Here is a 72,089-nt window from a genome sequence, read left to right on the forward strand (position 1 = left end):
CGAAGGCCGGAAGGTTGATGCGATCCGCACCAAGGTTGCGGATGTAGAAGAAGGAGTTCTGCCACTTCTTGGCAGAATCCTCCATCGGGATCTTGGGGAAATCCGCCCCGACCGCTTCGAGATGACGGCGGCACCGCAATCGGCGAACTCCCCGGCCGACGGGCCCTGCTGCTTCAAGGAGAAGAAGCGCGCCCAGAGGTCGATCGTAGGCTCGTCCCCCAGGTACCCCTCGCAGAGGGTGACGAAGCCGGAGAGCTGGACGATGGCGCCGGCGCCAAGATGATGCGGATGGAGCCTGAAGAACTCCAGGAACGCGCGGAAGAAGGTGCTCGCCGGCAGCCCGAACCCGCGCTCGAAGTGCGTGAGGAAGACCACACGCTCCTGCCCCACGGGCCGAGGCCTCTGCTCGCCGCGCGGCAGGCGGACGCCGACGTCCGTCTCCCCCAGGAGGCACCGCATCGCTCGGAGTTGGGTGATGTCCTCGGAGGTGACATTCGAACCCATCCAGTAGCCCGATGGCAGCGACATGATCGAAGGAAGAAGGAAGATGGACGGCGAAGGAGTTCTGCTCGGAGCAGCGGGCGCCGCAGTGCGTCGGTTGCAAAGATCGGAGCGAGAGCAAAGGGACAGGAGGGCGCGGGCGAGAATGATGTCCGCCGCCCCCCTGCCACCCCCCCGATTTATAACCCTCGGTTTGAACGTGGGGAGGTGGGGAAGTGGGATCGTCTGCATGCGCCCGTTCCACTACCCCGCAATAAGTGTGCACGTACACGCGCAGTAACTGCCCGGGGAAGAGCAACCGGCCCCCGGACGCCACAATAAATCCGCGCGATTGGGCCGAGGGCGTGTGACACCCCAAAATTTTGACCTTATTTTATTAATTAAAATTTTGCCAGGAAATTAATTTTTTGTTTTCTGGATTTATCTTTGATTTCAGAACCCCTCTTCTCTTTAATATTGTGGGTTTTTATCTCAGGTGGAAACTTTCCAAAAGTATTGTTGGGCTTGTATACTCTCTCCATAAAACAATTCTTTATCAGTGGATTTAATTGCATAATTGCTTTTCCTGATCTTTATTCTTTTAAAATGAATTTTTATGAATTTGGAGTCTCTGTTACACTGCAACCATTTGATAAATGCATTTAAAATGTTCACCAAAATTTGGGGATGTCATGTGATGATCCCACATCACTTTTATGCAAAGATATCTTTTGGTCATTCGAGATTTTGAGCTCTACATCAACTTTTCAAATGTGGTCCAGTAGGTATTTTTGCACTACAACCTATTTAAATATTCCTTTAAAAATTCTTCCACCACCGGGGAACCAGCCCCGTCGCGCTATAAAAGGAGGCCCCGAGCTCCTCCGAGCACTCAGACGACCCCAGGCCACCCCCATAGCTCCCCCTTAGCCAGCAATCGGCGGGTGGTAGCCGTCTTCCTCGACTCCGGTCGGTTCGGCCGCCGCCGCCCCCCGGTCCCGCTAGTCGCCAACAGAGCCTCCCCAGCTCATCTAGTACCACCAACCGTTTCCCCTCGACCTCACGGAGCCGCCCAGCCTCTCAAACGCGACCAAGAACCACCATAGCCCCGGCCCCCAAAACCACCCGAAGTCATCCACGCCGCGAAGCTCATCGCCGCCGGCTTCCTCCGTCCCCACCTGCCTCGCGACCACCGGGAGGACCGCCCTGGAACCGCGGATCTCTGGAGCCCGCGAAGAGCCGCCGTTCGCCGGCGTCGATCGCCGGAGTCCTGCCTCCGCTCGGGCAGAGGAAGAGGAGGGAGATGGGACTAGTCAAACCTGACCAGTGGGCCCGCTGGACCCACTGTCAGCGACCCAGCCCCGCCGATGTATGTTTTAAGTGGAGGCGTATTTCGCAAAATACGTTTTCGCTAAACAGAAAGCGTAAGCCCCTCCGAAACATTTTCTTTTTCTGTTTTATTTTAAAACAGAACTTTGACTGGCTATATCTTTTAAAATAAAACTCCAAATGAGTTGATTCTTTTTCCTACCTCTCTCAAATTTCATCTAGTTTATTTTGAGATTTATTTCAAAATATTTAGGACAACTTTTTGTACTGTTTTTGAAATATATGTTATTTGGATATTTTTCAAAATAGGAAATGGAGAGAGAGGAAAATTTTCAAAAAGATTGGAATGCACACTTCCTCTCGACAACCTGAAGGCAAGCATTCTGAACTCTGGCATAATATTTTTGGGTGTTGTTGATACGGTTACAAGACCACCTGGACTTGGAGCATACGTTATTTTATGTGACGATAGAATCATACGCGTGAGTACATAATGAGATTCTTTGCTGTTAGAAATGGATATGCTGGTGATAGTGATCATCCTCGCGAGCTTTTCATGCATACCGGCAGGAAGCCGGGAAAGTCGTGGTCTTGGGTAGACACGAGCTTGTCCCTAGTTCCTCGTCGAGATGAGTGTGTCCGGTATGGCACGATGAGGTATGATGAGCGGTGATTCTGTCTGTTAATGGAAATATATTGGTTATGCTAATCATACAGGGGATACTTGAACCTCCTGAGTCGGCCATAGATCGAGTCTTGTTCCAGTAAACCCCCATACTTGTTTCGTACTACCGCTTGTCCCTGCCGCAGGTAGGGTACGGTTCAGTAAGTTGTCAACCCCTTACCAAAGCACACACCGTACAGAGAGGCCATGGTGGAAGATACCGGCTGCATCCGGTAGGCATGCCACCTGGTCCAGGGGCATGGGTGTTTCCGGTTGGGACCGAGAGGGGGGCACCCCTTAGAGCGCGCGATATAAATTTGATCCCATGCTACGTCGAGGTTGTAGCCTCCCCACTTAGAGTTTTGCTTGGCAGGTGTCGTGGGTGATTCCAAACACCGGTAAGTTAGGCTGGTGTGTGCAGGTCAGGCGTGTTTTCAATTAAAAGACCGTAGGCGGAATTAGTCCCGATGGACTAAATAAATCCGTTACTCGTGGGTAAAGAGTACACCCTCTGCAGAGGTTAAATCTATTCGGATAGCCATGCCCATGGGAAAGGACTACAGCCTGAGATGGGTTTAGTGACGGTCTTCGGATGGAGAAACGGCTAAACTAGATCATTGATTATGACCTGTGACATATGAGGATTATGATTATTATAGTGACGGTCTTCGGATGGAGAAACGGCTAAACTAGATCATTGATTATGACCTTTGACATATGAGGATTATGATTATTATAGTGATGGTCTTCGGATGGAGAAACGGCTAAACTAGATCTTTGATTATGACCTGTGACATATGAGGATTATGATTATTATAGTGACGGTCTTCGGATGGAGAAACGGCTAAACTAGATCTTTGATTATGACATGTGACATATGAGGATTATGATTGTTATTATTGTGGACTAACCATTTACATTATTTGGATTATTGAGTATCCCTGGGACGGTGCTACCTCCTGGATACTCACTGCGATTATCCTCTTATAAGCCCTTTATGCGGTGTCGCTCAGACGCCCGACTGTGGCATGCTTGTTATTATTGTTATTTATAAGCCCTTTATGTGGTGTCGCTCAGACGCCCGACTGTGGCATGCTTGTTATTATTATTATTTATAAGCCCTTTATGTGGTGTCGCTCAGACGCCCGACTGTGGCATGCTTGTTATTCCTTTTATTTATAAGCCCTTTACGTGGTGTCGCTCAGACCCCCGACTGAGGCATGATTTATCTTATTATCCTTTCGAGGCGTCGCTTCAGACACTCGATCGGTGCATTCTATATTTCTACTCCCGTAATTGCATATTCATATTTTACCCGCATGCGTATATCATGGATTTCGTTTATTTCATGACAGACGTTATGATCGTAGAATCTTTCGGAGCATGATTATCTTCGTTATATTATACCCGTGTTCATAATGTTTGCGAGTACATTCAAAAGTACTCACAGGCTTGTCCCTGGCTATTGTCTTGGCCAGATTTCTCGCATGGAGATAAGCATAGCGATGACCGCCCCGGAACCTACACAATGATGATAGCAGCCTCGCGAAGATAGGAGTTATCCTGGTCAGCTGTTCTTGTGGGAAATGGAGTCCCATAGACTCAGATGAACCACAAACCGCTTTCGCCATCCGCCACTAGAAACCAAGTGTTGTACTCATAGGCCACAATGGTCTAGTACTACATATTTTGTACTTTGCTTGGAATTTCTGTATCAAGTTGGTGCCTCATCAGCTAACAGTAATCCTGGGGCTGGTGAGCACAAGTGCCATTTTCTGGAAAATTAATATCCCGAAAATCCGGTCCTGACAGACTTGGTATCAGAGCCAGGCTGACCATTGGCTAATCCTATCTTAGCCAGGTCAATAAACCTAGGTTAACCAACCCACCAGACCTTAACCAAACCCCAGCCAAGCTTCTCGTGTAAGATAGCCCCACAGTGACCCGACGCCCTTCGGCAGACGGTGCCCAACCTATCAGCCTAGCCTGTCGATCACGCGCCAGTGACCGGCCCCTAAATAGTCTTTTTCGCAAGCGTGCGAAGGAAGACTCCGTCCCCTTTTTCTATAAAAAGGGCACGCTAGCCTCAACACAGCACAGCACAACCTCTTTCCCAAACCGAGCCACGATGCCTGGACCCATTGTTCACAATGAGACCACAGCAACCAACCTTGGAGGTTTTGTGACCGTGCTCGCAAACCTCACCCGCCGTGCCTATGCATTAGAAGAGCCCCCAGAATATGTTGTGTACCAAGGACTCATGAGCGGTGAGAGCCGTCAATTCTGGGCCACTGTACACATCTATGGTAGGGGACTGTCGCTGGAACGCCCCTACAGGTTCACTGGAAGGACAACTTCCTTTGAGCCACAAGCCATCCAGCTAGGAGCCCGAGAAGCTATAGTTCAACTCCGGCACTTGTCGCCCAGAGTTAACTGTCGCTCGTTCTACTACTACCCTAGCCGTGACGGGTATGGTAGGCCGCCCCAGGTTGCCAACGGAGATCACGAGACAGATCCTGCACTGTTGCATCTGGTGCGCTACGTAAGCGCACTAGAGGAACTGTTCGATCAGATCACCCTTGATCTAATCGCAGCTCGTGGAGAACTGGTTCGCCGAGCCCCGGCAAGAGGAGAAGATGAGCCAGACGCCGACCACCCAGTCGTGCTGGTCGGACATCCGATCGAGTCCTTGAGGTCTGCCCCAGCCATCGACCAAAATACGTTGGTGTCCCCAGAAGTGCTTCGTCGCCTATTGGGAACACGCTCCAACGGGGTTGTGGCCAACAACCCCCGCGATGGCCATCATCGCTACCCCGACCCTGCAGACCCTCAACCTCATCCGGCTAATCCCGACGGTGAAACCCGTGGAGAAGCCTCGGCGTCCACAAGGCCAGCCCGCTTGGACATTAACGTAGTAGACTAAGTCACCCGAGTAGTACCGAGCCTTAGTATTTTTCTACGCCTTGTAATTGTGTGATCCTGTATCACCATTATTAAATAATGTCTGCTTGTGCGCCCCTATTTTTGAATAGTAGCCATGCATAAGTACATCAGCGTACAATTGCATTTTAAAATTCCGGGCGCAGCTACCGAGACCAACCCCGACGACACCCACAACAATGCGTCACATTTTGAGATATGTGTATCTGTGGCTTTGACCCTGACCCCATGGAACAGAACCGACAAGCTAGTTAACCTTCACCACGGTAAATAACCCAGCCCCAATGCTATATAAAAGGCCACCTCGTGACCTTGCCAAGTGCCCCTCACCTTGTACGCAACACGCACAGCCATTCCTTTGCCATGCCGACCCCCAGTATTTATCTGAGAACCCCAGACGCAACCCCGGGTAGTTTTGTTAAATTATTGTGGGATTTTACCTGCAGTACCATGAGTGCCATCCATCCACCCCAGTACGAGTTGCTCAAATCGAGGATCACCCCATCCACCTCGAAATATTGGGCAGTGGTGCACATCCCTCCCGCAAACCCAAACCAAGACCCAACAGAAGTCTCCTTCGTGGGGAAATCCATGCTGACTCCGCATATGGCCATAGAAGCTGCTGCGTACGAAGCGCTTGCTCGTCTTTGATTCGCGGTACCCTATGCCAGCGAACGAGGGTATTATTATTTTCCGAGTTGTGCAGCACCCGAAGAAGTGGCATTTTTTTCCCGGTGGGCGAATTGAGAGAGATCCAATACTGGCCAACCTTGCCCAGTATGTTATCGCTCAATAGCATTTGACACAGCGGGTAATGGGTTATCTCCAGAGCCTCGCTGATTTAAATCCTCAGATCGCTATTGGCAGACCACTGAGGCCTGACCAGGAGAGACGCATTCATCGGCTAGTCAATCCACTTCCCCCGATAGAAGAGGAGTGTGTCCCAGTACCAGAGACGTTTTCTCAGGATCCTGTCCGTTTACCATTTTTATTGTAGAAGGCACCGCTGTGTTTATTATCCCAGTTTTTAATTATGTGTTGTAACTCGTACGTAGTATCCAAAATCTGTGCGACGGATCAATTATTTGGTTTCAATTATGTGAGCAGTTTTACTGCTGTTAATTTTGATTTATCTAATTTTCACTCGCCATAAATTTTCAAGTGAGATTTCTTTCCCTGAGTTGTTGTAGCATACGCCTCTTCACGACATAGATTTTTATTCACACAGCACCATAACAGCAGACTCACAACCTCAACCACTCGACCTCGTGCGCTAATTACAAATCCTCGTACACATTTTTGATACCTAACTATTCACACCCGAGGACACCACAATCTCAGTAAGAGAGATTTGTGAGTAATCATTCGGGCACGAGTTGCCCCAGCACACCGACAGCAGTTAGCACTCGATGCCGCACCTAATCCTCGTGATCGCCGCCACCGCGACGAGCTAACACTCGAGCGGCAGCATCACGACGATCATCCAGGATCATCGCGCACAGGAGCACGGAGAACCCCAGCAACGTCGCCAAACCCCCGCACATCAGGACCACGTACCAGTCCGGCATCACCTCCGCCATTAGAGCCTCGTCTCGAGCTCCTGCAAACTAAAATGGAGGAGAAGGGAGGAGAAGAAGAAGCGAGGCCAGGTGTGAGGAAGAAGAAAGGAGCGCCACGATCATTTTATAGCTCGAGATCGGTGTACGGTGGGCGAGGTCCACCAGCGCCGCTCGTCGCTCGATCGCCGGTGTTCGGAGGCGAATCTGCGAGCAGTGCCGACAGTGCACTGGCCCGCGAGGTGAGTGCACGCTGCACCAGCAGCTAGCACGCCGCGCACTGCCGCAGTACGGCCTAGATGCCCTACGCGCTAGACGTCGTCGGTGGAGAAAGCGCGGGAGAGCACGCGAGAGAAGAAGAAGAGAGAGCCAGAGGTAGAAGAAGAGGCCGACAGTGGGCCCCGGGTCCACCTGTCAGCCAGAGAGAGCACTGTGCTCTCGGGTACGACCAGCGTATTTTAGTAATTTAGAATTTATTCTAAATTTACGGTATCCAACGTAGTAATATCTCGTTTTCCCCCCCAACCATGGATTTTTTCCACGCAACGCCAGTATACCACACTATAGTTTTACGCCACTTATTGCCCTCTCACTGTAGCCACATTTTTATTGCATACTAGAATGTTTTCTTTTGGTAAGAGCGATGTTTGTTCAAAACAACTTTTAACAAATCTCGAGGACGAGATTTTTCTTAAGGGGGGTAGTGTTGTGACACCCCAAAATTTTGACCTTATTTTATTAATTAAAATTTTGCCAGGAAATTAAATTTTTGTTTTCTGGATTTATCTTTGATTTCAGAACCCCTCTTCTCTTTAATATTGTGGGTTTTTATCCCAGGTGGAAACTTTCCAAAAGTATTGTTGGGCTTGTATACTCTCTCCATAAAACAATTCTTTATCAGTGGATTTAATTGCATAATTGCTTTTCCTGAGCTTTATTCTTTTAAAATGAATTTTTATGAATTTGGAGTCTCTGTTACACTGCAACCATTTGATAAATGCATTTAAAATTTTCACCAAAATTTGGGGATGTCATGTGATGATCCCACATCACTTTTATGCAAAGATATCTTTTGGTCATTCGAGATTTTGAGCTCTACATCAACTTTTCAAATGTGGTCCAGTAGGTATTTTTGCACTACAACCTATTTAAATATTCCTTTAAAAATTCTTCCAAGTGTTTGGAGATGTCAGTAGATGCACATGATTCAACTTTATGCAAAAAACCCATTGGTGTTCTTTGAAAAATTTGAGAAAATCACCCTCATCTTTATTCTGGTCCAGTTTGATGATTTGTACTGCAACCCTATTTTATTTTGCTATAGTGCCCATGAGCTTTCTCCTGCTTGTAGACCACCCTGCAAAACCCTTAAGTCCAGGAGAGTGGACCCATTGGAGGATTTTAAGTGCATGCAATAAGGCCTTTTTCTTTCTGTCCAAAACTGAAAGTTTGCAAATTTGCACTAGCAAGTTTCTGGTTTTGTCCAAATGATCTTGCCATCATCACCTACTCCTAGAGAGACCCTGATCTGGAGTTTTTGGCCACTCCAAGAGTTGCCTAGATGCACTTAGCATTCTGTCGAACACTTGGTGTGCATGGGCAGATTTGGCATGATCATTAGTTTGCTTTGAGAACTTGATCCCCTGACCTAACCACCATGTCCATTAACCCCCTTGCTACCCCTAACCTAGTCCTGTTAATTGCCAACCTCGCTCTGGCACTCTAGGCTGCCCTGGAATTACGTCGAGCACGTCCCGTGCGTGCTCTGAGCGCGCCCAGAGCGCACGTTTTGCACGTGCGGGCGCCCGAGCCGCCGCGTCGCACGGCCGCCTCCCCGCGCCCGCTCTGGCCTCCCCCGCTCGCAGCCAGCACGCCCGCCCTTTCCCCTCGCCGCAATGCCGCCCCTGGAGCCCCACAGTGCCGCCGTCAGGTCGGCCACGGCGGCTAGCGGCCGGCCACAGCAGGCTCTGCCATGGACGGCGCCGCCCAAGCCGCAGCAGCGCGCCAGCTGCCCCCTTGTATAGCCTGAGCCTATCCTCAAGCCCGTCTGCTAGTGCTCGTCGCCGCCACGTCGCCCTGGCCACTACAGAACGGCGACTCGCCGTCGTTCTTATCCACCACCGGGGAACCAGCCCCGTCGCGCTATAAAAGGAGCTCCTCCGAGCACTCAGACGACCCCAGGCCACCCCCATAGCTCCCCCTTAGCCAGCAATCGGCGGGTGGTAGCCGTCTTCCTCGACTCCGGTCGGTTCGGCCGCCGCCGCCCCCCGGTCCCGCTAGTCACCAACAGAGCGTCCCCAGCTCATCTAGTACCACCAACCGTTTCCCCTCGACCTCACGGAGCCGCCCAGCCTCTCAAACGCGACCAAGAACCGCCATAGCCCCGGCCCCCAAAACCACCCGAAGTCATCTCCGCCGCGAAGCTCACCGCCGGCGGCTTCCTCCGTCCCCACCTGCCTAGCGACCACCGGGAGGACCGCCCTGGAACCGCGGATCTCCGGAGCCCGCGAAGAGCCGCCGTTCGCTGGCGTCGATCGCCGGAGTCCTGCCTCTGCTCGGGCAGAGGAAGAGGAGGGAGATGGGACTAGTCAAACCTGACCAGTGGGCCCGCTGGACCCACTGTCAGCGACCCAGCCCCGCCGACGTATGTTTTAAGTGGAGGCGTATTTCGCAAAATACGTTTTCGCTAAACAGAAAGCGTAAGCCCCTCCGAAACAATTTCTTTTTCTGTTTTATTTTAAAACAGAACTTTGACTAAACTTTGACTGGCTATATCTTTTAAAATGAAACTCCAAATGAGTTGATTCTTTTTCCTACCTCTCTCAAATTTCATCTAGTTTATTTTAAGATTTATTTCAAAAATATTTAGGACAACTTTTTGTACTGTTTTTGAAATATATGTTATTTGGATATTTTTCAAAATAGGAAATGGAGAGAGAGGAAAATTTTCAAAAAGATTGGAATGCACACTTCCTCTCCACAACCTGAAGGCAAGCATTCTGAACTCTGGCATAATATTTTTGGGTGTTGTTGATACGGTTACAACACCACCTGGACTTGGAGCATACGTTATTTTATGTGACGATAGAATCATACGCGTGAGTACATAATGAGATTCTTTGCTGTTAGAAATGGATATGCTGGTGATAGTGATCATCCTCGCGAGCTTTTCATGCATACCGGCAGGAAGCCGGGAAAGTCGTGGTCTTGGGTAGACACGAGCTTGTCCCTAGTTCCTCGTCGAGATGAGTGTGTCCGGTATGGCACGATGAGGTATGATGAGCGGTGATTCTGTCTGTTAATGGAAATATATTGGTTATGCTAATCATACAGGGGATACTTGAACCTCCTGAGTCGGCCATAGATCGAGTCTTGTTCCAGTAAACCCCCATACTTGTTTCGTACTACCGCTTGTCCCTGCCGCAGGTAGGGTACGGTTCAGTAAGTTGTCAACCCCTTACCAAAGCACACACCGTACAGAGAGGCCATGGTGGAAGATACCGGCTGCATCCGGTAGGCATGCCACCTGGTCCGGGGGCATGGGTGTTTCCGGTTGGGACCGAGAGGGGGGCACCCCTTAGAGCGCGCGATATAAATTTGATCCCATGCTACGTCGAGGTTGTAGCCTCCCCACTTAGAGTTTTGGTTGGCAGGTGTCGTGGGTGATTCCAGACACCGGTAAGTTAGGCTGGTGTGTGCAGGTCAGGCGTGTTTTCAATTAAAAGACCGTAGGCGGAATTAGTCCCGATGGACTAAATAAATCCGTTACTCGTGGGTAAAGAGTACACCCTCTGCAGAGGTTAAATCTATTCGGATAGCCATGCCCATGGGAAAGGACTACAGCCTGAGATGGGTTTAGTGACGGTCTTCGGATGGAGAAACGGCTAAACTAGATCATTGATTATGACTTGTGACATATGAGGATTATGATTATTATAGTGACGATCTTCGGATGGAGAAACGGCTAAACTAGATCTTTGATTATGACCTGTGACATATGAGGATTATGATTATTATAGTGACGGTCTTCGGATGGAGAAACGGCTAAACTAGATCTTTGATTATGACCTGTGACATATGAGGATTATGATTATTATTATTGTGGACTAACCATTTACATTATTTGGATTATTGAGTATCCCTGGGACGGTGCTACCTCCTGGATACTCACTGCGATTATCCTCTTATAAGCCCTTTATGCGGTGTCGCTCAGACGCCCGACTGTGACATGCTTGTTATTATTATTATTTATAAGCCCTTTATGTGGTGTCGCTCAGACGCCCGACTGTGGCATGCTTGTTATTATTATTATTTATAAGCCCTTTATGTGGTCTCGCTCAGACGCCTGACTCCAGCTGGTTTCTGTTTATCTGGTGTTCTTGGACTAGCTACAAGGCATGTAGGGTCCAAAAAGTCTGAATCCTCTCCCAGTACGCCGCGGGCCTCCTTTTATAGATCGACAAAGGGGCTGCCACAGTGGCACACAGGAGGTGGAAAGCTATACAGTGGTCGAGTCTATCCTCTGACACCGTAGGACAAACGCATTTAATGCGCTGCCGACGTGCCCTTCTTGCTTTATCGGGGACGACAAGGAAGATCGTCCCAGCTGTCGCCGCCTCGCTTGGCTTCGACGCGCGTCCGAACTGACGAGGCGGGTAGTGCCACGCTTGCGGGCTGGCTGCTGAGTTGGTGCGGTGGCAGAGCCTTCACGAAGATCTGCATACCACCACGCAGGTGCTTGTTGAGTTGGCCTAGAGGCCGCACGTCGCCACGCTGGTGTTCGCCTAGTTGGTGGGCTGGCAGCTGCATGGGAACGGCGGCGGAGCTTTGGCAGATGTGGGCCTGGCTGCGGCCGCGCGAATGTCTTCGACAAGAGTCTTGCTGGGGCCCCGGCAAGGGTCTTGCCGTGGCGTCGTGGTCGTCCCCGGCAAAGGGCTTGCCGGGGGTCTCGTGGGTATCCTTGGCAAGGATCTTGTCGAGGATCTTCGTCTTCTGGTTATTTACCTAGTCTTGTATTCTCTTGGTCTTCACAAAGATCTGCATGCCACCATGAAGGTGTCTCCCGAGCTTTGTTTCCAGTGTGGTTGAAGGCGTCGGAACTCTCAGGCTCAAGGGTGGCAGCCCTGCTGATGTTGGGCGAGTTGCCCCGGCAAGGTTCTTGCCGGGGCTGTGGAGGCCGCCCGGCAAGGGCCTTGTTGGGAGAGTCCATCTCGCCCTTCTGCTCTTTGTGTTTCCGGCTTGACGTTGGTCTGGTCGTTTTGTGCCTTTGCTTCCTCAGCCCCGCCAAGCGTAGCCAGGGGCGTGGGGCTGCGACTGCCAAAACACAAAGTGGGCGAGAGCTCTTTGTGGTAAAAACGGGCGATGCCTACATAAATCCATACCCTGCGTCTTTCTCCATCGTCGACTTGTGGTCGAAAATGGGTATATCACACATCGTAGCAATTATATGAGATATTGGAGACAAACTAATCACAGAAATGCCGATAGATCTCTAGGTGCGCTCTGTAGGGATGAAAAGGAGGGTCGAGCGGAATTGCTGGTGTGAAGCCCGGCCATTAATTGGATGGAGTGACCTGCTGGCGACGTCCACATTCCTGTCCTCAGGGCATCTCCAAGGAAGACCGGCAAATTGCTCCGGTATACGTCCGTTTTTATGTCAGGGCATGGTCTGCGCGTGGACATAATACAGGAGAGAGCCATCCAATCATTTTCATAAATTAATTCTTATTTGTCCGGTTGGGAGGAGAGAAAAGACAGAGGGCCATACATGTGCAGAGAGAGAGAAACGAGAGGAGGATCACGCGGTGGCTTTTTGTTGGTCAAGTGGATGTCCGAACACAGGTATAGGTCCCTCATGTTTGTCTCGGTTTTGCCGGAAAACGAACGTCTGGACCACTTCCCGGACCCATGGGGATCTCCATTGGATGACAAAAGTTGTCACAAACAGTAAGGACACTACAATCCGAACATATACCGGAGCTTTGAAGGTCTCCCTTGGCCTTACAAGTGTTAGAAAAATACCAAGTGTCTTTTGCCAAAATGCTTCCACTACATCCGAGAGTAATCACGTCTTGTATTTCTTTCACCATGTGCAAATAGTCAGAATCATCCATAAAGAGATCCCATGTAATTTATTTGTTGATCGGCAATCTCTAGTTATACAAAAAGGTAGGTTAAAAGTGAAAAAGGGAAAACCCCAAACCCAAGAAAGTGAAAATAAAAAACTCTGTAATTTGCAGAAGGCATGCAGACGGGACACAAACACTGTAATTTGGGTTTTTGGCTTGGCTTTGGCATCAAGGTCGATAATAGTTGTCACTCTGCATATCTATTTTTTCTCTGTGAGAGTAGGCTGTATATCTCTATTTGGTTGACCTACTTTTACGTTTCCCCACCATGATGAGATTAACCGGAAATGAAAATGACAATACTATGAACCCCGTGAACTGCTTCTAGAAATAACAGGAGAAAAGAGTGTGCTTCAGGTGTCGACAGTAAAAGAATCGTGCATGCAGCCTGTTCCTAGTCAAACAGCCAAACACATCTCTTTGGCATGCCTGCCCAAACAGAAAAACAAACTGAGTTATAGCTCTTTGTTATCAACTTGCCAATGGCGGATGCCTACATAAATAACACCCTGGGGCCTGCACCTTTCTCGACGACCATCTTGGCAGAGATCGAGAATTAATATACATATATACGTATGATATATCACACATTGCAGCTGGTCCATGAGATATTGGAGATAAACTAACCACAGCGATGCGGCCACATTGCTCCTGTGCCATATTAATGGAGAAGAGAGCCAGCCGTTGGCCAGACTTGATTGAGAGCCTGATTCCTGCTGTGAAGGCTGGCCATTAATTGGATCATGTGACCTGCTGGCGCCATCCACATTTGCTCTCTAGAAATGTTAGAAAATAGTGTGTTTTGCCAAAAGGCCGGCATTCGGCTCGAGAGTAGCCACCTCTTGTATTCTTTCACCATGTGTTAATATACTCAACATCAAAGAGATCTCAGTTGATTGCCAATTCCTAGTTACAAGTTACAACTATAACTAACATGTTAACACGACGCTAACCGAGAATACAAAGGCCACTATTGATAGAATGGAGAACTAAGAATGAGGAGAGAAGGGAAGAAAGAAGATGCGACCAATAATAAAAGTAATTAGGCCATCCATACTTGTCAGTCTGTTGGCGGTCCAGATCCTATCTTGGGCAGCCAACCAAGTGGGAACGCTGGGGGCTCATGGCCTTTGGGTGCAACTGTCTGGAGATGGTTTCACAGGCATTATTCAACCGGTTTGACTGGCATGTCACTAATAGATTATGTGGTTAAATCATGTAATCTTTCGTTTGTACCCATCATTTGTGGTGTTTTCAATGATCTTGGAGTAACTACGCTTCAGAGTCTTTGTGGGGATTTGGTCCCCACAGAGGGCTTAGAGGCGGAGGAGGAGGATATGGTTCCAGAGGGGTGTGTGGCCCCTTTGCAGCCAGAGGCCACTCCTGACACCGATGCTCAACATGTTCAGGAGATGAAGGATATACCAATAAAAACCTGGAAAAGGAAGGTTTATCCTACATCGGGGGTGCGTCGGAGTGCGAGAGTTAAACAAAAGAAAAAATTCCATGATGAAATATGAAAGGGATATTCTGGAATAGCAGAGGTCTAGCGGACTTGGCTAAAGGGAGATTCCTTAGCGATACATCAGTAGAACAAAAATTAGATTTTATGGCTTTATTGGAGACGGGTAGAGATAATTTCACCTCCCAGTTTCTTAACACCATTTAGGGGGGTTGATTTTGACTGGCACTATTTACCTCCAAGGGGGAGATCCGGAGGGATACTACTTGGGGTGAGGTGCGAAACTTTAGAGGTACTCAATGTGGTTCACGATGATTTTGCTGTCAAATTTCGGGTAAGGTTGAAAATTGACGGTTTCCGATGGGATTTGGTGGCCATATACGGTGCGGCACAACCAGAGCTTAAACCGGAATTCCTCGCAGATCTGGTGAGAATTTGTGGGGATGAAAGGTTGCCAATTCTGGTGGGGGGAGATTTCAATATCATTAGAAGACAAGAAGAAAAAAATAATGACAACTTTGATGGAAGATGGTCATTCATGTTTAATATGATAATTGAAAGTCTCGATCTGAGGGAGATTGACCTCACTGGTAGGCATTTCACGTGGGCCAATTCTTTGCCAATTCCTACTTACGAGAAATTGGACAGGGTTCTCACTAGTGTTGAGTGGGAACAGAAAATTCCGCTGGTTACGGTTCAGGCCTGCAAAGGGCCACCTCTGATCATACCCCACTACTGGTTGATTCCGGGGAAGCGACCCATGTGGGAAACAAAAATACTTTCTCTTTCGAATTAGGATGGTTTGAGAGGGAGAGCTTCATGGCGCTCATTGCGGCTGAATGAGCCAGGGACATGGGAGGGTCTTCTAGTGTGGAGAGATGGCAAAACAAAATTAGACACATGCGCCAGTTTTTGAGAGGCTGGTCCAAACATCAAAGTGGTATCTATAAAGTGGAAAAGGAAAGATTGACACAAATTATTAATGAACTTGATATGAAAGCAGAATCTATACTTCTTAATACTTCGGAGGGAGATATTAAGAATGAGGCTGAGAAGAAGTTATAAGCCCTTATAAGAGAGGAGGGGATGAAATGGGCGCTTAGAGCAAAGGTTTCTAAGATCGTCCAAGGGGATGATAATACACAATTCTTTCACATGATAGCTAATGGGAAGCATAGAAATAAAAAGATAATACAACTAGAACGAGATGAGGGTACAATTGTAGGACACGAGAATCTAAAACTATACATTTCTGAATATTATAAGAAACTTTTTGGAGCACCCGAAGAAAGTTTCGTTTCTCTCGATGAGAATGTGATCGGGGACATACCGCAACTCAACTTAGAAGAGAATGAGGTGTTGTCTGCCCCTTTCACTAAGAAAGAGGTGTTCGATGCTATAATGCAAATGAAGCATAATAAAGCGCCCGGGCCAGATGGGTTCCCGGCGAAATTTTATCAAAAATGCTGCCATATCATAAAGAGTGATCTTATGCCTATGTTCCATGATTTGTTCGAAGGCCACTTAAACTTATTTCACCTCAATTTTGGAACGATAACATTGTTGCCAAAGAAGGTGGAAGCAGTTCGCATTGAGCATTTTAGACCGATATGTCTTCTCAATGTAAGTTTTAAAATCTTTACAAAGGTTGGCACGAATAGGTTGACATAGATAGCCCATTCGGTCGTGCAACCCACTCAAACTGTGTTCATGCCAGGACGACAAATCCTAGAAGGGGTGGTAGTCCTACATGAAACATTGCACGAGATCCACTCGAAGAAACTAGATGGGGTTATCTTCAAAGTGGATTTTGAAAAAGCGTATGATAAGGTCAAATGGCCCTTCCTTCAACAAGCCTTACGTATGAAGGGGTTCAACGAAGCCTGGAGGTCTCAGGTGGATTCATTCATACAGAAAGGCAGTGTCGGGATAAAAGTCAATGATGACACAGGTCATTATTTCCAGACACGTAAGGGGTTACGAGAGGGAGATTCCATGTCTCCTGTGCTATTCAACATTGTGGCGGATATGTTGGCAGTACTTATTAGTCGGGCTAAAGAAAGTGGCTGATGTCTACTATGCAACCTTCTTCTTGTAGACGTTGTTGGGCCTCCAAGTGCAGAGGTTTGTAGGACAATAGCAAATTTCCCTCAAGTGGATGACCTAAGGTTTATCAATCCGTGGGAGGCGTAGGATGAAGATGGTCTCTCTCAAACAAACCTGCAACCAAATAACAAAGAGTCTCTTGTGTCCCCAATGTTAGGAATATGCAACTTGTATTCCCATGAGGCCATAGGCCGATATATATACATGTACAGGTGTGGAACATATGCAGGAAACCCCTTATACAACGGGATAAATACAAAGGGGTACATGACTTATATTATAACTCTAACACCCCCCTCAAACTCATGGTGGATGAACAACACTGAGTTTGGAGAGATAAAAGCCATGTTGTGCTCTAGTCTGGGCCTTCGTCAGGAAATCCGCCAAGTGTAACTCGGAAGGCACATACTGAAGAGCAATAACCTGATCCTGCACACCAGCGCGCACATAGAAAGCATCAACACCAATATGCTTGGTGAGCTCATGCTTCACAGGATCGCGCGCAATGCTAATAGCACCTGTACTGTCAGATAAGAGCAGAGTCGGTGTAGTGACAGAAACACCAAAATCCTGAAGTAACCACCGTAACCAAGTCACCTCTGCCGTCAAAAGAGCCATGGCTCGCAACTCAGCCTCAGCACTCGAACGGGAAACTGAAATCTGTTTCTTCGTCTTCCTGGCAATGAGAGAACCGCCAAGAAAAACACAGTAAGCAGAAAGTGAACGGCGATCAGAAGGATCACTAGCCCACGTAGCATCCGAATAGGCCTGAAGCTGTAAAGAACTGGAGCTAGGAAAGAATAGACGGTGAGAGATCGTGCCCCGAAGATATCGGAGAACACGAGGGAGATGACTATAGTGAACCGATGTGGGAGCAGAGACAAACTGACTCAGAATATGAACCGGATAAGAGATGTCTGGACGAGTGACAGCTAGATAGACAAGACTGGCAACGAGATGACGATAACGCGTCGGGTCAGGGAGAGGATCACCATCAGTAGCACGGAGGTGAACATTGAGCTCCATAGGAGTCTCAACAATGCGCTCGTCAGTAAGAGCAGCACGAGCAAGAAGATCCTGGATATACTTTTCCTGGGAGATAAAAAAGCCATCAGAGGTAGAAGAGACTTCAATCCCAAGAAAGTAGCGAAGAGGTCCAAGATTAGACATAAGAAACTGCTCACTAAGACGGGCCTTTACAAAGGCAATATACTCGGGGTCATCCCCAGTGATGATCATGTCATCAACGTAGAGAAGAAGAGTCCGACCACGAGGAGAAAGGTGAATAAACAATGCTGGATCATGAGCACTTGCTGAAAAACCAGCAGTAGTGACCACAGAGGCAAAACGCTCAAACCAAGCGCGAGGGGATTGCTTAAGGCCATAGAGAGAGCGACGAAGACGACATACCATGCCATCAGGAACAGAATACCCAGGTGGTGGCTGCATGTACACCTCCTCACACAGCTCACCATTAAGAAAGGCATTCTTAACATCAAGCTGAGATATAGACCAGTGGCGTGCAGAGGCAACGGCAAGAAGTGTACGAACAGTGGTCATATGGGCCACAGGAGCAAAAGTCTCGTCATAATCACGACCATGCTCCTGCTGAAAACCACGAGCCACAAGACGAGCTTTGTGACGCTCAAGAGAACCATCGGAGCGAGTCTTAACCTTGTAGACCCACTTACAAGTGATGGGACGGACTCCGGGAGGAAGAGAAACAATATCCCAGGTACCAGTGCGTTCAAGAGCAGCAATCTCCTCTTCCATCGCAAACTGCCATTCAGGATGAACAACAGCCTGACGATAAGAAGTCGGCTCAAGAACAGCAGCACCAGCGGTGGGAAATCCAAAGCGATCAATAGGCGGACGAGGAAGAGAACGCAAGCCATAAGTAGGCTGAGAGGAAGAGGACGACTCATCCAATGAGGCATCCACAGGTCATGAACGACAAGTGTAATGCTGAGGAAAAGATGGAACAATAGAAGGAGGAATCGCCAAGGTAGAATCGGGGGGTGGCGACAAAGAAGTCACCGGAGATGAAGGTGTAGAATCCGGTGACATGCTAGGCGAGGAGACCGGAGAAGATGGTGGCTGCAAATCGACTAGAGGTGGAGAAGCAGAGGGAGTGGAACGAATAGGCACAGGCGCGACGGGGGTGATAGGTGAGTCAGGAAAAGTGAGGAAAGAGATATCCTCCACTGAAAAAATCGAGGAAGATGGGCGTGGGTAGAAGGGACGAGACTCATCAAAAGTCACGTCTCGAGAGATACACATCCGACGACCGATAGGATCCCAACAACGATAGCCCTTATGCTCATCACTGTAGCCTAAGAAGACACACTCAACAGACTGAGCGGTCAGTTTGGTGCGTTCGCGAGGGGCAAGAAGAACATAGAAAACATAACCAAACAAGCGAAGCATCGAAAAGACGCTCAAAAGGAACGCCACCCTGCAAAGCCGCGGACGGCTGAAGGTTGATGAGATAGGCGGAAGTGGAGATAGCCTCGGCCCAAAAATGAGGCGGAAGAGAGGCGGCGATCATCATCGCACGAGCCGTCTCAAGAAGGTGACGATGCTTGCGCTCAGACACACCATTCTGAGCATGAGCACCAGGACAAGAGAACTGGGCAAGAGTACCCTGCTCAGCAAGGACTCCACGCAACATCTTGGAGATATACTCTCCAGCAGAGTCAGCACGGAAAACACGAATAGGAGTAGAGAACTGAGTGTGAACCATGGCAGCAAAACGCTTATAGATAGATAACACCTCACTACAAGAAGACATAAAATATATCCAGGTGTATCGAGAGAAATCATCTATAAAAATAATATAGTAGCGATGACGTCCTTTCGAGGCAAAGGGAGCTGGACCCCAGACATCGGAGTGAACAAGGTCAAAAGGACGCTGAGACATAGTGTCACTACGAGGATATGGTAACTGGACCTGTTTACCAAGCCGACAACCCTGACAGTCTAAAGACACACCGCCGAAGACAGATCCAAGAAGACCACGTCGAACTAAGGATGAGAGACGAGAGCCACACAAGTGACCAAGGCGATGATGCCACTGCTGAAAAGAGCTGGTAGACAAGGCAACAGAGGGGGAAAGACTGGTGGCGGTGGCAGCGGAGGGAAGGTGAAGCCAGTCAAGCTCCCAGAGACCCTGAGAGTCACGGTGTCGGGGGCCAGCACCAAGGAGAGCACCAGTGTGACGGTCCAGAACAGAACAAGAGTCAAAGTCTAGAATCACCCGACAACCGGAGTCAACAATCTGACCACCAGAAAGGAGCTGCATGGTAAGTCGAGGAACATGAGCAACATCAGGAACATGAAAAGATGAGGTGCTAAGAATGCCTCGACCATTAACCGGGAGGGAGGTACCATCAACAGTAAGAACATGAATAGGAGAATCAAGAGCACGAATAGAAGACAAGGTGGATGAATCATGAGTCATATGAAAAGATGCTCCAGTATCAAGAATCCATGGAGATGTACCTGACTGTGTTGAAGGTGGTCTCACAATGCCAAAGGAGTCAGTAGCAGAACCAGCAGAACCCGTCGGTGAAGAACCAGAGCATGCAGCGAGCAAGCACCGAAGGCGCGTAATCTCCTGCTCAGTCAGGAGCTCAACTGAAGAGGTCGACGTAGATGCACCCGGCAATGAAGAGCCGGAGGCGGTCAGCAGACCACGAAGTCCCACAATCTCCTGCTCGGTGAGGTACATAGCTGAAGTAGACGACGCAGTAGCACTGGGAGAGGAGCGGCCACCAGGCCCACCACCAATTGTGGAAGCCGCCAGAGGAGGCGACATAGCATAACGAACATCATCCATAGAGGCCGGTGAAGGAGACGAGGGCACATGCAGACAAGCCCCAAGCACCAAAGGAAGACGCGGGTCAATAGAGTCATATGCATCAACACATCCGATGGGGGCAGTGAGAGGAGCCGGTGTAGAGCGACAATCACCATGTGCAGAGGCTGTAGGAGGAGTCACGGAAGAGCAACCACCAAGACCGTCTGGAGAGAACGGTGTAGAACGACCATCACCATCTACGAAAATAGCCATATGGGACGACTGCGCAGATGGATGAGCACCAAGCACCGAGGAAAGGCACATGTGCGAGACAGGATCAGTGTAGGGTACACCAAAAACACCGTCAAAAATCACTGGAGACACCATTTTTCTTTTTTTTTTCTTTTTTTTCAGAAGCAGCAGCGACAGCCAACCAAATCGCTCAACGAACATCAATGATGCAGTGATCCAGTGGACTAGCTCGGGCAGGAGGAGCAGCAACCTAGCAGCAGCAGTGGGGAAACCAGCTGCAGGCGCGTGTGCACCAGCAGAGCCGCACGCGGAGCAAGCAGCAGCTCCAGGAAGCACGTGTGCGGCAACCGGGCTTGGTGAAGAGCGATGGGGCGGACGGCCGAGAGGTAGCCGCGCGAACAGCACGGCGGCCCACCAGCAGCCTGAAGGTTAGGTGCAGTCAAACAGACGGTCGAGCCGGCCGAATCGAAGCAGCTGGCCTGGGCGATCGATGAGGAGGGGGGCTCGGACGAAGTGCTCGAACAGCTGGCTTCAAACTGGATGGAAACGTGGCCAGGACCTTGCGGCTAGATGCGTTGACCAGCAGGATTTTCTGTAGGCAGCAGTACGCGACGCGACTTCAGGGAAACATCGGCGTCACGGACCTGCGGTAGCACGAGAGAGCAGCGCCGGAGCAGGATGAATCTGCGGTTGGTGAAGGCGCCAGATAGCAGCACTGCTTGGAGAAGAAGGACGGCGGCTGCTTGGACCAGAGATTGGATCGAGAGGACGAGTTGCGCGTGCTAAAAAAACCCTAAGGCTCTAATACCATGTTAGGAATATGCAACTTGTATTCCCATGAGGCCATAGGCCGATATATATACATGTACAGGTGTGGAACATATGCAGGAAACCCCTTATACAACGGGATAAATACAAAGGGGTACATGACTTATATTATAACTCTAACACCCAACACACCCAATACAATGGTAAATTGTATAGGTGCACTAGTTTGGCGAAGAGATGGTCATACAAGTGCAATATGGATGGTAGATATAGGTTTTTGTAATCTGAAAATATAAAAACAGCAAGGTAACTAATAATAAAAGTGAGCACGAACAGTATTGCAATGCTAGGAAACAAGGCCTAGGGTTCATACTTTCACTAGTGCAAGTTCTCTCAACAATAATAACATAATTGGATCATATAACTATCCCTCAACATGCAACAAAGAGTCACTCCAAAGTCACTAATAGCGGAGAACAAACGAAGAGATTATGGAAGGGTACGAAACCACCTCAAAGTTATCCTTTCTGATCGATCTATTCAAGAGTCCGTAGTAAAATAACACGAAGCTATTCTTTCCGTTCAATCTATCCTAGAGTTCGTACTAGAATAACACCTTAAGACACAAATCAACAAAAACTCTAATGTCACCTAGATACTCCAATGTCACCTCAAGTATCTGTGGGTATGATTATATGATATGCATCACACAATCTCATATTCATCTATTCAACCAACACAAAGAACTTCAAAGAGTGCCCCAAAGTTTCTACAGGAGAGTCAAGACGAAAACGTCTGCCAACCCCTATGCATAAGTTCACAATGTTACGGAACTCTCAAGTTGATCGCAAAAACATATATCAAGTAGATCATGTGATATCCCATTGTCACCACAGATAAGCACATGCAAGACATACATCAAGTGTTCTCAAATTCTTAAAGACTCAATCCGATAATATAACTTCAAAGGGAAAACTCAATCCATTACAAGAGAGTAGAGGGGGAGAAACATCATAAGATCCAACTATAATAGCAAAGCTCGCGATACATCAAGATCGTACCACCTCAACAACATGAGAGAGAGAGAGAGATCAAGCACATAGCTACTGATACATACCCTCAGCCCCAAGGGTGAACTACTCCCTTCTCACCATGGTAGCGCCGGGATGATGAAGATGGCCACCGGAGAGGGATTCCCCCCTCCGACAGGGTGCCGGAACGGATCTAGATTGGCTTTCAGTGGCTACAGAGGCTTGCGGCAGCGGAACTCCCGATCTAGGTTATGTTCTGGGGGTTTCTGTATATATAAGATGTTTTGGCATCGGGAACAAGTCAGGGGGTCTCCGAGGCGGCCACGAGGTAGGGGGCGCGCCCAGGGGGTAGGGCGCGGCCCCCACCGTCATGGGTGCCTTGGGACTCCTCTGGCCCATCTCCGGTGCTCCGTGGGCTTCTTGTGGTCCAAAAATAATCTCCGTCAATTTTCAGGTCAATTGGACTCCGTTTAGTTTTCCTTTTCTGCGATACTCAAAAACAAGGAAAAAACAGAAAATGGCACTAGGCTCTAGGTTAATAGGTTAGTCCCAAAAATCATATAAAATAGCATATAAATGCATATAAAACATCCTAGATGGATCATATAATAGCATGGAACAATCAAAAATTATAGATACGTTGGAGACATAAAGAGAGCATCATGAAGAATATGACTAGCACATTTAAGTCTAACCCACTTCCTATGCATAGGGATTTTGTGAGCAAACAACTTATGGGAACAATAATCAACTAGCATAGGAAGACAAAACAAGCATAACTTCAAAACTTTAAGCACATAGAGAGGAAACTTGATATTATTGCAATTCCTACAAGCATGTATTCCTCCCTCATAATAGTTTTCAGTAGCATCATGAATGAATTCAACAATATAACCATCACATAAAGCATTCTTTTCATGAACCACAAGCATATAAATTCTATTACTCTTCACATAAGCAAAATTCTTCTCATTCGGAATAGTGGGAGTATCATAAGAAACTCGAATACTATAAATTGTTTCCATATTAAAAGAGTAATGTCTAGAAAAAGGGTAATCATAATCATGACAATTTTTATAAATATAATCATCACTACTTTTTATAGCATAAGTTTCATCACAATAATCATCATAAGTAGCAACTTTGTTCTCATCATAATCAATTGAAACCTCTTCCGAAATAGTGGATTCATCACTAAATAAAGTCATGACCTCTCCAAATCCACTTTCATAAATATTATAAGATTCAACACCCTCCAAAATAGTGGGATCATTACTTCCTAAAGTTGACACTCTTCCAAACCCACTTTCATCAATATAACCATCATAAATAGGAGGCATGCTATCATCATAATAAATTTGCTCATCAAAACTTGGGAGGCTAAAAATATCATCTTCATTAAACATAGAATCCCCAAGCTTGGGACAAACATTAATTGCAGCAAATATATTCTCAAACATGTCATTCTCATCAAACATAGCATCCCCAAGCTTGGGCCTTTTCATATCATGAGCATAATCATTCTCATCATTAATAGTATGGATAGCACCAATAGTATAGCAATTATCATCATCACAATGAGTAATAGGAGAAATGTCATTTGGGAGGGATACCTTTTTACCTTTGCTTCTCCATCTTTTCTTTTTCTTCTTCACATCATGTGCGGGAGTAATCCTCTTTTTGGAGCTCCTTATTAATGAGATTGGTTGAATAGAAATCTCCTCCTCGTCACCTGATTCATCATAAGAAAGAATAGCAGGATATTGGGAAATCTCTTCGCTTTCATTAGTATTCTCATCATCTTCTATTTGTTTTATTTTCTTTATGTAATTGGAAATATAAGGATTTTCAATGCAATTCACCGCACAATACATAAAAATTTCTTCTAGATCAAAATCAAGAACTTTATCAAGGACAAATTCTGGCATATCCATAGTTATACGTTTCATTTCTTCATAACCCAAAAGCAAACTAAGTTCATTATGATGTGCAAGGGAAATCAAGTCATCACAATTTTTGGACACAATACGATCATGAAACAATTTGGATTGGGGATTTAAATGATCACGTTCATTTCAAAGTTCACAAGGATGGCAAAGAAATTTTAAATTTTCAACACAAGCATCTAGCCTCTCTTGCAACCATTTAGTTTCTAAATACTTATGCCTCTTGCAAAATCTATCCTCCCTATTTGGTGTGTACTTGCAAACTCTATGCACTCCACAAAAATTGACATGCTTATAAGAGACATTTTCATCATGAATAGTGCACTCATCATTAGTACTATGGATATTCAAAGAGTTCATACTAACAACATTGCAATCATGCTCATCATTCAAAGAGTTAGTGCCAAACATTCTAATGCATTCTTCCTCTAGCAATTGAGCACAATTATCGGAATCCTTATTTTCATGAAAGATATTAAAAAGATGAAGTATATGAGGCACCCTCAATTCCATTTTTTTGTAGTTTTCTTTTATAAACTAAACTAGTGATAAAACAAGAAACTAAAAGATTCAATTGCAAGATCTAAAGATATACCTTCAAACACTCACCTCCCCGGCAATGGTGCCAGAAACTGCTTGATGTTTACTACGCAACATTCTTCTTGTAGACGTTGTTGGGCCTCCAAGTGCAGAGGTTTGTAGGACAGTAGCAAATTTCCCTCAAGTGGATGACCTAAGGTTTATCAATCCATGGGAGGCGTATGATGAAGATGGTCTCTCTCAAACAACCCTGCAACAAAATAACAAAGAGTCTCTTGTGTCCCCAGCACACCCAATAGAATGGTAAATTATATAGGTGCAATAGTTCGGCGAAGAGATAATGATACAAGTGCAATATGGATGGTAGATATAGGTTTTTGTAATCTGAAAATATAAAAACAGCAAGGTAACTAATAATAAAAGTGAGCACGAATGGTATTGCAATGCTAGGAAACAAGGCCTAGGGTTCATAATTTCACTAGTGCAAGTTCTCTCAACAATAATAACATAATTGGATCATATAACTATCCCTCAACATGCAACAAAGAGTCACTCCAAAGTCACTAATAGCGGAGAACAAACGAAGAGATTATTGTAGGGTACGAAACCACCTCAAAGTTATCCTTTCGGATCGATATATTCAAGAGTCCATAGTAAAATAACACGAAGCTATTCTTTCCGTTCAATCTATCCTAGAGTTCGTACTAGAATAACACCTTAAGACACAAATCAACCAAAACCCTAATGTCACCTAGATACTCCAATGTCACCTCAAGTATCTGTGGGTATGATTATACGATATGCATCACACAATCTCAGATTCATCTATTCAACCAACACAAAGAACTTCAAAGAGTGCCCCAAAGTTTCTACCGAAGAGTCAAGACGAAAACATGTGCCAACCCCTATGCATAAGTTCACAATGTTACGGAACCCGCAAGTTGATCACAAAAACATATATCAAGTAGATCACGTGATATCCCATTGTCACCACAGATAAGCACATGCAAGACATACATCAAGTGTTCTCAAAGCCTTAAAGACTCAATCCGATAAAATAACTTCAAAGGGAAAACTCAATCCATTACAAGAGAGTAGAGGGGGAGAAACATCATTAGATCCAATTATAATAGCAAAGCTCGTGATACATCAAGATCGTACCACCTCAAGAACACGAGAGAGAGAGAGAGAGAGAGAGATCAAGCATATAGCTACTGGTACATACCCTTAGCCCCAAGGGTGAACTACTCCTTCCTCGTCATGGAGAGCGCCGGGATGATGAAGATGGCCACCGGCGGAGAGGGATTCCCTCCTCCGGCAGGGTGCTGGAACGGGTCTAGATTGGTTTTCGGTGGCTACAGAGGCTTGCGGCGGCGGAACTCCCGATCTAGGTTATGTTCTGTGGGTTTCTATATATATAAGAGGTTTTGGCATCGGGAACAAGTCAGGGGGGGTCTCCGAGGCGGCCATGAGGTAGGGGGCGCGCCCAGGGGGTAGGGCGCGCCCCCCACCCTCGTGGGTGCCTCAAGACTCCTCTGGCCCATCTCCGGTGCTCCGTGGGCTTCTTCTGGTCCAAAAATAATCTCCGTCAATTTTCAGGTCAATTGGACTCCGTTTGGTTTTCCTTTTCTGCGATACTCAAAAACAAGGAAAAACAGAAACTGGGACTGGGCTCTAGGTTAATAGGTTAGTCCCAAAAATCATATAAAATAGCATATAAATGCATATAAAACATCCTAGATGGATAATATAATAGCATGGAACAATCAAAAATTATAGATACGTTGGAGACGTATCAGTGGCCAAGTAGGAGATCTCGTTCCCCATCTCGTAGAGGGGGCGTTTCTGTCCTACAATATGCGGATGATACTGTTATTTTCATAGAACACGATCTTGCAAAAGTTAGGAATATGAAGCTTATTTTATGCCTTTTTGAGCAATTGTCTAGGCTCAAAATCAACTTCAATAAAAGCGAATTGTTCTGCTTTGGGAGAGCTAAAGAAGAACAAGACAATTACAGAAACTTGTTCGGTTGTGAAATGGGATCCTTACCTTTTAGCTATCTCGGGATCCAATCCATCATAGACGGTTAACGAACAAAGAATGGAAATGTATAGAAGATAGATTCAAAAAAAGATTAAGCTGCTGGAAGGGCAAGCTAATGTCTTACGGAGGCCGGCTGGTGTTGATTAATTCGGTATTGACGAGTTTGCCGATGTTCCTCCTATCTTTCTTTGAAGTACCGGTGGGGGTACGGAAAAGATTAGACTTCTACAGATCCCGATTCTTCTGGCAAAGGGATGAGGCCAAGAAGAAATACAGACTGGCAAGATGGGATATCATGTGTAGACCAAAAGATCAGGGTGGGTTAGGGATCGAGAATTTAGAGGTAAAAAAATAGATGTTTGCTTAGCAAATGGCTATACAGACTACCTACGGAGACTGAAGGCATGTGGATACAAATCTTGCGGAATAAATACCAACATACTAAGACTTTGGCCCAGGTGAATGCAAGGCCCACGGAATCACCATTTTGGAAAGGGTTAATGAAGACAAAAGTAACTTTCTTCCAGCGGGTGAAGTTCCTAATTGGTAGTGGTACCTCTATTAGATTCTGGGAGGACACATGGCTAGGGGAGACGCCTCTGGCTTTACAATATCCTTCCCTATCAATGTTGTGCAACGTAAGGAGGATTATGTCACCACAGTATTAAATTCAGTACCACTTAACATCCTGTCGGTGTCAAAACCGGCGGATCTCGGGTAGGGGGTCCCAAACTGTGCGTCTAAGGTCGATGGTAACAGGAGACAGGGACACGATGTTTACCCAGGTTCGGGCCCTCTCTATGGTGGTAATACCCTACTTCCTGCTTGATTGATCTTGATGAATATGAGTATTACAAGAGTTGATCTACCACGAGATCGTAATGGCTAAAATCCTAGAAGTCTAGCCTGTATGATTATGATTGCCTCTACGAACTAAACCCTCCAGTTTATATAGACACCGGAGGGGACTAGGGTTGTACAAAGTCGGTTACCGAGAAAGGAATCTTCATATCGAACGCCAAGCTTGCCATCCACGCCAAGGAGAGTCCCATCCGGACGCGGGTGAGAGTCTTCGGTCTTGTATCTTCATAGCCCATCAGTCCAGCCCATGTCCAACAGGCCGGATGCTCGAGGACCCCTTAATCCAGGACTCCCTCAGTAGCCCCTGAACCAGGCTTCAATGACGAGGTGTCCAGCGCGCAGATTGTCTTCGGTGTTGCAAGGCGGGTTCCTTCTCCGAATACTCCAAAACAGCCTTCGAACACAAAGAACGTGTCCGGCTCTGCAAAACAAGTACCACACACAACTGCAGAGAGTATAGTATTTCACGAGTCCAATCCACTGACAACTTTTGTAGCATGACGCCATGTCACCACCCGGTCATTATTTAGAACCCTTTTTCGGCCTGCCACTCAATGTTTTGAGATGCGGTTTCATTGGCATGTCTTGTCAAAGCAGAGATCGTGTCCCCTTATTACGGGATTCTCATCAATACGGGCGTGGGCAACACAACCGTCCCGTTGGCATGATTCCTTGGGAATAGGCAGGTTTTAAGGCCTACGAGGAGGCGTTTGATATTCATCGTCTTTATAAAGGGGCACAGACCCGTCTTTCTCCTCTACGCCTGCCTCTTCCTCAACCTTTCCAACCTCGAGTTCCAGCACCCAGGTTTCGACTTATTTGCCTCAAGCCTCCCAGTCATGTCCGGACCTAGCCCTCAAGGCCGGTGGGTGGCCTCCTCTGTCACAGAGGAGGATATCGCGAAGCTCCGGGCGGCAAGATACCTGACCGCGGAAATCCTCCACAGGCTCCCTGCTAAAGGGCAGGTTATTCCTACTCCCAGATCCGGCGAGAGGGTCGTATTCATCTCCCACTTCCTCCAGGGGCTAGGGTTCGCTCTCCATCCCTTCGTTCGCGGACTCATTTTCTATTACGGGCTAGATTTTCATGATCTAGCTTCGGACTCCTTTCTTCACATCTCGGCATTCATCGTCAAGTGCGAGGCATTTCTCCGTATTCCGCCACACTTCGGCTTATGGCTCAAGACCTTTAATGTGAAGCCAAAGGTAATCGAGAGGAGGCAAGTGGAGTGCGGCGGTGCCACGGTGAGCAAGCTTACCAACACTCTTTGGCCAAAAGGCTCTTTCACGGAATCCTCCAGCTTATGGCAGCGGGAGTGGTTTTACATCACTGAACCCCGTGGTACCAAGTGGGCAGCTACACCCGCGTTCCGATCTGGCCCTCCAGCACAGCTTGCATCATGGATCAATAAGGGGTTAGACTGGGGATCAATTGACGAAGTGCAGACTCTACAAAGCCGCATCCATAGTCTCCTTGAGAAGGACGCCGGTCTCATCAACGTAATCCAGGTAATGCTAGTCCGCCTGGTCCTTCCGTGCTAGCGACGGCCCCTCCGCATGTGGGAGTTCAATCCGGAAGGACCACGAACCCTTCAGCACTTCTTTGGCACGACGCACAGAGGAATGTGGAAGCTATTTTTTGGGACACGAAAAGAGTGGCCGGATACCACCGAGGACATTGGCTTCGACTGCAACCATCCGGATACCTTGGTAAGCACTCGACTCCCGAACACAGTTTAGTTAAATATACCGTAATAAGATACTGAGAAAACAATCTTCGACCAGGGCTGGATAAAGAAGGTGGAACGAATTAGCTGTTCGACCCCTCTTCCCGAAGACTCAGCTGATCCTGTGTTAACAAGGATGCTGGCTCCGGCACCATTTCAAGTGCCGGCGAAGGAGGACAAGGAGGAGAGCAAGAAGGCCAAAGGTGGCCTCCATTCTGAAGGTACACCAGACACTATGTCCGGGGAGATTGGGAATCCCTCTTCCGAAGACAAAAGAGAAGGAGAAACTGACATCCCTTCTCCCCATGGTAAGAAAAGGGCCGCCTCCGAAGCTTTGGAGGTAAAGGCTCCTAAGCGAGGGAAGGTGCCCCTGTCAGGCGGTTCGGGTTCGGAAGACGACGTTGCCGCACAGTTCCTCAGTAAGGACAAGCCTTTAGCCGAATCATAAGTGAACAAGGGTGTCTTTAAACATATCCCGTTCTTTTCCGGTTACAAGGGTAACATCCAGAATATATGTTTGCAGTCCGGCACGCAATCTTCCTCAACAGTCCTCTTCCTCGGGGGATCTTCTTCCGGATATGATGGAGAGCGAGACGCCTCCTCTGACCTCCTCGCCCATTAAGGCGGATGATTTTGAGGTGTCATCCCGGAGGATCTCTCCCGATCAACAAGTGGTGCGGGGGACAATGAAGACAATGCCCGAAGGTGAAACTTCGATCGCCCAGGGTCCGGGGTGTGGGGCCCCTACGGGGACCAACAATAAAGGCCCCAGACTATCCGGTTTACAGCCGGAGACGACTCTAGGGTCGAGTAAACATATCCGTTCGCAGGGAGTCCATACTCCCGCATCCGCTTCCAGGAATCCGGAGACGCCGGATACATTGATGGACATGTTGCAACATGCGTCCGTCTCAGAGGAACATCGTACCTTAATGGGTACGGTAGTTGAGAGGATTCTGTCCGCAAGAAGCAGATTAAATGAAGCCTTCATGGGCCTGCTACGAGGCTACAAGGTATGCAATGAAATATCTTCAATTGCACTCTATGTGCAAAATGCACCTGTGTATAGATAGTAGCCCCTGAGACTCTGGTTGGCATCCAAAGGGAGGCGATCAGAGGATCAAAAAAGATATGCCCAGCAAACAACCTAATTAATGTGAACACAGGCTGTTACATTCATGGCGACTTCCCAAGCTACCGAAGTTGCAGATTGAATCAGAAACTTGATGTGGCGGATGACGACATCACGGTTATTAACAGTTGGCTCGACGAGGCACAAGGTATGTTTTGGGGCAGTCAGTATATGCATGTATAATAATATGAGCACGAAGCTGAGAATTATATACTGAGATATGCATAACTGCAGATAGTGCCGCTATGGTTGAGACCCTTCGGGCTGAGCTTGCCCGGGCCAAGGAGCAAGCCATGATGAGTAACGCGGCTGCCAAGAAGGCAGCTGATGCGTTAAAGGCCGAACAGGCTGCTCGGTGCTAGTGCGAGGAGAGAATATCTTCCATAGAGCGAGAGCTAAAGGAGGCCAATGGCAAATGCCAAACACTCGAGGAGGAGAACAAAGCCAAAGTAGCCGAACTTGACAAGGCCTTACAAGAGGCGAAAGAAGCACGGTCCGAGTCTAGAGCGGCTCGGGAGGAGATCTGGCAAGCTGGGGGAGATGGCGGCCGGTAAGCCCTTTCTATTACAGACTTAATTCGGCGATCCTAAGTATGCCCCGCTTAATCAAATGTGGAGTTCTCCAGACGCATTCTTGGACTTGCCGAAGAGTGTCTCCGATGCGGCGCAGTTTTTCCAAGCACAAGAAGGGCATGTAACGGAGAAGCTTTTCTGGTCGCAATTCAGCACGCCGAAGCGTCCGCTGTTGCTGAACAAACAGATGGCCCAATGAGCTGAGCTCCACAGGGTATGCAGATCTGCCATGAAGGACGTCATGGTCCGGCTATGGCCGACTGAGCCAATTCTGAATAGTTATTTCGGTTTGGTGGAGCGACTTGTTGATGCGGTGCCGCGTATCGACGCCGTTAGCGGTCAACGTGCATTGAAGGTGCACGGATGGCCTTTGCCCGCGTCAAGACGTACTGGGCGAAGATGAAGGCCACCGATATCGCAGCAAAGAGTCCACCCGGAGGGAAGGACCATCATACGCCGGAGCATTATTTTGAGGATGTCCTAGAGGGCGCCCGCTTGATAGATATTCGAGTGAATGTGCCGAAATTGTAAAAACAATATTATGATATATTAAGGCTATGTTTTTTATACTTTTTCCTGAAAGTTTTGGTTCCTCCTTTGCGGCCATTTTTTGTATAATCTGAAAGTTTACCAGTCGTCGGCTTCGGCCCCCTCGCATATAATACTGGGGTGTTCGGAAAAGCACTTGATCACTCTTGACCCAATGTCTTGGTCCGTGAAGGAGGTGTCAATGCGGCGAACTAGGCAATCGGACTATAGGGCTTTAACACTTTCCCTTAGCCATAGGAGTTTGACGGTGGGTCTATGATATAGCCCCTGGTATGTACGCGGTTATCCGAATACGGTGCATTACATAGATGACCAGAAGAACGGTCCTTCGTGTAATACGGCGAAAGATTCTGATAAGTCATTGAGTGGTTGACCAGCTCTTGCCGCATCATGACAGTCAGTTTTCGGCTTTCTCTACTGAGGTGCTTGACCAGATGAACCGGAAACACAATCGCAGTGGTTCTCCCTTTATTACCCTAGCCGATAGGACGGAATGTAAGGTAGTAAGCACAGGAGCCGGGCAACCCAACTATTGACCAAATACATGATTCGGAGCTGATGCATATAAGGCCAAACTCGTGATGCCGAAGTGTGCTATAAAGCTGTTCGGACTTGTCAGCAACTCATATGTTCCCATATCGAGCCCCTGGCAATTTATGCCGAGGTGTGTGCCACTAGTAGAAAAAGGGCCATTTGTCCCGGTTCGTAAGGCCCATTTGTCCCGGTTGTGGAACCGGGACTAAAGGTTCGGGACTAAAGCCCTACACCTTTAGTCCCGGTTCTTACACCAACCGGGACAGATGGGCCTCCACGTGGCCGCTGCGGCGAGCCCAAGCAGGAGGGCCTTTGGTCCCGGTTGGTGGCACCAACCGGGACCAAAAGGCATCCACACATCAGCAGCTGGCAGGAGCTGAGGTTTTTGTTTTTTTTAAATGGGGTGGTTTTGGGGGTTTTTGGGGTTAATTTAGGGTGTTAGCTAGCTAATAGAGAGAAGTGTCCTCTCTTATCTCCGTGCTTGGTTTACCAATGCTACTGCTATGCCTAAACATGGCTTAGATTGAAGTGAAGGGAACATGTGGTGCAAGTCGAAAGTAATACTAATCCTAACTTGATCAAGTTTGGATTAGTACTACTTTCGACATGCACCACATGCATGTTGCCTTCACTTCAATCCAATCCATGCTCATTTCACCCACTGATATATAATAACTCTTCATGCTCGCATCATGCATCATCATAATAACAAGTCCTACTAATCATCATCATACAACTTCTACTCGTTATTAATAACAAGTGATACGATCATCATCCTCATAGTCATCGAACCAACCCTACTTAATTGTTCGTAGCACATGATCATCAGTATTAGGTAGGACCTAAATACCCTCTTTAAGGTAAAATAGCATAAAACAATATAGACCCTGACTCTCCATTATGGAGAATGGAGATCATCCTGTCTCCAATTCTTGCGCTTCGCTTCCTTTTGCTTCCAAGAACCTCCTTACGACTGTCCATACATTTTTCCATTCTTTGATTTTCATGTCTCCACTTCTTTTAGAAATCCGGTATGGACAGTTGAGATTCGTAGGATGACCTGGTTGTATGTTCAAAACATCAAGGCGACCATTCTGATACATTAAATGAGGCACACAATCCATCGGGATTCTCTGTTGAAAAACATAGTAATAACTTCGTAGTTAGTAATGATGTACTAGTTTTAGAAGTATGCAAAAGATGCACGGATGTCGTAATAGTAAATAATCTTACCAGGGTATCTCCATAGAAGTTATCGTGGTTCAACACATGCACTAGTGGCACGTACTGACCATAATTTGGAGGAGTATCATAATAGGTATTGTAATTCTCAAGGTCAGTACAAAATGCGATGAGATGATTTTTCTCCTGATAAGTTAATTCGAAGCCATCGGTGTAGTGGGTTTTGTCTACCATCTTCCGCACATTGTTTGAAGAATGAAAATAAGCTGTCAATGGAAATAAGCTGTCAACTATTTTGAAATAAACAATATAAATTAGCTAATAACTATGTTTGAGAAACTCACATAGCGGTAGAATTGGAAGCGTATCAACAAGGACCCAAATGTCCATATTGTCTTGCTCGATGTCTGGATCACCAAGATCCATGGTGACAAGCATATCCTCATAAAAACCATACATCTTGCAAAGTGCTTCCCAATTTGGGCAACCAAAATGGGTTACGCTCTGAGAATTGTACAGATTTACTTCAAAATCCATACCATGATGGGTCCTTAGGTGAATTTTCTTTGTTTAGGAACTTTCATGGTCTTCAAAACCCATCATCTCCAAGACATAGCGTCTTGCATGGCATGGGATAAGCTACTCAAATTGTAAAATATGATAATTACACGTTTAAATAGTTGAAGTCGTGCTTAATTATGAAAAAACACTTGTCGTCGTTGCGTACCGTTTCAACATCGAAGGTCTCCTGGAGCTTAATGCTGAAGCGCCGATCTTCGTCCAGGTGAGGGCACCTGTCGCACAGACCTCAGTCGTCGTTGCACCAGGAGCAATCCCCCGGGAGACTTTCGTCGTCCGAGTACGACATTTCCTATGTTCATAATTCAAAGATTAAACTTGTACAATTAAATATATGTACTACAAAAACTAAATTAGAACATTATTATTCATCACGGGTTGACTATCGGTCTGTCGAGTCTTTTCTTGAAAACTTTCAGCTCACGTGGTGTATATATTCGACCGCCGGTGATGGTAGCTCCTCCTTTCGTTCCCGAGTGCATTACACCAAATTGTCTAGCACACGGGAATGAAGGAGAAGATACCCCCACGACAACAGTCGGGATTCTTCGTCCTCTCATATGTGGTGGAGACTCTCCCTCACTGATTCCTCTCTGACATTTGTGACCGTCGGTGATGGTAGCTCCTCCTTTCGTTCCCGAGTGCATTACACCAAATTGTCTAGCACATAGGAACGAAGGAGAAGCTACCCCCACGACAACAGTCGGGATTCTTCATCCTCTCTTATATGGTGGAGATTCGACAGACTTAAAGTCAACCCGAAATATCATTTAATTATCTTTCAAAATATCTTATAGGACTCATATTGACATGGAGATTTGGCTGGTCTCACCTCGAGGTCGGAGGGGGGTCGGTGACGGGGATGACAGCAGGGATGATGGAGGGGGCTCCTAGATTTCTGCAAAAACAAAAACCCTATAAGCTATCAACTAATCAGATGCATACGCCTTGCATAGTGCTCTCCAATTTTAGCATTCAAAGTAGGAGTAGTTTTCCAATTTGAGCATTCAATAAGCAAAACCAAATCGTAAAATAAAGTAGTATTCAAATTAGCATGCATTCAATTATAAGCAAAACTACATCATCTCTTGCGTCCGTACATCGTCGAATATTATCACTAATACACCTCGAATAGTATCATACATATAGCATCGCTAATACAGCTAGAACCGTAGCGCCCGACGGGTATCGGCACGGGCGGTGGACACCCAAAGAGAAGCAACCATCACAGGATCATAGCTCTAGTGAGATCACTGAAAAACCTGCCAGGTATTGTCGAACCTGCCCTCCAACGCAACCATGTGGCGACGGACGTGCTCGTCCTCCTCGCTGACACGGTGACGTACCACCTCCGCGGTGTCTGGAAGCCTCGGCACCGTCACTGGCCCACGCGACCGCCACCAAACAAGGTTCGAGTCAACGACGGGCTGGCTCCTCACCAACCTACGCCCCCGGAAGGTAGCACCTCGCAATACCAGCCCTACGGAACCCAGTCCCGGACATGGCCCCTCTGATCAAGCAGGCCTCCTCCGCCGAGTCGACGACGAGGATGCGGGATAGGCATCGTCGACGTCGATGCGGGAATAATTTCTTAAACTAAAAAATAAACTAGTTCTTTTAATTTTCTTGCTAAAAATAAACTACTTCTATAGTAAAATAAAGTAGTTTTATTAAATCAACTAGTTCAACTACTAAGCACTTACTATAAATAAAATAAAGTAGTACTTACTAAAAATAAACTACTTCTATAGTAAAATAAAGTAGTTTTATTAAATCAACTAGTTCAACTACTAAGCACTTACTATAAATAAAATAAAGTAGTACTTACTAAAAATAAACTACTTCTATAGGAAAATAAAGTAGTTTTATTAAATCAACTAGCTCAACTACTAAGCACTTACTATAAATAAAATAAAGTAGTACTTACTAAAAATAAACTACTTCTATATATAGTAAAATAAAGTAGTTTTATTAAATCAACTAGTTCAACTACTAAGCACTTACTATAAATAAAATAAAATAGTACTTCCTAAAAATAAACTAGTTTAACTAGTTCTATTCCTTCTCCTTCTCCTCTTTTTTTTCTTCTTCTTCCTCTTCTTATTTTTCTTCTTCTTTCTTCCTTCTTCCTCTTTTCTTCCCCGTTTCTTCTTTCCTTATTTTCCTTCCTCGACGACCCTAACCCTAAACAGTACAACTAACGACAACGACATCCCTTGCATACATATGAACAAATATGATCGATCATCTATGAATAATATAAAAACATCATATGATATATGAACAAAAAAATCACATCTATGAACAAAAAAATCATATGATCATATATATATGCAGAAAAAAACATCATATATGACAACGCTGAACAAAAAATCATCATATATGCTCCATACATCAACATTACATATACATCAACTTATATGCAAAAAAACATATATGCATACGGCGGCTACGGCGGGGGGAATGGAAGGAGCGCGGAGGCTCACTGGGGGCGGCGTCGGCAACGATGTCGGCGCAGGGGCGGCGCGGACCGGGGCGGTGACGGCGCGGGGCGGAGCGGCGACGGCATCGGGGCAGGGGCGCGCGCGGCGACGGCGTCAGGGCAAGGGGCGGCGCGGAAACAGCGTCGGGGCAGGGGCGGCGCGGCGCGATGGCGTCGGGGCAGGGGGCGGCGGCGCGGCGATGGCGTCGGGGCAGGGGCGCGCGCGGCGACGGCGTCGGGCAGTGGGAAGAAGAACTGAATCAAAAAAATTCACAAGTGTGGCTTATATAGAAAGAGCATTGGTCCCGGTTCGTGGCACCAACCGGGACCAATGCCACTGTTTAGTCCCGGTTGGTGCCACCAACCGGGACCAAAGGTCTCTTTTCAGCAGCCCAAAGGGCGGGAAGCAGAGGCCTTTGGTCCCGGTTGGTGGCACCAACCGGGACTAAAGGTGGGCATCGGTCCCGGTTGGTGGCACCAACCGGTACAAAAGGTGGGCATTGGTCCCGGTTCGTGCCACCAACCGGGACCAAAGGCCTTGCACAGCGGCGTGGTGGTGGGAGTTTAGTCCCACCTTGCTAGTTGAGAGCGCCCAACACCTGTTTATAACCTCCGTTGCCTCCTCCCTCTCGAACTCCTCTGAATAGCAGGCCTATGGGCCTAATCTAACACTGCTTTGCCTGTGGCCCTGCTGGGCCTTCTGCGGGCCTAAATCCTGGCCCAACTAGCTGGGTTTCTAGTCTTCATGTCGTGGTGGCCCAGTAGGTGGCATTTCTTTTCTAGTTTTTTTGTTTTCTTTGTTGCTTTATTTTTTATTTTGTTTATACTTACAACAAAATACTTACTGTTGCTATTTTTATTTATTTCATTAAGGTTTATGTATTTTATTTTATTTTATTTTATTTTATTTCTACTTATTTATTTTATAAAAGTTTATTTTATTTTATTTTGTTTCTACTTATTTATAAAAGTTTATTTTGTTTCTACTTATTCATTTTATTTTATTTTTTCTTTTTGTATTTATTTTATGAAAATTATTTTTGCTTTTAATGTTTTGAACAGAAAATACTTTGATAATTTTAGTTACATAAATTCTTTATAATTTTAGTTTCAATAATACTAGAGGTTTATAAAAGCTTTTTAGTTGATTCCTTTAGTACCGGTTCTAAGACTGTTACAAAGATATTTCATTTAGTACCGGTTCTAAGGCTGGGGCCCCACGAGCACCTTTAGTACCGGTTCGTGGCATGAACCGGTAATAGAGTTTTTTAGTTGATTCTTTATGCAGCTGTTTTTTAGTCCCACCTCGCCAAGCGAGAGGCACTCGCATCGGTTTATAAGCCCTGCGTGCAGAGACGATGAAGGAGAGGTGCAATGCTCACCTGCACGTTGCTTAGCTTCAGGCCTTGAGGAAGTGGTGTAGACTGCACGAAGCTATCAGGGTTTCAGACGAAAACTACACATAGCTCCGTGCAGTCTACACTATTTCCTCAATGCCTGAAGCTAAGCAACTGCAGGTGAGCATTGCGCCTCTCTTTAATTTTAATAACTTATTACAACTCCGGACTTCTTGTGTGTTCAAAATGCACCATTCAAAGCCACATCATCAATTTTCAACCGTTTCTGACTTCATTTGTTATTTTTCATGCATTTACTGATTTTTTTGAGCTATAAGACCCTGAAATTGAAAAGCATTTCAAATGAACTATGAAAAGGTTGAAAGTTGGCATGGTATCATCATTTCATCCACATAGCATGTGCTGAAAAGTTGAGAGGGTTACGGCAAAAACTGGATGCACTTCGTGTACAAAACGGACAATCTGTTTTGAGATATTAGGGTTTCATACGGAAACTCGTCTGTTACAACAGGCATTTCAAATGAACTACGAAAAGGTTGAAAGTTGGCATGGTATCATCATAATAGTTGTGGAGAGAAAGTGTTCACTTTTTCTTCGCTTGTGTCCTTTGCTTATTGCGCCGTAACCATGGATAATCTTCATCATTTAACAGGGTGCTTGGGTCAGCCTTGACTTTGAAGGGAGGAATTTCATGAAATTTCTCATAATCTTCAGACATGTCTGTCTTGCCCTCCACTCCCACGATGTCTCTTTTTCCTGAAAGAACTATGTGGCGCTTTGGCTCATCGTATGATGTATTCGCTTCCTTATCTTTTCTTTTTCTCGGTTTGGTAGACATGTCCTTCACATAGATAACCTGCGCCACATCATTGGCTAGGACGAACGGTTCGTCAGTGTACCCAAGATTGTTCAGATCCACTGTTGTCATTCCGTACTGTGGGTCTACCTGTACCCCGCCTCCTGACAGATTGACCCATTTGCACTTAAACAAAGGGACCTTAAAATCATGTCCGTAGTCAAGTTCCCATATGTCCACTATGTAACCATAATATGTGTCCGTTCCCCTCTTGGTTGCTGCATCAAAGCGGACACCGTTGTTTTGGTTGGTGCTCTTTTGATCTTGGGCGATCGTGTAAAATGTATTCCCATTTATCTCGTATCCTTTGTAAGTCAATACAGTCGAAGATGGTCCCCTGGACAACGAGTACAGCTCATCACAAATAGTGTTGTCACCTCTGAGACATGTTTCAACCAACTGCTGAAAGTGTCACGACCGGTTTTTCAATAAAATAATTATTGAGAAACCAATCCCTGTTACGGACCAGCGAGGAAGAATTCCTTCTCACTGATAGACAATACATTGGTCACAGAAGAAAAATACCAGGAGTACTAAATATAATACAAAGTTGAGCGGAGACTGCCCAACAATTTATTACATGCACGCCGATAAAACAATACGGCGGATAGGGTGGCAAACTACTAACTCACGATAAAAACGGTGGTGGAAATATCATCGCGAAGCGAATGACATGATTCCAGAATACTACAACTCTTCGAGCGTCGGAGTGAGGCTCGGGAATACTTATTGCGGGTGGTGGAAGCGTAAACGATACAAGTGACCAATATCCGGGATCGCGCAGGACTGACTGGGACTCCTCTAGGCGTCGGACGCGCTATCAAACTCTTCATCCAAGAGATCGTCTTCGTCAACATCTGGCCAAATCAACAAGCCAGGTGAGTACTATGAAGGTACTCACAAGATAGTTCGGACATAAGGTATAACAAATGCAAACATGAGCACATGAATAAGTTAACCAGAGCGATCAGACATAGAGATAATAAATACTGGGTGCCAAGCCAGGGTCTGAATGACGCCTCGAGCGGAAAATGCAGAATAGTAATGCGGGTGCCAAACGAGTGTCTGAAAGACTCCTCGAGAGGAAAATGCGGAATAATAATACTGGTGCCAAACGAGTGTCTGAAAGACTCCTCGAGAGGAAAATGCGGAATAATAATACTGGTGCCAAACGAGTGTCTGAAAGACTCCTCGAGAGGAAAATGCGGAATAATAATACTGGTGCCAAACGAGTGTCTGAAAGACTCCTCGAGCAGAAAATGCGGAATAATAATACTGGTGCCAAACGAGTGTCTGAAAGACTCCTCGAGAGGAAAATGCGGAATAAAAATACAGGTGCCAAACGAGTGTCTGAAAGACTCCTCGAGCGGAAAATGCAGAATAATAATGCCACAGTCGGGCGTTGGGGCGACACCACATAAAGGGCTTATAACAGAAAGTAAAGACAGTGCATGCCGCAGTCGGACGTCTGAGCGACATCACATAAAGGGCTTATATCGAAAGTGAGAAACGAGTACACGCCACAGTCGGACGTCTGCGCGACGTCACATAAAGGGCTTATGTCACAACTCATTAATACAATAGCTTGGAGACATAAATTATCACAAGCATGAGACACAAAATAAAGTTAGTCCATCAACTGGAATAACAATAAATCTGAGATTTTACCACTTGAGCTTGTTCACCGGGGGCAAGATTTTCACACAGATAGATTTGGATGTAAAGTCTACATTACTGATCATGGATACGATGATTTGGAAAGAATTGACTCTGCAGAGTTTGTACTTAACCACAGCCAACGGATTTCAGTAGTCACGGGGACTAGTTCCGTCTACGGTGTTCTGGAAGGAACACGTCTAACCAGTACACACCCAATTTAACCATCCGAAGCCAGGGATCACCCTCGGCAACATTCAGGAAAAACCCTGAGTCGGGGAGGCTACAACCTCGCGTAGCATGGGATCAAATTTCTATACGCGCGCTATAAGGGGGTGCCCCCCCTCTCGGTCCCAACCGGAAACACCCATGCCCCCTGACCGAATGACTGGCTTTAATCCTGGGCCAAGGTACCATCATCCCGGCCTCTCTGTTTGGTGTGTACACGGAAAGAGGTTACCAACTTACTAAACCGTATCCTGGCAATGAGACATGTGGTAGCACGGAAAGGGGAGGGGACGATAACACGGCTCCAACCATGTTAACGTTGGAAAAGTCGGATGACACAAGGCTGGCATGCTACAACAGTGCCACCTTGCTGCCCTTCATGTCACCACATGATTAGGCCACATCTCATCAGAGGTCATCGCAACTTTGGAACATGCGGGAAAAGATCGATAACGTGGCTCCAACCACGTTAACGTCGAAGAAAGTCGGATGACGCAAGGCTGGCATGCTACAACAGTACCACCTTGCTGCCCTTCATGTCACCACATGATTAGGCCACCTCTCATCAGAGGTCATCGCAACTTCGGAACAACTGGGTCGTTGCCTTACGAGCAACGAGATATTTACCGACACTCATATGCCACACACAAACTTTCACATGAACATGCAAAACATCTGCCATATCAAATGTTCAAACATGCTTGCCTGGTTCGGAGAAGTCGGAGTCTAGCTCGGCGAAGTTCGCGGCTCCGTCCCCTCTCCCGGAACCTACGGCAATCACGAAACGGGGTACTAACGTGAAAACCAACACATGCACAGAAACTTTGCCAAATATTTTTCAAATAAATCCCATAAAAAACTAGAGAAAATTTGGAGATTGACAGAAAAAGAATCACTCAAAAATACCTTTTTATTAAAAAGTTATAAAGGTTTCTGTCCAGGGACTTATCTGTAATGAAACAGAAAAGTTCCAGGGTTTTAACTGAGAAAACAGAAAACGCTTCGGCTGGGAATGCGCAAGCGCAAGGAGAAAACGTATTTTGCCCAAAGGCGCCAACAGAAAACGGTTCAGGGAAATAAAACAGAGGCTGACACGCGGGGCCCGCATGTCAGGTTTGAAAGCTCGCCGGCGCCCGAAGACGACGATGGACGCCGGCGTCGAACCACGGCGAGTTAGGAGAAACGGAGGGTACCAAGAGCTTCAGTGTCTTCTTCCGCGTCGGTGGGTGGTGGACTCGTCCAACGGGGAGCACCACGTCGACGGCGACACTATCTCCGGCGGACGGCGGTTCGGGTGAGGTTGGGGAACTCCGGTGGAGGGCTGCAAAGTACGAATTGAGGCGCGGGTCAGAACGGGTGATGCAAGGAGAAGCTACTGGCAAGAGAATGGAGGCTGCGGAGCACACACGGGGGCGAATCGGGCTGGATCCCGTGGCGGATCGCGGCGGCCGGAGTCGAGGAAGGAGACCCCCTCGCGGCTCTTCCAGTGGCTGGGCGTGCTCTAGGGGAAGTGTAGGGCTGGTGGGTGCTCGAGTTGAAGCTCGGGGCCCCTATTTATAGGCAGATCGACGGGGTGGCCGTGAACGGAGAATCTTCGGCGAGCGATTACGGCGGAGCAGTGGGTTGGCAGGGGGTTTGAGCGGTCGAGCAGCATCAGTGGATGTTACGGGACTCGTTTTGCAGCTAAACGGAGCTGGCCCTGGCGTAATGGCGTCTGCCCACGGTGAGGTGACCGCACGGGCTCAACGGCGGCAGAGAGCGTGCTCCGCGCCCTGGGGTTCACGACGAGAGCGGCAGCGCATTCGGGGGAGTGGACGACCACGTGGCGGGCTCCGGTGGTTTGGGCGGCGCTGGGTGGAGTCGGCGGCGCCGTGTCTCCCACTGGCGTCCGCAAAGCCGCCGCCGGCGTCGGTCACGGGGCGGCGCACCTTCTGCTGCTCGTCGCCGACGCCCGCAAGATGCCAGGCACTCGTGCGGTGCAGGAACAAGAGGGCGAGGACGAGGAGCAAGGCGACGCGATGGCACTGGCGAGATCGACGCCCGTTTCTGAAGAAAACGACAGCAGCCACTGCAGTGTTGTCTGAACTTAACTGAAACTTGACATGACCATGCACTGCAGGTGTTCGACAGTAGGTTTTGGTAAAGAGATAAATTTTTTCTGGAGCTGTAACTTGGTGAGATGACCACTCAAAGCACCCAGAGGCTGCATGAATTTACTAGGAATTTTTGGAGAAGGTTTTGAATGAATTTCACCAAATTTGGCAAATCTGGTCCAAACTTGCAGTTGATGTAGTTTGAAATCTTTGAACTGGAGACCAGTGGATCTTCATGGTTCTAGGTTGAGGGTTCAAAGGACTAGGAGGGGAAAGAAGTTTGGTGGTAAAAGTCCAAACAGAAAATGGAGTTCCTTTGTAAATCTCCAAGAGGTAGAATAGAAGGCAGAAAATATTTGAATAGAATTTGAATGGAAAATAAATACATGGGGGGGTTCAACTTGCTGGATTTGATGCAAATCATGATCCAGAGGTGAGGGAAGGGTTAGGAGAGAGGATTTGCACTTATGCCATGGCAAGAAGGAATAGTTGAAAGTGGCAAAGGACTTTCCAAAAGCCATAGTGCATTCTCAAAAATATTTCAAAGGTTATTTTCTCAAATGAAAAACATTTTGTCTTGAGTCCAATGAAAAGCAAGAACCTCCAAGACCAAAGGAGGATCTTGGGTGAATTCAAATAACATTTTTTCCATAAAGAAAAATATTTGAGAGTGAGAGTTCTCTTGAAGAAAAAAAATTTAAATCACTCCCTTCAAGTCAAATAAAATCTTTTGAAAAATCCAAATAAAAACTTGGGTGTCACAACACCTACCCCCTTAGGAAAAATCTCGTCCTCGAGATTTCTGCTGATCCTCAAATAGATATGGATACTCTGCTCGGAGGAAATCTTCCCTTTCCCATGTGGCTTCATCCTCAGTGTGGTTGCTCCACTGGACCCTGAAAAACTTTGTCGTTTTCTGACGGGTCCTTCGTTCAGACTCTTCTAAAATCTTTACTGGCCTTTCTCTGTAGGTGAGATCTGGTTGCATATCAATGTCCTCATGAGGTACATGTTTCTCCGGGTTACTCACACATTTCCTCAACTGCGAGACGTGGAATACGTCATGGACGTCTGACAGCTCCTTGGGGAGGTCTAGTTGGTAGGCTACCGTGCCTCTTCGTGCCTTCACACAAAATGGTCCAATAAATCTTGGGGCTAGCTTCCCCTTTATTTTGAACCGTTGCAGACCCCTCATAGGAGATACTCGGAGGTATACGGAATCACCAGGTTCAAAGCTGACCTCACGATGCTTCTGATCATAGTAGCTCTTTTGTCGGCTCTGTGCTGTCTTGAGTCTGTCCCTGATTTGTTTAACTTTTTCCTTGGCCTCCTTAAGCATATCTGGGCCGAAGATACGGCTGTCACCTGTTTCTGACCAATTCAATGGGGTACGACACCTCCGTCCGTACAATGCCTCAAAGGGTGCCATTTGCAAGCTGGCTTGGTAACTGTTGTTGTACGCAAATTCGGCATACGGCAAACTCTCTTCCCAACTGGATCCATAGGTGAGCACACAGGCTCTTAGCATATCCTCTAGGATTTGGTTTACACGTTCTGTTTGTCCATCTGTCTGAGGGTGGTATGCTGTACTGAAAGCCAGTTGTGTGCCCAGAGCTTGTTGTAGTTGTTCCCAAAATTTGGAGACGAATTGGGTGCCTCGGTCAGATATTATAGTCTTTGGGACTCCGTGCAAGCAAACTATACGGGAGAGATAGAGTTTTGCCAGTCTTTGTGTGGAGTAGGTAGTCTTCACGGGAATGAAGTGGGCAACCTTGGTTAGTCGGTCTGTGATGACCCAGATGGCGTCATTTCCGCGTTGTGATCGGGGTAATCCGACAATGAAGTCCATTCCGATTTCATCCCATTTCCACTCCGGTATCCTGTTAGGCTGGAGTAGCCCTGCTGGCTTTTGGTGCTCGGCCTTGATGCGCTGACATGAATCGCAACAAGCAACGAATGTGGCTATATCTCTTTTCATACCGTGCCACCAAAATCTTTCCTGAATGTCCTTGTACATTTTGGTTCCTCCAGGATGTATCGAGTATGGAGCGGTGTGGCTCTCCGTCAAGATCTGTTGCTTGAGTTCCTCAATGTTAGGTACGCAAAGTCTATCCCTGTACCATAATGTTCCTTCACTGTCCGTGACGAATTCTGAAGTCTTACTACGGTTCATTTTCTTCTTTATGCCTTCGATACTGGGATGTCCCTGTTGAGCCTTCTTGATTTGTTCCACTAGGGTGGGTTGTATCTCCAGGTTCGATATGGTGCCCTCAGAGACTAACATCATGTTGAGCCGAGTGAACTCTCGCTGAAACTCAGGCCTCAAGTTTTGCTGACCGTCACTGTCTGGGCTGGGGTTTCGACTAAGGGCATCGGCCACTACATTTGCTTTTCCTGGGTGGTAGTGGATGCCGACGTCATAGTCTTTGACTAGTTCCAACCAGCGTTGTTGGCGTAAATTCAGCTCTGGCTGTGTGAAAATATATTTGAGGCTCTTATGGTCCGTATATATTTCACAGCGATTTCCCAACAGAAAGTGCCTCCACTCCTTGAGTGCATGTATAACTGCTGCTAGTTCCAAGTCATGTGTTGGGTAATTTTCCTCATGTTTTCGCAGCTGTCTGGAGGCATATGCGACAACTTTGCCATCCTGCATTAGCACACATCCGAGACCTTTTCGGGACGCGTCACAATACACCTCAAAGCTTTTGTGTATGTCTGGTACGGTTAAGACTGGTGCGGTTGTCAGCTTTTTCTTGAGTTCTTGGAAGCTCTGCTCACATGCTTCCGTCCATACAAATTTCTTGTCCTTCTTGAGTAACTGTGTTATAGGTTTTGCCACACTGGAGAATCCTTCAATAAACCTCCTGTAATACCCGGCCATCCCTAGGAAACTCCGCACATCTGTAACATTCGCGGGTGGCTTCCAGTCTAGTATGGCCTTGACTTTTTCTGGGCCTACGGCCACGCCTTCTTGGTTCAAAATATGGCCCAAGAAACCAACTTGTCTTAGCCAAAATTCGCATTTGCTAAATTTGGCGTACAACTGATGTTTCCTCAATTCTCCCAAAACAATTCTGAGGTGCTCAGCATGTTCTTCTGGTGTCCTTGAGTAAACCAGAATGTCGTCAATGAATACCACCACAAATTTGTCCATGAATTTCATGAATACTTTGTTCATGAGGTGGACGAAAAATGCGGGGGCGTTTGTTAGACCAAAAGGCATCACTGTGAACTCGTATAACCCATATCTGGAAGTGAATGCTGTCTTGGGGATATCCTCTGTTCGTACCTTCAGTTGATGGTATCCTGATCTCAAATCAATCTTTGAAAATACTTTAGCTTGTGCGAGCTGGTCAAACAAATCATTTATCCGTGGCATCGGGTATTTGTTTTTGATGGTGACCATATTGAGGGCTCGATAGTCTATGCATAGTCTCAGTGTCCCATCCTTCTTCTTGGCGAACAATACGGGCGAACCCCATGGTGAGGAGCTGGCTCGTATAAACCCCTTGTCCAGCAATTCCTTTATCTGCTTCTTCAACTCCACCAATTCTGAGGGTGCCATCCTATACGGCTTCTTATAAATGGGAGCGGTGCCAGGTGCTAATTCAATGCTGAATTCGATCTCTCGGTCTGGTGGCATACCTGGTAGTTCTTCCGGGAACACATCAGGGAACTCGCATACCACTGGCACTTTTCTTAATTCTGCGATGTCCATCTTGTTCAGTTTTGGTTTCTGTGATCGTGGCCTTTCTTGAGCGGAAACTCTTATTGTCTTGCCGTGATGGTGAGTGATAATCACTGTCCGATTGAAACAGTCGATGAATCCTTTGTTGGTGGTTAACCAGTCCATTCCTAAAATGACATCCAGTCCTTTACTTTCCAACACGATGAGATTCGCGTGGAATGGTAGTCCTTCGAACTCAATGACCACTCCCTGGCAGTAACCCTGAGCAATTTGCTTATTTCCGGGGGACTTGATGATCATAGATTTTTCCAAGGGGAGTATCGGAAAACCATGTTGCGAAACAAAACTCTTCGAAATGAACGAATGGGAAGCTCCAGAATCAAACAAAACCGTGGTAGGTACTGTGTTGACAGGGAACGTACCGAGCACGATGTCTGGGGCATTCTGCGCTTCTTCCCTGGTCACATGGTTCAAGTGACCCTTCCTGTGGTTGTTGTTGGGATTGAAGTTGTTGCGCTTGGGGGCTGGATTGTTCCCACCATTGTTTGGCTTGGGTGCCGTGTCTCTTGGCTTCGGGCACTGTTTAGCGTAATGCCCTTGCTGACCGCAAGCATAGCAGGTGACCCCTGGACGGTATGTGAACTCCTTGTCTCTGGCATGAAATTGTCCGACGGGTCTTGGCTCAATAGTCGTGGATCTCCTCGTGTCTGTCCTTGGGACCTCAGTCTTGCCTCGGTTGCTGCGGGCAAGAGTCGCCTTGTCCCTCTTCCGCTTGCGGATATCTTCCAGACTATGGCGCTCATTCTCCAGGGTGATGGCCTTGTCCACCAGCGTCTTAAAATCCGGAAAGGTGTGTACAATCAGTTGGCATCTTAATGCTGGTGCCAGGCCGTCCAGGAATTTTTCCATCTTCTTGTTTTCTGTCATGTGCTCGTCGTAGGCATAACGAGACAGTTGGGTAAACTGGCCGTTGTATTCTGTGACGGTCATGCCTCTTTGCTTCAGGTCATCAAACTCTCTCTTCTTGATCTTTAGGATGCTCCTGGGAATGTGTGCCCCACGGAAGCCTTCCTTGAATTCTTCCCAGGTGATGTTGTGTTCCCTGGGGTGCATGTGTAGGAAGTTTTCCCACCATGCTGCGGCTGCTCCAGTAAGGTAGTGTGGTGCATAAAGTACCTTCTCATGAACTGAGCATTGAGCGATAATCAGTTTCCTTTCAATCTCGCGAAGCCAATCATCGGCTTCCAGTGGCCTGTCGGTGTGAGCAAAAGTTGAGGGGCGAGTCTTCTGTAACTCAGATAACTTGGAATGTGGTTGATAGGGTTCACGGTGGTTTCCCATATTGATGACATGGTTCATCATCTCCTGGTGCTGTTGCTGGCTTTGCTCGAAGAGACGGCATACTTGAGATAGTGCCGCTTCGCTGTCCTGTTGGCTGGACTGACCCTGAGTGAAATTGTTGCTGGTCTGTGTTCCGTAAACCTCTTCTGGCTGATTGGGCATAGAGCGAGTCCAAGGGCGAGACATTTTTCCAGTCTGGGGTATCATTTGCAAAACCCATGAGAAAAACCGTGTAGCGCAGGAAAACCCTTGCAAAGGCAATAATCAAAAAGGCTTCAAGGTTTTCAAGAAACACAAATGATTTTCACGGAGAAGAAGTGCTTAACACAAATCTTACATGCGAACGCAAACACAAGATACAGCACTCAGGTTGTGCGTACACAATCCTGACATGTTATTAAAAACTAGCGTACTACTCCGGAAAGCAGCAAACATACCAACACAAACTAGCGTACAGATAAGAACAACACGTCATACAAGCAGGCATAACACGCGGCTACTTGGTGCTCTCAGTCGGAGATGGTGAAGATCTCCTTCCCCTTGTCGATGGCAAGGCTCAGCGGTCCAGGAGAATCAACCTCCTCCTCTCTAGCTGGCTCCTGGCGTGCGACGCTGCGCTGCGGTGATGGTGTGGGGGCGACTGGCGGTAGAGCGCGTGCGGCAGGCGGTGCGGCTCTGACTGGAGTAGGAGCGATGACTCGGTCGAACTCCTCAGTGGTAGGCAGACGGCGAGCAGTGGCCAAAACGGCCGGTGCATACGAGGCTGAAGACGAGACGAATGTCAGAGGCGGCGCCGTGTGGAGAAGCTCCTTCCTGCTGGCAGGACCGCCCCGGACAAAGTCCATGCGGGCAGCCACAAGATCATCTACGAGGTTGTCGAAAGACTCCTCCAGAGCCTTGAGATACTCCACAACCATCTCGATGGCTTCATCTCGCTCTCCCCGATGGCAGGCGAACGCATAGTGGCTGGTGTAAGGCACATGGCATGGGAGGTAGCGGTAGCGACGAGTCTTCATCGTAGGAAGGATGTCCCGAAGGCGAGCTATCGCCTCACGGGCAGCCATCTGCATGGCATGCCTCTCCGTAGGCATGGCCCTTCCCGTAAAACGGAAATGGCGAGCAGCAGATCGTCCTCCCCTGAATTGCACCACAGCCTGGTGCATAGACACGTCGTCACTGAGCTTGTGCTGATAGAGTGTGAACTCCGGGCGAGCTGCTGGCCCGATCGCGAGCTTGGTGATGGAGACGAGGAGCTTGACAAACCCCTCGGGCACGTTGGTGAACACTCGATTCTCACAGCTGTTGCCAGCCATCTACAAAAGTAGGCAAAAATTCTGAGTAGTCATGTCATAAATTTTATGATGACCAACAGAAAATAGCTACAATTGCAAAATGCTGAAGAAGCACTAAAGACGCTAATAACCGATTAGCGATCGCACCTAGTGGCTTCCTACAGTCAGCCTGGCTCTGATACCAAGCTTGTCACGACCGGTTTTTTAATAAAATAATTATTGAGAAACCAATCCCTGTTACGGACCAGCGAGGAAGAATTCCTTCTCACTGATAGACAATACATTGGTCACAGAAGAAAAATACCAGGAGTACTAAATATAATACAAAGTTGAGCAGAGACTGCCCAACAATTTATTACATGCACGCCGATAAAACAATACGGCAGATAGGGTGGCAAACTACTAACTCACGATAAAAACGGTGGTGGAAATATCATCGCGAAGCGAGTGACATGATTCCAGAATACTACAACTCTTCGAGCGTCGGAGTGAGGCTCGAGAATACTTATTGCGGGTGGCGGAAGCGTAAACGATACAAGTGACCAATATCCGGGATCGCGCAGGACTGACTGGGACTCCTCTAGGCGTCGGACGCGCTATGAAACTCTTCATCCAAGAGATCGTCTTCGTCAACATCTGGCCAAATCAACAAGCCATGTGAGTACTATGAAGGTACTCGCAAGACAGTTCGGACATAAGGTATAACAAATGCAAACATGAGCACATGAATAAGTTAACCAGAGCGATCAGACATAGAGATAATAAATACTGGGTGCCAAGCGAGGGTCTAAATGACGCCTCGAGCGGAAAATGCAGAATAGTAATGCGGGTGCCAAACGAGTGTCTGAAAGACTCCTCGAGAGGAAAATGCGGAATAATAATACTGGTGCCAAACGAGTGTCTGAAAGACTCCTCGAGAGGAAAATGCGGAATAATAATACTGGTGCCAAACGAGTGTCTGAAAGACTCCTCGAGAGGAAACTGCGGAATAATAATACTGGTGCCAAACGAGTGTCTGAAAGACTCCTCGAGCGGAAAATGCGGAATAATAATACTGGTGCCAAACGAGTGTCTGAAAGACTCCTCGAGAGGAAAATGCGGAATAAAAATACAGGTGCCAAACGAGTGTCTGAAAGACTCCTCGAGCGGAAAATGCAGAATAATAATGCCACAGTCAGGCGTCGGGGCGACACCACATAAAGGGCTTATAACAGAAAGTAAAGACAGTGCATGCCGCAGTCGGACGTCTGAGCGACATCACATAAAGGGCTTATATCGAAAGTGAGAAACGAGTACACGCCACAGTCGGACGTCTGCGCGACGTCACATAAAGGGCTTATGTCACAACTCATTAATACAATAGCTTGGAGACATAAATTATCACAAGCATGAGACACAAAATAAAGTTAGTCCATCAACTGGAATAACAATAAATCTGAGATTTTACCACTTGAGCTTGTTCACCGGGGGCAAGATTTTCACACAGATAGATTTGGATGTAAAGTCTACATTACTGATCATGGATACGATGATTTGGAAAGAATTGACTCTGCAGAGTTTGTACTTAACCACAGCCAACGGATTTCAGTAGTCACGGGGACTAGTTCCGTCTACGGTGTTCTGGAAGGAACACGTCTAACCAGTACACACCCAATTTAACCATCCGAAGCCAGGGATCACCCTCGGCAACATTCAGGAAAAACCCTGAGTCGGGGAGGCTACAACCTCGCGTAGCATGGGATCAAATTTCTATACGCGCGCTATAAGGGGGTGCCCCCCCTCTCGGTCCCAACCGGAAACACCCATGCCCCCTGACCGAATGACTGGCTTTAATCCTGGGCCAAGGTACCATCATCCCGGCCTCTCTGTTTGGTGTGTACACGGAAAGAGGTTACCAACTTACTAAACCGTATCCTGGCAATGAGACATGTGGTAGCACGGAAAGGGGAGGGGACGATAACACGGCTCCAACCATGTTAACGTTGGAAAAGTCGGATGACACAAGGCTGGCATGCTACAACAGTGACACCTTGCTGCCCTTCATGTCACCACATGATTAGGCCACATCTCATCAGAGGTCATCGCAACTTTGGAACATGCGGGAAAAGATCGATAACGTGGCTCCAACCACGTTAACGTCGAAGAAAGTCGGATGACGCAAGGCTGGCATGCTACAACAGTACCACCTTGCTGCCCTTCATGTCACCACATGATTAGGCCACCTCTCATCAGAGGTCATCGCAACTTCGGAACAACTGGGTCGTTGCCTTACGAGCAACGAGATATTTACCGACACTCATATGCCACACACAAACTTTCACATGAACATGCAAAACATCTGCCATATCAAATGTTCAAACATGCTTGCCTGGTTCGGAGAAGTCGGAGTCTAGCTCGGCGAAGTTCGCGGCTCCGTCCCCTCTCCCGGAACCTACGGCAATCACGAAACGGGGTACTAACGTGAAAACCAACACATGCACAGAAACTTTGCCAAATATTTTTCAAATAAATCCCATAAAAAACTAGAGAAAATTTGGAGATTGACAGAAAAAGAATCACGCAAAAATACCTTTTTATTAAAAAGTTATAAAGGTTTCTGTCCAGGGACTTATCTGTAATGAAACAGAAAAGTTCCAGGGTTTTAACTGAGAAAACAGAAAACGCTTCGGCTGGGAATGCGCAAGCGCAAGGAGAAAACGTATTTTTCCCAAAGGCGCCAACAGAAAACGGTTCAGGGAAATAAAACAGAGGCTGACACGCGGGGCCCGCATGTCAGGTTTGAAAGCTCGCCGGCGCCCGAAGACGACGATGGACGCCAGCGTCGAACCACGGCGAGTTAGGAGAAACGGAGGGTACCAAGAGCTTCAGTGTCTTCTTCCGCGTCGGTGGGTGGTGGACTCGTCCAACGGGGAGCACCACGTCGACGGCGACACTATCTCCGGCGGACGGCGGTTCGGGTGAGGTTGGGGAACTCCGGTGGAGGGCTGCAAAGTACGAATTGAGGCGCGGGTCAGAACGGGTGATGCAAGGAGAAGCTACTGGCAAGAGAATGGAGGCTGCGGAGCACACACGGGGGCGAATCGGGCTGGATCCCGTGGCGGATCGCGGCGGCCGGAGTCGAGGAAGGAGACCCCCTCGCGGCTCTTCCAGTGGCTGGGCGTGCTCTAGGGGAAGTGTAGGGCTGGTGGGTGCTCGAGTTGAAGCTCGGGGCCCCTATTTATAGGCAGATCGACGGGGTGGCCGTGAACGGAGAATCTCCGGCGAGCGATTACGGCGGAGCAGTGGGTTGGCAGGGGGTTTGAGCGGTCGAGCAGCATCAGTGGATGTTACGGGACTCATTTTGCAGCTAAACGGAGCTGGCCCTGGCGTAATGGCGTCTGCCACGGTGAGGTGACCGCACGGGCTCAACGGCGGCAGAGAGCGCGCTCCGCGCCCTGGGGTTCACGACGAGAGCGGCAGCGCATTCGGGGGAGTGGACGGCCACGCGGCGGGCTCCGGTGGTTTGGGCGGCGCTGGGTGGAGTCGGCGGCGCCGTGTCTCCCACTGGCGTCCGCAAAGCCGCCGCCGGCGTCGGTCACGGGGCGGCGCACCTTCTGCTGCTCATCGCCGACGCCCGCAAGATGCCAGGCACTCGTGCGGTGCAGGAACAAGAGGGCGAGGACGAGGAGCAAGGCGACGCGATGGCACTGGCGAGATCGACGCCCGTTTCTGAAGAAAACGACAGCAGCCACTGCAGTGTTGTCTGAACTTAACTGAAACTTGACATGACCATGCACTGCAGGTGTTCGACAGTAGGTTTTGGTAAAGAGATAAATTTTTTCTGGAGCTGTAACTTGGTGAGATGACCACTCAAAGCACCCAGAGGCTGCATGAATTTACTAGGAATTTTTGGAGAAGGTTTTGAATGAATTTCACCAAATTTGGCAAATCTGGTCCAAACTTGCAGTTGATGTAGTTTGAAATCTTTGAACTGGAGACCAGTGGATCTTCATGGTTCTAGGTTGAGGGTTCAAAGGACTAGGAGGGGAAAGAAGTTTGGTGGTAAAAGTCCAAACAGAAAATGGAGTTCCTTTGTAAATCTCCAAGAGGTAGAATAGAAGGCAGAAAATATTTGAATAGAATTTGAATGGAAAATAAATACATGGGGGGGTTCAACTTGCTGGATTTGATGCAAATCATGATCCAGAGGTGAGGGAAGGGTTAGGAGAGAGGATTTGCACTTATGCCATGGCAAGAAGGAATAGTTGAAAGTGGCAAAGGACTTTCCAAAAGCCATAGTGCATTCTCAAAAATATTTCAAAGGTTATTTTCTCAAATGAAAAACATTTTGTCTTGAGTCCAATGAAAAGCAAGAACCTCCAAGACCAAAGGAGGATCTTGGGTGAATTCAAATAACATTTTTGCCATAAAGAAAAATATTTGAGAGTGAGAGTTCTCTTGAAGAAAAAAAATTTAAATCACTCCCTTCAAGTCAAATAAAATCTTTTGAAAAATCCAAATAAAAACTTGGGTGTCACAACACCTACCCCCTTAGGAAAAATCTCGTCCTCGAGATTTCTGCTGATCCTCAAATAGATATGGATACTCTGCTCGGAGGAAATCTTCCCTTTCCCATGTGGCTTCATCCTCAGTGTGGTTGCTCCACTGGACCCTGAAAAACTTTGTCGTTTTCTGACGGGTCCTTCGTTCAGACTCTTCTAAAATCTTTACTGGCCTTTCTCTGTAGGTGAGATCTGGTTGCATATCAATGTCCTCATGAGGTACATGTTTCTCCGGGTTACTCACACATTTCCTCAACTGCGAGACGTGGAATACGTCATGGACGTCTGACAGCTCCTTGGGGAGGTCTAGTTGGTAGGCTACCGTGCCTCTTCGTGCCTTCACACAAAATGGTCCAATAAATCTTGGGGCTAGCTTCCCCTTTATTTTGAACCGTTGCAGACCCCTCATAGGAGATACTCGGAGGTATACGGAATCACCAGGTTCAAAGCTGACCTCACGATGCTTCTGATCATAGTAGCTCTTTTGTCGGCTCTGTGCTGTCTTGAGTCTGTCCCTGATTTGTTTAACTTTTTCCTCGGCCTCCTTAAGCATATCTGGGCCGAAGATACGGCTGTCACCTGTTTCTGACCAATTCAATGGGGTACGACACCTCCGTCCGTACAATGCCTCAAAGGGTGCCATTTGCAAGCTGGCTTGGTAACTGTTGTTGTACGCAAATTCGGCATACGGCAAACTCTCTTCCCAACTGGATCCATAGGTGAGCACACAGGCTCTTAGCATATCCTCTAGGATTTGGTTTACACGTTCTGTTTGTCCATCTGTCTGAGGGTGGTATGCTGTACTGAAAGCCAGTTGTGTGCCCAGAGCTTGTTGTAGTTGTTCCCAAAATTTGGAGACGAATTGGGTGCCTCGGTCAGATATTATAGTCTTTGGGACTCCGTGCAAGCAAACTATACGGGAGAGATAGAGTTTTGCCAGTCTTTGTGTGGAGTAGGTAGTCTTCACGGGAATGAAGTGGGCAACCTTGGTTAGTCGGTCTGTGATGACCCAGATGGCGTCATTTCCGCGTTGTGATCGGGGTAATCCGACAATGAAGTCCATTCCGATTTCATCCCATTTCCACTCCGGTATCCTGTTAGGCTGGAGTAGCCCTGCTGGCTTTTGGTGCTCGGCCTTGATGCGCTGACATGAATCGCAACAAGCAACGAATGTGGCTATATCTCTTTTCATACCGTGCCACCAAAATCTTTCCTGAATGTCCTTGTACATTTTGGTTCCTCCAGGATGTATCGAGTATGGAGCGGTGTGGCTCTCCATCAAGATCTGTTGCTTGAGTTCCTCAATGTTAGGTACGCAAAGTCTATCCCTGTACCATAATGTTCCTTCACTGTCCGTGACGAATTCTGAAGTCTTACTACGGTTCATTTTCTTCTTTATGCCTTCGATACTGGGATGTCCCTGTTGAGCCTTCTTGATTTGTTCCACTAGGGTGGGTTGTATCTCCAGGTTCGATATGGTGCCCTCAGAGACTAACATCATGTTGAGCCGAGTGAACTCTCGCTGAAACTCAGGCCTCAAGTTTTGCTGACCGTCACTGTCTGGGCTGGGGTTTCGACTAAGGGCATCGGCCACTACATTTGCTTTTCCTGGGTGGTAGTGGATGCCGACGTCATAGTCTTTGACTAGTTCCAACCAGCGTTGTTGGCGTAAATTCAGCTCTGGCTGTGTGAAAATATATTTGAGGCTCTTATGGTCCGTATATATTTCACAGCGATTTCCCAACAGAAAGTGCCTCCACTCCTTGAGTGCATGTATAACTGCTGCTAGTTCCAAGTCATGTGTTGGGTAATTTTCCTCATGTTTTCGCAGCTGTCTGGAGGCATATGCGACAACATTGCCATCCTGCATTAGCACACATCCGAGACCTTTTCGGGACGCGTCACAATACACCTCAAAGCTTTTGTGTATGTCTGGTACGGTTAAGACTGGTGCGGTTGTCAGCTTTTTCTTGAGTTCTTGGAAGCTCTGCTCACATGCTTCCGTCCATACAAATTTCTTGTCCTTCTTGAGTAACTGTGTTATAGGTTTTGCCACACTGGAGAATCCTTCAATAAACCTCCTGTAATACCCGGCCATCCCTAGGAAACTCCGCACATCTGTAACATTCGCGGGTGGCTTCCAGTCTAGTATGGCCTTGACTTTTTCTGGGTCTACGGCCACGCCTTCTTGGTTCAAAATATGGCCCAAGAAACCAACTTGTCTTAGCCAAAATTCGCATTTGCTAAATTTGGCGTACAACTGATGTTTCCTCAATTCTCCCAAAACAATTCTGAGGTGCTCAGCATGTTCTTCTGGTGTCCTTGAGTAAACCAGAATGTCGTCAATGAATACCACCACAAATTTGTCCATGAATTTCATGAATACTTTGTTCATGAGGTGGACGAAAAATGCGGGGGCGTTTGTTAGACCAAAAGGCATCACTGTGAACTCGTATAACCCATATCTGGAAGTGAATGCTGTCTTGGGGATATCCTCTGTTCGTACCTTCAGTTGATGGTATCCTGATCTCAAATCAATCTTTGAAAATACTTTAGCTTGTGCGAGCTGGTCAAACAAATCATTTATCCGTGGCATCGGGTATTTGTTTTTGATGGTGACCATATTGAGGGCTCGATAGTCTATGCATAGTCTCAGTGTCCCATCCTTCTTCTTGGCGAACAATACGGGCGAACCCCATGGTGAGGAGCTGGCTCGTATAAACCCCTTGTCCAGCAATTCCTTTATCTGCTTCTTCAACTCCACCAATTCTGAGGGTGCCATCCTATACGGCTTCTTATAAATGGGAGCGGTGCCAGGTGCTAATTCAATGCTGAATTCGATCTCTCGGTCTGGTGGCATACCTGGTAGTTCTTCCGGGAACACATCAGGGAACTCGCATACCACTGGCACTTTTCTTAATTCTGCGATGTCCATCTTGTTCAGTTTTGGTTTCTGTGATCGTGGCCTTTCTTGAGCGGAAACTCTTATTGTCTTGCCGTGATGGTGAGTGATAATCACTGTCCGATTGAAACAGTCGATGAATCCTTTGTTGGTGGTTAACCAGTCCATTCCTAAAATGACATCCAGTCCTTTACTTTCCAACACGATGAGATTCGCGTGGAATGGTAGTCCTTCGAACTCAATGACCACTCCCTGGCAGTAACCCTGAGCAATTTGCTTATTTCCGGGGGACTTGATGATCATAGATTTTTCCAAGGGGAGTATCGGAAAACCATGTTGCGAAACAAAACTCTTCGAAATGAACGAATGGGAAGCTCCAGAATCAAACAAAACCGTGGTAGGTACTGTGTTGACAGGGAACGTACCGAGCACGATGTCTGGGGCATTCTGCGCTTCTTCCCTGGTCACATGGTTCAAGTGACCCTTCCTGTGGTTGTTGTTGGGATTGAAGTTGTTGCGCTTGGGGGCTGGATTGTTCCCACCATTGTTTGGCTTGGGTGCCGTGTCTCTTGGCTTCGGGCACTGTTTAGCGTAATGCCCTTGCTGACCGCAAGCATAGCAGGTGACCCCTGGACGGTATGTGAACTCCTTGTCTCTGGCATGAAATTGTCCGACGGGTCTTGGCTCAATAGTCGTGGATCTCCTCGTGTCTGTCCTTGGGACCTCAGTCTTGCCTCGGTTGCTGCGGGCAAGAGTCGCCTTGTCCCTCTTCCGCTTGCGGATATCTTCCAGACTATGGCGCTCATTCTCCAGGGTGATGGCCTTGTCCACCAGCGTCTTAAAATCCGGAAAGGTGTGTACAATCAGTTGGCATCTTAATGCTGGTGCCAGGCCGTCCAGGAATTTTTCCATCTTCTTGTTTTCTGTCATGTGCTCGTCGTAGGCATAACGAGACAGTTGGGTAAACTGGCCGTTGTATTCTGTGACGGTCATGCCTCTTTGCTTCAGGTCATCAAACTCTCTCTTCTTGATCTTTAGGATGCTCCTGGGAATGTGTGCCCCACGGAAGCCTTCCTTGAATTCTTCCCAGGTGATGTTGTGTTCCCTGGGGTGCATGTGTAGGAAGTTTTCCCACCATGCTGCGGCTGCTCCAGTAAGGTAGTGTGGTGCATAAAGTACCTTCTCATGAACTGAGCATTGAGCGATAATCAGTTTCCTTTCAATCTCGCGAAGCCAATCATCGGCTTCCAGTGGCCTGTCGGTGTGAGCAAAAGTTGAGGGGCGAGTCTTCTGTAACTCAGATAACTTGGAATGTGGTTGATAGGGTTCACGGTGGTTTCCCATATTGATGACATGGTTCATCATCTCCTGGTGCTGTTGCTGGCTTTGCTCGAAGAGACGGCATACTTGAGATAGTGCCGCTTCGCTGTCCTGTTGGCTGGACTGACCCTGAGTGAAATTGTTGCTGGTCTGTGTTCCGTAAACCTCTTCTGGCTGATTGGGCATAGAGCGAGTCCAAGGGCGAGACATTTTTCCAGTCTGGGGTATCATTTGCAAAACCCATGAGAAAAACCGTGTAGCGCAGGAAAACCCTTGCAAAGGCAATAATCAAAAAGGCTTCAAGGTTTTCAAGAAACACAAATGATTTTCACGGAGAAGAAGTGCTTAACACAAATCTTACATGCGAACGCAAACACAAGATACAGCACTCAGGTTGTGCGTACACAATCCTGACATGTTATTAAAAACTAGCGTACTACTCCGGAAAGCAGCAAACATACCAACACAAACTAGCGTACAGATAAGAACAACACGTCATACAAGCAGGCATAACACGCGGCTACTTGGTGCTCTCAGTCGGAGATGGTGAAGATCTCCTTCCCCTTGTCGATGGCAAGGCTCAGCGGTCCAGGAGAATCAACCTCCTCCTCTCTAGCTGGCTCCTGGCGTGCGACGCTGCGCTGCGGTGATGGTGTGGGGGCGACTGGCGGTAGAGCGCGTGCGGCAGGCGGTGCGGCTCTGACTGGAGTAGGAGCGATGACTCGGTCGAACTCCTCAGTGGTAGGCAGACGGCGAGCAGTGGCCAAAACGGCCGGTGCATACGAGGCTGAAGACGAGACGAATGTCAGAGGCGGCGCCGTGTGGAGAAGCTCCTTCCTGCTGGCAGGACCGCCCCGGACAAAGTCCATGCGGGCAGCCACAAGATCATCTACGAGGTTGTCGAAAGACTCCTCCAGAGCCTTGAGATACTCCACAACCATCTCGATGGCTTCATCTCGCTCTCCCCGATGGCAGGCGAACGCATAGTGGCTGGTGTAAGGCACATGGCATGGGAGGTAGCGGTAGCGACGAGTCTTCATCATAGGAAGGATGTCCCGAAGGCGAGCTATCGCCTCACGGGCAGCCATCTGCATGGCATGCCTCTCCGTAGGCATGGCCCTTCCCGTAAAACGGAAATGGCGAGCAGCAGATCGTCCTCCCCTGAATTGCACCACAGCCTGGTGCATAGACACGTCGTCACTGAGCTTGTGCTGATAGAGTGTGAACTCCGGGCGAGCTGCTGGCCCGATCGCGAGCTTGGTGATGGAGACGAGGAGCTTGACAAACCCCTCGGGAACGTTGGTGAACACTCGATTCTCACAGCTGTTGCCAGCCATCTACAAAAGTAGGCAAAAATTCTGAGTAGTCATGTCATAAATTTTATGATGACCAACAGAAAATAGCTACAATTGCAAAATGCTGAAGAAGCATTAAAGACGCTAATAACCGATTAGCGATCGCACCTAGTGGCTTCCTACAGTCAGCCTGGCTCTGATACCAAGCTTGTCACGACCGGTTTTTTAATAAAATAATTATTGAGAAACCAATCCCTGTTACGGACCAGCGAGGAAGAATTCCTTCTCACTGATAGACAATACATTGGTCACAGAAGAAAAATACCAGGAGTACTAAATATAATACAAAGTTGAGCAGAGACTGCCCAACAATTTATTACATGCACGCCGATAAAACAATACGGCGGATAGGGTGGCAAACTACTAACTCACGATAAAAACGGTGGTGGAAATATCATCGCGAAGCGAGTGACATGATTCCAGAATACTACAACTCTTCGAGCGTCGGAGTGAGGCTCGAGAATACTTATTGCGGGTGGCGGAAGCGTAAACGATACAAGTGACCAATATCCGGGATCGCGCAGGACTGACTGGGACTCCTCTAGGCGTCGGACGCGCTATGAAACTCTTCATCCAAGAGATCGTCTTCGTCAACATCTGGCCAAATCAACAAGCCATGTGAGTACTATGAAGGTACTCGCAAGACAGTTCGGACATAAGGTATAACAAATGCAAACATGAGCACATGAATAAGTTAACCAGAGCGATCAGACATAGAGATAATAAATACTGGGTGCCAAGCGAGGGTCTAAATGACGCCTCGAGCGGAAAATGCAGAATAGTAATGCGGGTGCCAAACGAGTGTCTGAAAGACTCCTCGAGAGGAAAATGCGGAATAATAATACTGGTGCCAAACGAGTGTCTGAAAGACTCCTCGAGAGGAAAATGCGGAATAATAATACTGGTGCCAAACGAGTGTCTGAAAGACTCCTCGAGAGGAAACTGCGGAATAATAATACTGGTGCCAAACGAGTGTCTGAAAGACTCCTCGAGCGGAAAATGCGGAATAATAATACTGGTGCCAAACGAGTGTCTGAAAGACTCCTCGAGAGGAAAATGCGGAATAAAAATACAGGTGCCAAACGAGTGTCTGAAAGACTCCTCGAGCGGAAAATGCAGAATAATAATGCCACAGTCAGGCGTCGGGGCGACACCACATAAAGGGCTTATAACAGAAAGTAAAGACAGTGCATGCCGCAGTCGGACGTCTGAGCGACATCACATAAAGGGCTTATATCGAAAGTGAGAAACGAGTACACGCCACAGTCGGACGTCTGCGCGACGTCACATAAAGGGCTTATGTCACAACTCATTAATACAATAGCTTGGAGACATAAATTATCACAAGCATGAGACACAAAATAAAGTTAGTCCATCAACTGGAATAACAATAAATCTGAGATTTTACCACTTGAGCTTGTTCACCGGGGGCAAGATTTTCACACAGATAGATTTGGATGTAAAGTCTACATTACTGATCATGGATACGATGATTTGGAAAGAATTGACTCTGCAGAGTTTGTACTTAACCACAGCCAACGGATTTCAGTAGTCACGGGGACTAGTTCCGTCTACGGTGTTCTGGAAGGAACACGTCTAACCAGTACACACCCAATTTAACCATCCGAAGCCAGGGATCACCCTCGGCAACATTCAGGAAAAACCCTGAGTCGGGGAGGCTACAACCTCGCGTAGCATGGGATCAAATTTCTATACGCGCGCTATAAGGGGGTGCCCCCCCTCTCGGTCCCAACCGGAAACACCCATGCCCCCTGACCGAATGACTGGCTTTAATCCTGGGCCAAGGTACCATCATCCCGGCCTCTCTGTTTGGTGTGTACACGGAAAGAGGTTACCAACTTACTAAACCGTATCCTGGCAATGAGACATGTGGTAGCACGGAAAGGGGAGGGGACGATAACACGGCTCCAACCATGTTAACGTTGGAAAAGTCGGATGACAAAAGGCTGGCATGCTACAACAGTGCCACCTTGCTGCCCTTCATGTCACCACATGATTAGGCCACATCTCATCAGAGGTCATCGCAACTTTGGAACATGCGGGAAAAGATCGATAACGTGGCTCCAACCACGTTAACGTCGAAGAAAGTCGGATGACGCAAGGCTGGCATGCTACAACAGTACCACCTTGCTGCCCTTCATGTCACCACATGATTAGGCCACCTCTCATCAGAGGTCATCGCAACTTCGGAACAACTGGGTCGTTGCCTTACGAGCAACGAGATATTTACCGACACTCATATGCCACACACAAACTTTCACATGAACATGCAAAACATCTGCCATATCAAATGTTCAAACATGCTTGCCTGGTTCGGAGAAGTCGGAGTCTAGCTCGGCGAAGTTCGCGGCTCCGTCCCCTCTCCCGGAACCTACGGCAATCACGAAACGGGGTACTAACGTGAAAACCAACACATGCACAGAAACTTTGCCAAATATTTTTCAAATAAATCCCATAAAAAACTAGAGAAAATTTGGAGATTGACAGAAAAAGAATCACGCAAAAATACCTTTTTATTAAAAAGTTATAAAGGTTTCTGTCCAGGGACTTATCTGTAATGAAACAGAAAAGTTCCAGGGTTTTAACTGAGAAAACAGAAAACGCTTCGGCTGGGAATGCGCAAGCGCAAGGAGAAAACGTATTTTTCCCAAAGGCGCCAACAGAAAACGGTTCAGGGAAATAAAACAGAGGCTGACACGCGGGGCCCGCATGTCAGGTTTGAAAGCTCGCCGGCGCCCGAAGACGACGATGGACGCCAGCGTCGAACCACGGCGAGTTAGGAGAAACGGAGGGTACCAAGAGCTTCAGTGTCTTCTTCCGCGTCGGTGGGTGGTGGACTCGTCCAACGGGGAGCACCACGTCGACGGCGACACTATCTCCGGCGGACGGCGGTTCGGGTGAGGTTGGGGAACTCCGGTGGAGGGCTGCAAAGTACGAATTGAGGCGCGGGTCAGAACGGGTGATGCAAGGAGAAGCTACTGGCAAGAGAATGGAGGCTGCGGAGCACACACGGGGGCGAATCGGGCTGGATCCCGTGGCGGATCGCGGCGGCCGGAGTCGAGGAAGGAGACCCCCTCGCGGCTCTTCCAGTGGCTGGGCGTGCTCTAGGGGAAGTGTAGGGCTGGTGGGTGCTCGAGTTGAAGCTCGGGGCCCCTATTTATAGGCAGATCGACGGGGTGGCCGTGAACGGAGAATCTCCGGCGAGCGATTACGGCGGAGCAGTGGGTTGGCAGGGGGTTTGAGCGGTCGAGCAGCATCAGTGGATGTTACGGGACTCGTTTTGCAGCTAAACGGAGCTGGCCCTGGCGTAATGGCGTCTGCCCACGGTGAGGTGACCGCACGGGCTCAACGGCGGCAGAGAGCGCGCTCCGCGCCCTGGGGTTCACGACGAGAGCGGCAGCGCATTCGGGGGAGTGGACGGCCACGCGGCGGGCTCCGGTGGTTTGGGCGGCGCTGGGTGGAGTCGGCGGCGCCGTGTCTCCCACTGGCGTCCGCAAAGCCGCCGCCGGCGTCGGTCACGGGGCGGCGCACCTTCTGCTGCTCATCGCCGACGCTCGCAAGATGCCAGGCACTCGTGCGGTGCAGGAACAAGAGGGCGAGGACGAGGAGCAAGGCGACGCGATGGCACTGGCGAGATCGACGCCCGTTTCTGAAGAAAACGACAGCAGCCACTGCAGTGTTGTCTGAACTTAACTGAAACTTGACATGACCATGCACTGCAGGTGTTCGACAGTAGGTTTTGGTAAAGAGATAAATTTTTTCTGGAGCTGTAACTTGGTGAGATGACCACTCAAAGCACCCAGAGGCTGCATGAATTTACTAGGAATTTTTGGAGAAGGTTTTGAATGAATTTCACCAAATTTGGCAAATCTGGTCCAAACTTGCAGTTGATGTAGTTTGAAATCTTTGAACTGGAGACCAGTGGATCTTCATGGTTCTAGGTTGAGGGTTCAAAGGACTAGGAGGGGAAAGAAGTTTGGTGGTAAAAGTCCAAACAGAAAATGGAGTTCCTTTGTAAATCTCCAAGAGGTAGAATAGAAGGCAGAAAATATTTGAATAGAATTTGAATGGAAAATAAATACATGGGGGGGTTCAACTTGCTGGATTTGATGCAAATCATGATCCAGAGGTGAGGGAAGGGTTAGGAGAGAGGATTTGCACTTATGCCATGGCAAGAAGGAATAGTTGAAAGTGGCAAAGGACTTTCCAAAAGCCATAGTGCATTCTCAAAAATATTTCAAAGGTTATTTTCTCAAATGAAAAACATTTTGTCTTGAGTCCAATGAAAAGCAAGAACCTCCAAGACCAAAGGAGGATCTTGGGTGAATTCAAATAAAATTTTTGCCATAAAGAAAAATATTTGAGAGTGAGAGTTCTCTTGAAGAAAAAAAAATTAAATCACTCCCTTCAAGTCAAATAAAATCTTTTGAAAAATCCAAATAAAAACTTGGGTGTCACAACACCTACCCCCTTAGGAAAAATCTCGTCCTCGAGATTTCTGCTGATCCTCAAATAGATATGGATACTCTGCTCGGAGGAAATCTTCCCTTTCCCATGTGGCTTCATCCTCAGTGTGGTTGCTCCACTGGACCCTGAAAAACTTTGTCGTTTTCTGACGGGTCCTTCGTTCAGACTCTTCTAAAATCTTTACTGGCCTTTCTCTGTAGGTGAGATCTGGTTGCATATCAATGTCCTCATGAGGTACATGTTTCTCCGGGTTACTCACACATTTCCTCAACTGCGAGACGTGGAATACGTCATGGACGTCTGACAGCTCCTTGGGGAGGTCTAGTTGGTAGGCTACCGTGCCTCTTCGTGCCTTCACACAAAATGGTCCAATAAATCTTGGGGCTAGCTTCCCCTTTATTTTGAACCGTTGCAGACCCCTCATAGGAGATACTCGGAGGTATACGGAATCACCAGGTTCAAAGCTGACCTCACGATGCTTCTGATCATAGTAGCTCTTTTGTCGGCTCTGTGCTGTCTTGAGTCTGTCCCTGATTTGTTTAACTTTTTCCTCGGCCTCCTTAAGCATATCTGGGCCGAAGATACGGCTGTCACCTGTTTCTGACCAATTCAATGGGGTACGACACCTCCGTCCGTACAATGCCTCAAAGGGTGCCATTTGCAAGCTGGCTTGGTAACTGTTGTTGTACGCAAATTCGGCATACGGCAAACTCTCTTCCCAACTGGATCCATAGGTGAGCACACAGGCTCTTAGCATATCCTCTAGGATTTGGTTTACACGTTCTGTTTGTCCATCTGTCTGAGGGTGGTATGCTGTACTGAAAGCCAGTTGTGTGCCCAGAGCTTGTTGTAGTTGTTCCCAAAATTTGGAGACGAATTGGGTGCCTCGGTCAGATATTATAGTCTTTGGGACTCCGTGCAAGCAAACTATACGGGAGAGATAGAGTTTTGCCAGTCTTTGTGTGGAGTAGGTAGTCTTCACGGGAATGAAGTGGGCAACCTTGGTTAGTCGGTCTGTGATGACCCAGATGGCGTCATTTCCGCGTTGTGATCGGGGTAATCCGACAATGAAGTCCATTCCGATTTCATCCCATTTCCACTCCGGTATCCTGTTAGGCTGGAGTAGCCCTGCTGGCTTTTGGTGCTCGGCCTTGATGCGCTGACATGAATCGCAACAAGCAACGAATGTGGCTATATCTCTTTTCATACCGTGCCACCAAAATCTTTCCTGAATGTCCTTGTACATTTTGGTTCCTCCAGGATGTATCGAGTATGGAGCGGTGTGGCTCTCCGTCAAGATCTGTTGCTTGAGTTCCTCAATGTTAGGTACGCAAAGTCTATCCCTGTACCATAATGTTCCTTCACTGTCCGTGACGAATTCTGAAGTCTTACTACGGTTCATTTTCTTCTTTATGCCTTCGATACTGGGATGTCCCTGTTGAGCCTTCTTGATTTGTTCCACTAGGGTGGGTTGTATCTCCAGGTTCGATATGGTGCCCTCAGAGACTAACATCATGTTGAGCCGAGTGAACTCTCGCTGAAACTCAGGCCTCAAGTTTTGCTGACCGTCACTGTCTGGGCTGGGGTTTCGACTAAGGGCATCGGCCACTACATTTGCTTTTCCTGGGTGGTAGTGGATGCCGACGTCATAGTCTTTGACTAGTTCCAACCAGCGTTGTTGGCGTAAATTCAGCTCTGGCTGTGTGAAAATATATTTGAGGCTCTTATGGTCCGTATATATTTCACAGCGATTTCCCAACAGAAAGTGCCTCCACTCCTTGAGTGCATGTATAACTGCTGCTAGTTCCAAGTCATGTGTTGGGTAATTTTCCTCATGTTTTCGCAGCTGTCTGGAGGCATATGCGACAACTTTGCCATCCTGCATTAGCACACATCCGAGACCTTTTCGGGACGCGTCACAATACACCTCAAAGCTTTTGTGTATGTCTGGTACGGTTAAGACTGGTGCGGTTGTCAGCTTTTTCTTGAGTTCTTGGAAGCTCTGCTCACATGCTTCCGTCCATACAAATTTCTTGTCCTTCTTGAGTAACTGTGTTATAGGTTTTGCCACACTGGAGAATCCTTCAATAAACCTCCTGTAATACCCGGCCATCCCTAGGAAACTCCGCACATCTGTAACATTCGCGGGTGGCTTCCAGTCTAGTATGGCCTTGACTTTTTCTGGGTCTACGGCCACGCCTTCTTGGTTCAAAATATGGCCCAAGAAACCAACTTGTCTTAGCCAAAATTCGCATTTGCTAAATTTGGCGTACAACTGATGTTTCCTCAATTCTCCCAAAACAATTCTGAGGTGCTCAGCATGTTCTTCTGGTGTCCTTGAGTAAACCAGAATGTCGTCAATGAATACCACCACAAATTTGTCCATGAATTTCATGAATACTTTGTTCATGAGGTGGACGAAAAATGCGGGGGCGTTTGTTAGACCAAAAGGCATCACTGTGAACTCGTATAACCCATATCTGGAAGTGAATGCTGTCTTGGGGATATCCTCTGTTCGTACCTTCAGTTGATGGTATCCTGATCTCAAATCAATCTTTGAAAATACTTTAGCTTGTGCGAGCTGGTCAAACAAATCATTTATCCGTGGCATCGGGTATTTGTTTTTGATGGTGACCATATTGAGGGCTCGATAGTCTATGCATAGTCTCAGTGTCCCATCCTTCTTCTTGGCGAACAATACGGGCGAACCCCATGGTGAGGAGCTGGCTCGTATAAACCCCTTGTCCAGCAATTCCTTTATCTGCTTCTTCAACTCCACCAATTCTGAGGGTGCCATCCTATACGGCTTCTTATAAATGGGAGCGGTGCCAGGTGCTAATTCAATGCTGAATTCGATCTCTCGGTCTGGTGGCATACCTGGTAGTTCTTCCGGGAACACATCAGGGAACTCGCATACCACTGGCACTTTTCTTAATTCTGCGATGTCCATCTTGTTCAGTTTTGGTTTCTGTGATCGTGGCCTTTCTTGAGCGGAAACTCTTATTGTCTTGCCGTGATGGTGAGTGATAATCACTGTCCGATTGAAACAGTCGATGAATCCTTTGTTGGTGGTTAACCAGTCCATTCCTAAAATGACATCCAGTCCTTTACTTTCCAACACGATGAGATTCTTAAGGCCAGGAATGAAGTCAACACAAAACCCAATGACATCCTCTGTTTGATGGCCCATGGAGATGCTTCCTTCTGGCCTAGCGCGGTTACGGACATATTTCTTTAGGACTCCCCTAAACCTCTCAAAGGGAACATATTGTGTAGAAATATGGGGCCCAGAATGACAATCTCGTCGACTAGATGAACTAGGATGTGCGTCATGATATTGAAGAAGGATGGTGGGAACACCAGCTCAAAATTGACAAGACATTGCGCCACATCACTCCTTAGCCTTGGTATGATTTCTGGATCGAGCACCTTCTGAGAGATTGCATTGAGGAATGCACATAGCTTCACAATGGCTAATCGGACATTTTCCGGTAGAAGCCCCCTCAATGCAACAGGAAGCAGTTGCGTCATAATCACGTGGCAGTCATGAGACTTTAGGTTCTGGAACTTTTTCTCTGGCCTATTTATTATTCCCTTTATATTCGACGAGAAGCCAGACGGGACCTTCATACTGAGCAGGCATTCAAAGAGGATTTCCTTCTCTTCTTTGGTAAAAGCGTAGCTGGCAGGACCTTCATACTACTTTGGAGGCATGCCGTCTTTTTCGTGCAAACGTTGCAGGTCCTCCTGTGCCTCCGGTATATCTTTTGTCTTCCCATACACGCCCAAGAAGCGTGCATCACATTGATTGAAGAGTGGACCTCTAGGTCTTTCCGGTAGGGTAGGTCCCAAAATATAGATTTCTTCTTCCACATGGGTGCGCGTCCCTCAGCGTCATTCGGAACAGCTAGTTCGCCGGGACCCTTTCCAAAGATTACGTGTAAATCATTGACCATAGCAAGTACGTGATCACCGGTACGCATGGCGGGCTTCTTCCGGTGATCTGCCTCGCCTTTGAAATGCTTGCCTTTCTTTCGACATTGATGGTTGGTCCGAAGAAATCGACGATGGCCCGGGAACACATTCTTCCTGCATTTGTCCAGGTATATACTTTCGGTGTCAGCTAAACAGTGCGTGCATGCGTGGTATCCCTTGTTTTTCTGTCCTGAAAGGTTACTGAGAGCGGGCCAATCATTGATGGTTACAAATAGCAATGCGTGCAGGTTAAATTCCTCCTGTTTGTGCTCATCCCACACACGTACACCATTTCCATTCCACAGCTGTAAAAGTTCTTCAACTAATGGCCTTAGGTACACATCAATGTCGTTGTCGGGTTGCTTAGGGCCTTGGATGAGAACTGGCATCATAATGAACTTCCGCTTCATGCACATCCAAGGAGGAAGGTTATACATACATAGAGTCACGGGCGAGGTGTTGTGATTGCTGCTCTGCTCCCCGAAAGGATTAATGCCATCCGCGCTTAAACCAAACCATACGTTCCTTGGGTCACCTGCAAACTCAGCCCAGTACTTTCTCTCAATTTTTCTCCACAGCGACCCGTCAGCGGGTGCTCTCAACTTCTCGTCTTTCTTACGGTCCTCTCTGTGCCATCACAACAACTTGGCATGCTCTTCGTTTCTGAACAGACGTTTCAACCGTGGTATACCACATCACCTTCACAGGAACCCTCTTCCTAGGGGGCTCGCCGTCAACATCACCAGGGTCATCTCGTCCGATCTTATACCGCAATGCACCGCATACCGGTCATGCGTTCAAATCCTCGTACGCACCACGGTAGAGGATGCAGTCATTAGGGCATGCATGTATCTTCTGCACCTCCAATCCTAGAGGGCATACGACCTTCTTTGTTGCGTACGTACTGTTGGGCAATTCGCTATCCTTTGGAAGCTTCTTCTTCAATATTTTCAGTAGCTTCTCAAATCCTTTGTCAGGCACAACATTCTCTGCCTTCCACCGCAGCAATTCCAGTACGGTACCGAGCTTTGTGTTGCCATCTTCGCAATTGGGGTACAACCCTTTTTTGTGATCCTCTAACATGCGATCGAACTTCAGCTTCTCCTTTTGACTTTTGCATTGTGTCCTTGCATCGAGAATGACCCGGCGGAGATCATCATCATCGGGCACATCGTCTGGTTCTTCTTGATCTTCAGCACCTTCCCCCGTTGCAGCATCACCGTATTCAGGGGGCACATAGTTGTCAATGTCCTCTTCTTGTTCGCTGTCTTCCATCATAACCCCTATTTCTCCGTGCTTCGTCCAAACATTATAGTGTGGAATGAAACCCTTATAAAGCAGGTGGGTGTGAAGGATTTTCCGATCAGAGTAAGACTTTGTATTCCCACATATAGGGCATGGACAACACATAAAACCATTCTGCTTGTTTGCCTCAGCCACTTCGAGAAAATTATGCAGGCCCTTAATGTACTCGGAGGTGTGTCTGTCACCGTACATCCATTGCCGGTTCATCTGCATGCACTATATATAATTATGTGTGTCAAAAGTAAGAAAATTAGACAAGTATCTATCTAAAGTAAGAATTTTTTCTTTCAGAAAGAAGATAAGAACAAGAGGCTCACCACGGTGGTGCCGGTGACGAGATCGGCACGGGCGATCGACGGCGGTGTAGACGGGGACGGGGCGTGACGGACCGCTAAACCTAGACAAATCTCGGGAAAAATGGAGCTCGGAGGTCGAGTTTCAAGAGGAGAAAGCTTCACTAGTGTGGCTCGGGCATTTCATCGAACACCTCATGTGCATAGGAGGTGAGCTAGAGCACCACAAAGCTCTCCCCTCGCCGACCAGAAAAAACAGAGCAGTGTGGAGTGCTCTGCTCGCCGGCAAGGGGGTATATATAGCCACCTCATTGGTCCCGGTTCGTGGCTGGAACCGGGACTAAAGGCCACCCTTCTGTCCCGGTTCTAGGCACAAACTGGGACCAATGGCTGTGGGCTAGGAGCAAGGACCAGTGGTCCCGGTTCGTGCCTAGAACAGGGACAAATGTGTCCACACGAACCGGGACAAATGCCTCCCGAGGCCCGGCCGGCCCCCTGGGCGCACGAACCGGGACGTATGCCCCCCATGGGTCCCGGATCGTGCAGAAACGGGACTAATGGGCTGGCCAGGCCCCAACCAAAGCCCTGTTTTCTACTAGTGTGCGTGAAACAACCGAAGAAGCAAAATTCAGTTCTTTGAAAAAGCGAATACTTAATATGGATTATGTTCACTGGAATCTGATTGATACGTCAAACGCAATCTTACAGATTATAACGCCCCTACCCGGGCTATTTGACATGCTGGGGGTCGAAGGCTGAGGGAAAAGGCACTTTACAGGGAAAAGTTATCGCGGAAGGCATCTTGCAAGTCATCCTAGCTGCCAATGGAGTTCTCTGGAAGGCTATTTAGCCAGTGTCGTGCTGGTCCCTTTAGTTTTAGTGGGAGGTATTTGATGGCGTGGAGATCATCACCGCGGGCCATGTGGATATGGAGAAGAAAATCTTCAATCCATACTACGGGATCTGTTGTTCCATCGTATGATTCGATATTAATGGGTTTAAACCCTTCCGGGAATTCATGCCCCATTACCTCATCGGTGAAGCATAAGGGGTGAGCGGCGCCTCTGTAACGGGCGGCGTCTCGACGGAGTTCGGCGGACGTCCCTAAACGGTTTTCACCCCGAGGGAGGTTGTGTTGGTCGCTCCGGGACTGATAGCCATCCTCTTGTGTTGGGGCATGTCCCTTTGACCCGTAAATTGTTCTGGCCGGGCCTGCCCTGCCGTCCAGGCCCTGACATAGGTCATAGGTGTAATCCTGGGCCGCTGTCTCCCTTCCTTTATGGCGGGGTAATGTGGGCTGGTGTTTGGCTTGTCTAGCCGTTTTGTTGTGGCCATGGGGTGGCCGGTCTGGTTTATCAGATGTATTGTGCACTGGTGCTATAGGCTCACGCGCCTCGATGTCGAATCGGGGTAGCAGTTTGCGCTTTGGATAGCTTTTTATGGGGCGCTCAAGGCCGTACTCCTCAGCTGCTAGGACCTGAGTCCATCTGTCGTTGAGTGTCTCCTGTTCGGCTTGAAGCCGTTGCTGCTTCCTTTTCAGAATCCTCGCGGTTGCGATGAGCTGTTGCTTAAAGCGTTCTTGCTCGAGGGGTTCTTCTGGAACGATGAAGTCTTCGTTGCCGAGGCTTATTTCGTCTTCGAAGGGTGGCATATAACTGCTGTCCTCCGAGTCGTCGTTCCCAACTGGCTCATCGGGGTTACTCTGACCTTCCTCCATCTCTTCCTGTTCGAAAGTTGGTTCGATGAGGGCGTCTGGGTCTTCGGCGTTCTCCGGAGTATTATTTTCTCCGGTGCCGGTATTGCTTTCTTTGTCACGACGTGATTTTGAACGGTGCCGCTGATGCCACCGCTTTGGTGGTTTATCAGCGTTATTGCCCTTGATTGGATCCCTACCGCCGTCCTCGCCATCGTCTTTGGATGTGTCCACCATATATATATATATCATACGTGGAGGTGGCCGCCCAGCGTCTGGTATGCGGTGGGCTTTGGGCCTGCTCCTCTCCGGCATCGTCGTCCATACCGTCGATGTCATCGGAGCCGTAATCAAGCATGTCGGTTAAGTCCTCGACGGTGGCTATGAAGTGGGTGGTGGGCGGGAGGCAAAATTCCCTGCTCTCAGCCCCTAGTCCGGGCTGGGCATAGTTCGGACGTTGCTCCTCTGTAATGACAAGGGATCACATTAAGTCCAGAGCCCCGCTTAAAGGCGAGGTTTTTCCAGGGGGAGAGAGCCCGTGGAATACGGCAGGAGGGAGGTTCCCTGGCCGAACTCACACGATGCTGGCCCTAAGAATTCGGGGCCAGTGTCCGGATAAGAGTCCGGCTTTGTGATGATTGCCCGCGATGATACCTCATCCGGCTCTCCCGTACTGGGTTTAGTGGCCGCAGATAGTCCGGCGGGCTCAAGAAGCCCGTCATCGGGCCTAGCGACGTGCTCCGGATCTAAGGCCGGAGCGGTGGTTGGGGTCGTGAATCCTTGGAAGATCAAGTCTCTCTGGACGTCAGCGACGTATTCCAGGTTTCCAAAACTAATCTTGTGACCTGGGGCGTAGCTGTTGATCTGCTCTAGATGGCCAAGCGAGTTGGCCCGCAGTGCGAAGCCGCGAAACACGAAGATCTGGCCGGGGAGGAAAACTTCCCCTAGGACAGCATTGTTGTAGATGATTGATGAAGCCATCGAACCTCTTGGCGACGATGCAGCGGAACTCTCAATGAAAGCACCAATGTCGGTGTC

This window comes from Aegilops tauschii, chromosome 5 (assembly GCF_002575655.3).
Source record: "Aegilops tauschii subsp. strangulata cultivar AL8/78 chromosome 5, Aet v6.0, whole genome shotgun sequence".
Lineage (NCBI taxonomy): Eukaryota > Viridiplantae > Streptophyta > Magnoliopsida > Poales > Poaceae > Aegilops > Aegilops tauschii.